This window comes from Vicia villosa, linkage group LG1 (assembly GCF_029867415.1).
Source record: "Vicia villosa cultivar HV-30 ecotype Madison, WI linkage group LG1, Vvil1.0, whole genome shotgun sequence".
Taxonomy (NCBI): domain Eukaryota; kingdom Viridiplantae; phylum Streptophyta; class Magnoliopsida; order Fabales; family Fabaceae; genus Vicia; species Vicia villosa.
In genome coordinates, this window is record NC_081180.1 from 227,728,353 (window position 1) to 227,800,441 (window position 72,089).

Consider the following 72,089-nt stretch of genomic DNA (forward strand, 5'->3'; position numbering starts at 1 on the left):
CTCAATCTAAACACACTCTTAGAATTATCAAATGGATTTGAGAAATATTCTTATCACATCACTAAATAAAAAATATTTCGAAATTTTAAAACAATAAGGCTTATAAAGTTAACATATTATTACACTCAGAGTCTGAGTGTAATAATATGTTAACTTTATAAGCCTTATTGTTTTAAAATTTCGAACCGGTCCGGACCGGCCGGTCGGACCGGGAACCGGCCAGGTAACCGGTCTGGTTCAATAGTTGGATCGGATATGCCATCAAACCGGTAGGAACCGGTGAAAACCGGTGAAAACCGGGAAAACCGGAAAACCAGCGGTTTAATTGCTTCTTTTTTTCTTTTTTTTTTTAAACTTTTTTTTTTATTTTTTTTAAACTTTTTTTTAACATTTCTTTTAAACTTTTTTTTTAATATATTTAGTAGTGTATTACTTAAATAGCATTCTCACATAGTTTTTTTCGTTAGTGACAAATTAAAAACTTTATTGTCTATTTGTTATCTTTAATAATAAATTTTCTTAAATAACATCAACATATTGAATTTTATTTGATTTTCTTTTTAGGAAGATCCTATTTTGAATTAAATTTGATACACATTGGAGTTATTTTGTTATAAACTATTCAATTAGATTATGTTGTAATTAGACTTTGTTTAGATTATGTTGTAATTAGACTTTGTTTGCAATTACACTTTGTAATTTTTTACTATTTTATTATGTGTGATACCTTTGTTTAAAATTTGAATTTAAGTTATGAAATTGTGAATTTATGATATGATATTTTTAAAAATTTAAAAGGTAGTTATATTTTTTTAGAGACTGAATCATCTGGTTCGACCGGTTTTATACCTATATAATGACAAGTCTATTCAATCGAGTTATCCGATTTAATCTGGTTTAATCCGGTTTAATCCGGTTTAGTCGTGCGGTTTGACCAGTGACCCAGTGGTTCGACCGATAAACCAGTGACCCAGTACCCTTACCGGTTCGATGACCGGTCCGGTTTTTAAAACACTGACTCAGACTGAAAATGTTAGGTGACCATGAATTCTTTCTATGCAGTATGAGTTCTGAATTTAGTAAAATTTGTTGTCCATAAACATGTTTCATTATCTAGACTAGTTGAAAATATCATATGGTGCATTGATAGTGCCAGAAATTTCTTAACAATACTCCTCGTGATATTGTTTTTGCAAAATAGAGAATAATATTATCATACTTCAATAAATGCAACCCAGCCAAAATGGAGGTTTCGTCCTCCCGTGGAAAAATCAAAAGAGCTAGTATAACAATGTAACAATATTATTCTATCATCACCATTCTCGGAACCATCTTGATCAGAAACACGACTTATTTAATATGGGAAGTAACTTTATTTCGGTATTTTGCGTATTTAATGCTTTAAAAATTGAAATATTAAAATTTCTATAAAATATTTTTTTTTTTTAGAAATGTTTAACCATTACCCTAGGACACTGATTGGCAAGACTCTATTATTATTAATTAGATATTGCGATAGAAAAAATTATTATTATTGTATTGAACTATGCAAACCATGCCGTGCTGTTAGTAACTTCGTATACATCGCTGGGCATTATTAATTGCGTTCACTTCACTGCTTACTTTTCACCTTGACGCTTTGTCCGTATCAAATATTTTCGACTCGTGCATTGAATGGAGATATGAAAACTATATTAAATTAATATATTATTATTATTTCACACTGACAATTGTGTTATTATCTTTAAAAATATGGTAGATGTTTTTTTTTCTCGATTTTATTTTACTTTTTAACTTATATGTTTGTTTCAATAATATACAAGTTTTATAATATTTGATTTAAATAAAAGTTTTAAATGTTTTAAATGGTTAACTCTATGAACCAACCCAACTCTTTCTTTATTATTTAATTTGAATTGGGAAAAAATCTAAAATAGTCTAAATCAAATTGATTATTCTTTATTTATTTTAGAGTTAAATATCTATAAATATGACGACCTTTAATTTTAGTTTCTAAAAAAAAATTTAAACAATGATCATCGCAATATTTTTCGTCTCTATATTTTTGGTCTCTTCTGTTATATTACACTAACGAAGGCTTATGTGGCACACCACGTCAGTTAAAGTCAACACTAAAAAAAAGATAGATTGCGGGAATTTCAAACCCTCTTTAAAACCACTATAGAAGATTTGAATGAGGGTGCAACACAAAAAAAAAAGATAGATTGCGGGAATTTCAAACACTCTATATAGGGTTTGAATGAGGGTGCAATATGAGATTCATAGGGGTTTAAAATTCCCGCAATCTGTCTCTTTTTTTTATTGTTGACTTTAACTGACGTAACCTACAACGTAAGCCTTCGTTAGTGGAATCTAACGAGAGTGACCAAAAATAAAGACGGAAAATATTGCGAAGGTCATTGTTTGAAAAAAATTATAAAAACTAAAATTAAAAGTTATTATATTCATAGGGACTAAAAATATATTTAACCTTTATTTTTTTATAAATAATTAAATCGACTCATTATACATCTATAAGCTTAAAGATTTTGATAGGTTGTTAAAATTGATTAATTTGTGTGAGTGAGGTTTTAGGTTAGCATGGGATTGCTCTTTCCATTTATAGGGGCGCGCCTCACATATTTGAAAATTTAAAAATTCTCCTTCATGTATTTGAAGATGTATATTCAAACGCATTGAAAATCACATCAAACTTCAGTTTTTTGAAACTCATCCCATTTTGAACAAAATATGGTCTAGAGATGCATCTTCGTAAAATATTTGGGTGTATCCGGAGATGCATCTCTGAAATACGCCTTTTACTCATTTATGGTATTTTTATTCATTGAGTTGGTTAAATTAATGACTAAGTGATATTTTCGAAGATGCATATCCGAAAAATGTCAAGCGAGAAATTGGATAAAACACCACCTTACATGATCTTCTTCTTCATTCTCAAATAACTCTCCATTTTCAAAACCCTTTAAAAAATTTCTTTCATTCTCAATTAACTTTCCAACACCAAAACATCATTTTTGTATTTCGTTACACCAAAGAGACTAAAACAAGTTGGAATTGCAAGTAAAGTTCATTCATTTCATCCTTCATTCCTTGCATTAATCTGATTTTTTAGTTGAAAAAATAAACATTGAATCCGGATATGCATCACCAGATGAAGTTTAGTGTGGTCCGAATATGCATCTCTAGATTGTCCTGATAGTATAAGTTTTAACATTGTTTTACTATTATTTGTGATGTTAGATATGGTGCACCCAGATATGTTTTCCAGTGTGGATGTTAAACAGGTCGAAGTAAAGCATGATGTTAAACCAGACAAAGTGAATGATGATGTTAAATGGATGAAGTGAATGATGATGTTAAACCAGGTGCTCGACCGGTTGTTGTTGAGGTAGATGTTCGTGCATAATTTACAAATAAAGAAGAGTTTATAGTTCGTGAACATATGCTACAATGGGTCTGCAGGAAAGTCGTGAATTTGGGATTTGACATTGTAATCGGAAGGTTTGGCAATGGTTCAAATAGAAGACAAATGCTTGTAACAATGAGATGCGAAAAGGTGGCACGTACCAACCACGAATTAGGAAGTTGAAACAAGATGATACAGGATCGAGGAAATGTGAGTGTCAATTTAAATTGAATGGATAACATGTAGAAGATGAAACATGGAAATTTAATATGATTTTTGGTATACATAATCATGCTTTGACTGACAAGTTAGTTGGTCATCCGATTGTACGTCGCCTTGTTCCGGAGGAGAGGAAATTTGTTTCGGATATGACATTAAACATGGTGGAGCAAAAAAAATATACTCACGTATTTGAAATGTAAAAGACCTATAAATGTTTCAAATATCAAGCGAATATACAACATGTGTGATCGAGACAACAAGGCGGTAAGAGAGCCAAGATCTGAGATGATACAACTGTTAAAGCTTTTGGAGAATGACAACTATATTTCTAGGTACAAAGTTTATGAGGATAAAGTCACAATTCGAGACATATTTTGGAGTCATCCTAATTCCATCAAGTTGTTCAGCACATTTCTCACTGTCCTCATAGTTGATTTAAAATACAAAATAAACAAGTACAAACTTCCACTCTTGAAATTATTGGTGTTACTTCTACGAAGATAACTATTTCAGTCTTTTTTTTTAGAATCCGAAAAAGAGGACAATTTTAAACAGGCTTTGGAAATGTATGTTAAAGGATCAAGAAAATAATCCACCAGTAATAACCATTGATTGCGATACCACTTGAAGAATTCGGTTACAATGGTGTTTCCTACATCGTCCGGATTACTTTGTAAGTATCACATAACTAAAAATGTGAGAAGTCGAGTCAAACTTGCGGTTGGCACGCAACAGGTAAAAAGTGAAGATGGAAAAATGGTCAAACTTGGTGTGGTGGTGGAAAATATAATTGATGCATGGAATGCTATAGTTCAGAAGTGTGTGCGCGATATATTCAGGGTTGCTGAAATAGGTTGAAGCACTTTTTCGATGAGGTTAAAGAGAAGATTGTATGTGCATGGACCGATTAGGTTCGACACTTTGGTAATACAACAACTAACAGATTTGAATCTGCACATGGTAGAGTTAAGAATTGGTTGGAAAACAGTAAAGGAGATTTTTGTCGAGATTGGGACATCGTGAACTAAATGCTACAAAACCAATATAATGATATACATAAATCTTTTGGTCTGAGCATTACTATGTTAGAACACCGATTTAAAGACAACATCATTTATTCACAATTAGTTAGCAACGTATCTCAGACGACATTGAATTTTATTTTTCATGAAGTCAAGCGAGTAGATAAAACAAGTTCATATAGCTCAAAATATGGATGTACACTTAGGAAGATGAACGGTATTCCATGTGCTTGTTTAATTTCATAGCAAATGAATCTTGAAAAAACAATATGTATGGATAAAGTTTTCACTCACTAGAAAAGGCTTTGTTTTGGTGATGATGATGATGGTGTTGTGATGAAGGATGATAAATCAAACACGTTTATCATGAACGAGTGGGAAGTGAGCCATTGAGAATTGCATCGTATTTTTCTTTGTTTATGTATAACTTTGCCATATATTTTGATGCATTTTAGTTTAATCTGACAATGTAATTCGTTTTTTGTATGTAACACACGGCATAATGTTATAAAATTGGGTAGTATTTTTTGGACAATTTTTGTGTTTCTAAATTCTGCACTGCATAATACACTTTTTCTGAACTGCATAATTTTTAGGTGGATCCGGAGATGCATCTCTGGACACCCCTTTTAATTATTTAAAAAATAAAAAACGAAACAAGGGACTATAGGATGTGCATCTCCGTAAAGACCCTTATTTTTTGAAAAAAAATGAATACGGAGATGCTTCTTTGAATTCAGTCCTCATGATATGATAGGGTTTGTAATAAGATCCTTATTGATCAAAAACTTATATAAATGTAGTCTCTTGTTCCATTTTCTTTAAAAACTAGAATGAATACATATCCTCATCTTGCATTTGTGAATTTCAATGGCGCAAATCTCTCATCGCAGTTTAGGGTCTCCAAGGACATACTTCGCGTCGATCTGAAATCCAAATTGAATACTCTCCTGCGATATTCAGAAAATCGAAGAGTTGTCAAACTCGAATATCGTTGACCATCAACTGACAACGAAGGGAAGATACGGTTCATCATGCTTGAATTGAAGACAAATGATTTAAAGGTTATGTGGAGTATCTTTTACTGTTACTCAACAAAGAGTCTGATTGGAGTGGACGCGACGATTCAAAGATCAGTCAGAGATATTGTAAGGATGTTGCAACGTCCTGAACCACCCGTTTGTAATGACATGTAATGTTAAATTTATGTTAACATTAACAATTATCTATGTAATGTTTATTTTGATGTTAATTTATGTTGTTTTTTCATTATGTCATTGTTGTTGCTTGTTTCTCGTTTGAACTAACAGAGCATATTCCGAAGTTACATCTTCGAAAAGCTCAAAAAATATTAAAATAATGGGGGGTTACGGAGATGCATCTCTTTAATAGCCTTTTATGCACACGGAGATATATCTTTCAACTAAAATTTAACAAAGTAAGGATTTCTCAGCAATTCTAGAAACAACTGTGCCTTTTTTATGATGGTGAGGGAGAATATATATAAGGGTGATAACAGCAGTCTCTAAATTCATAGACCAATATTTGTTAAAGGCTTTTTTGTCCCTATTGAAAAACTCCACTACTTACTACATTTTAATCTCTGAAAATGTATGTAAATAGTTTTCAATTGGGTTTGATTTTTTAAATGTCTTATGTTGATACAAAAATTTAACAAAAGTGTGTAGTTATTTTGAAATTGAGGGAGTAATAATAAATCTGACTAAGCAGAATAGTAAGGATATTCTTTTCTTGACAGGAAAATACATGGATAATTGGTTAATTATTTACAAAAGTAAATAAAAAAATAAATACATTTTTATACATGAAGATAAATTTCTGATCAACAATGGTATTTTTATTTTACCAGTGTGATCAATAACAATCATTACAAATCTAGCAAGTACAAAAAAATCTTGAAGAAAGTAAAAGCATATCTTGAGTAGAAAAGAAAAGTTGTGAAAGATTGAATCCAAAGCTTGAAGATGGGTTTGGACTACTATGAGATTTTGGAGGTTGAAAGAAATGTAACTGAAGAAGAGTTGAAAAAAGCTTACAAAAAGCTTGCCATGAAATGGCACCCTGATAAGAATCCCAACAATAACAAAGATGCTGAAACTAAATTCAAACTCATATCTGAAGCATACGAGGTTAGTAACATCATCTTGTCTCTTGAATTTGTTTGTTAAGGATGTTTTTGTAGATCAGATTTCCTTGTTTTATGTTTTGGTCAATTTTTTGTCTGTTTCTGTTTTCTGTCTTTTGATTTTTAGTTAAGCCTTAGATTTTATGTCTGAAGATGATTGTGGTGTAAGATCTTTGGTCCAAGGTTCAATCTTTGGCTATCGAATACCTAAGAATATATTATGAGAGGTCAACCCTTAAATGGATCTCCGTTACCTGAGATTAATCGTCTATGCAGTTGCGCGCAAAGAATACCTCAGTTTACCAAACAAAATTGATTGTTTTGCCGAATCTGACTTAGTATGTTGGTTTGGTTTTTCGTGAAGGTTCTAAGTGATCCACAGAAGAAAACAATTTATGATCAGTATGGAGAAAGCGGCCTTAAAAACGGAATGTCACCGACAGATGAAGGTTCAGCTTCGTATTTTCAAACTCGGGATGGCAGAAGGTTTAGGTTCAATCCTCGAAGTGCAGATGGTATCTTTGCTGAGGTTTTCGGCCATTCAAGCCCTTTTGGAGGAATGGGGATGAGGGGCGGAGGCTGTGGAGGCATGAGGGGTCGGACGTGGGTGTCAAGGTCTTTCGGTGATATGTTCGGCAAAGACGTATTCGGAGAAAGCAGACAGGCGAGTCAAGCTCCGAGACGCAAGGCACCTCCGATTGAAAATAAGTTACCTTGCAGCCTTGAGGAGCTTTATAAAGGTACTACCAAAAAGATGAAGATCTCGAGGGAAATCACATACGCAAGCGGGTAAATGCTCTTCCCCTTTCCTTTCACTTGTTATATGCTTACAAATATACCGATTTACTCACCGATCAAATATCTTCTGCATATGTATTTGCAGTAAAACTCTACCTGTGGAAGAAATACTAACGATCGAAATCCAACCAGGCTGGAAAAAGGGAACGAAAATCACTTTCCCGGAGAAAGGAAACGAGCAGCCAAATGTTATTGCTGCAGATATTGTATTCATCATCGATGAGAAGCCTCACAGCGTCTTTACAAGAGAAGGCAATGATTTGGTTGTGACACAAAACATATCACTTGCAGAAGGTGAAGCTCTAACCAGCAGCTACACCTTCCAAATCACTACTTTGGATGGAAGGGATCTGACCATTGCCATAGACAATGGAATTGATCCAAACTACGAAAAAGTCGTTCACGGCGAAGGGATGCCGATTTCCAAAAATCCTTCACAGAAGGGTAGTCTTAGGATCAAATTCAACATCACATTCCAAGACATGGTTGATGCTGAAACAGAAAGCCAGAAATAAGATATGCTCATGGTGCTATAATAAAGTGTCAACCATTGTCTGGTGTATCTTGTGTATTATATAATAATATTTGGTTTTTCTCCTCTTTTTACCTTTCTGTTTTTTCTCCAACATATATCTTTGATTATGTAGCTTATGTGAGAGTGTTTAACAGTGTCATCCATGCCAATAAAATACAGTAATATTACATAAAGATTGAGGTAATTATGGTTGACAAATTGGAATAAAAACTTTATTAGTTAATGAGTATCTATTACAAGAGAAGAAGAAAAAACAACAAGGTTGGCTACAAAGCCCTCTGCTTAACATATAAAAATACAAGGCTCCATTTTGCATGGATAATATACACTAAATCTACTCTTCCAGCCGTGTGATTTGTAACCTGGAACTGTGGTATTTCTAAAACTGCAATAAAAAAAATGTAATGCAGCCTTCTACATTGATCAAATTAAAAATGGATGTACTAATCAGAAGAATCTTCAGAGACAGACAAATCTGAGCCTCCTGCATTCACTACTCTATTGGCCGTGTGATCCGAACCTTCACTCATAACATCTTCCTCGGAATCTTCCTCGAAATTCTCTTCAAAACCATTCACATTACCATTATTGTTGTCGTTGTCATCTTCAAAAGCATCGACATCTTCATCACTCATTCCAACCAAATCCCTGTTCCATCTGTTAGGGGAGATGCCGTTATAACCTATCTCCCAGTTTCCATGATCATATTCTACTGCTTGAGCATTATCATCAGATTCCATTCCTAGAGCATTATCATCAGATTCCATTCCATGAGCAATATCATAAGACTCCATTCCTTGAGCATTATCATAAGACTCCATTCCTTGAGCATTATCATAAGACTCCATTCCTTGAGCATTATCATCAGATTCCACCTCTTCAACGCTGATACTATTTTCAGCAACCCCGATGTGAATAGGAGTCAAGGAACTTGCTTTTTCTACATCCCACTCTTCATCAAAGCTTCTAAATGGTTCTTTACCACTCTTGGAGCTATGACCAGCTGCTGCATGGCCCAGCAACAAATCTTCAACAGCTCTCTTTTCTACTCTACGTTTCCTGACCGTTCGCCGACCTCGTCCACCCACTTGTCCTTGTGTTCCTCGTCCCTGCAATCTTAATTTCTGACTTAGATTCTCGGTGACATTAACATTTCGACGGCCAGTATCTCGTTTGGAATTGTACATTCTTCTAGACAGCTTTTTCGGCCTCCCATAATCACTAGCCCCTCGTCCACGTTTATTTCCACTACGTACAATTTTGTTAGTAGAAGATTTAACTTTGGTGAATACATCATGATCAAGAACTGCTGGTTCAACCTCTCTATTAGGCTTGAAGGGAGTATATCTTGTTGGAAGCCTCTGCAAATAAGAAAACGTTTCATTAGATTATCATGAAAATGAGAAGTGGCAGAAAAACTTGTAACTGAAGTTTAGACTCAATTCTCAAAGCAGTTAGATTACTTAAAAGAGGAAAAATGAAAGATGCTCACAATGTATTCTCTTGCTTCTTTCTCCTCAACAGGCTCAAGTCTCTCAAGCTTTACATAGCTAATGGATGAATCAAACTCAAATAGCCTGAGAGATAATGCTGCAGTAGTTTGTGGAACCCATGGAAGTAGAGCAACTGATTCAGGATCAGCAGACACCTGTGCAGCCCTTTCTGACATTCTGCTTAATCCCAACAATTCGTCTGTTGTAGAGAAGTTTGGTGATAGAAAATCTCGCTTTAGTGCTTTTTCAAATAAGGTCAACATCTGCAAAATAGGTTTTTTTAATTTAATTTAAGTACGTCTCCATTGATATTGATTGTCGACTTTTTTAAATGGGCATATATATGGAAGATAAAACTTCAAGAAATGAAACCGCGTGAAACCTGTAAAAGTTCCTCAATGGATGATGATTTACTCAACTTCACACCCCAATGCTTCCTAAAATCAGTTGTCCAAATTGTTCCAAATGCTTCAGAGAGAACAGATGCCTGAAAATCAAAACGTGAGTACAACATTAGATTCGAGATTAAGAGATTATAGGAAGCTAAATGACATCTTAAAATTTACAAGAAAATTAGATTCGAGTTAAAGAATCCAAGGTTGGCATCAACTCACCTCCATATATGACAGTAGGATCTTAAGCAATCTTGTCCTCATGGGAAGAGAATGTTCCAAAATACAAATATCTTTGGATAAATTGCCAACACATTGAAATGCATGTTTAGAAAAATTAAATCCATTATTTGACGGAAATGTGCGGTGGCAGGAATTGCAATGGGGGTCTTCAACAAAATAAGGATTGAGACAGATTTCACAAATAACCACCTGAGGTTTGCATCTTTTTACCCCAAATTTCATTGCACATAAAATTGATGAATTATAGCATTCTTTCCACATCCACTTTTGAAAATCTTGATACCTTCTCGAGGAAGCTTTCTTTTCGTTCTCATTTTTCCCGAGCTCGATTTTGAAGGATGATGAAGTTTCTGATTTACCAGAGTTCAAGTCATGAAGGGTACTGCTAGGACTGTCAGCTCCTGAATGGCGCTCAGGCACTGGATTTGTTTCATCAGCTTCAGTTTTAATAATAGAACGTTCCTCTACGTTTCCAATTTTTGCATATTGTGTAGTTTTTCGAACATTTTCTTTAAAGGATTTCTCAATCTTTTGCAACATTAAGCGCAAATGAGATTCCCTTATCCCGCGTGAATCCAGTGATGTCAAAAGAATATCAAAGGCCTGCATAAGAACGGTAGAATAAATAATATTACACTAATTAAGACAAAATATATAATTACATTTCAATTTCGCACGAACATTGACATCATCAGATATGGGAGGATATTTAAATTTCAGAGACTATCCACATTAATGACATTTGCTTAATGATCAAACAATGATGGAAAACTGAGTGCATAGTATCAATGTGCCAGGTCAATAAAGTTACCTCTTCAGAATCAATAAGCCTCCAACTTCCGTCAAGATGTTCAACAAAGATCCTACCAGAACCAGGATCATTACTAGAAGCAGATGCAACAAACTGCCAATATCGATTACGCCTGCGGTCTTGGCCAAGGGGTAAAGATCTGTAGACATACATCTCCTCTGCTATGTGGGAAATATAGGACTTCAACTGTGACCGTGACCTTTTTGAATACGGCGCAGCTACCTGAGTCTGAAAGTTATCTTGACCGGTGCTTGTGCAGAAATCTTGAACTGTTGATGGCTTTTCAATAAGTAGGCTCGTTGCAGGAGCTCCTTTTTGGTTTTCTGTAGTGCTGGGGAATGCTTCATTCTTAATGTTGTTAATATTGATGTTGAGCAATGGGCTATGGTTTCCCTCAACAGCGGGATATGTGTCTTGTGTTTCAAATTTATTTCCAGTAAGTGACGGAAAATCTAATTTACCAATATAATCATCTTTTAGCCGAACTTTATCTATTTGTGCTTCTGCCCACATTTGCTTTTTCAAAGCATTTGCTGATTCCAAACGATCCTGAAAAACACGATTAATGTCAACTAGAAAATCAAAAACAAAATTAAACTAGAAGATACTAATTACATGGAGTTTAATTCACCTCAAGAACAATACGGATTGAATTTCCTTCATTTGCTACACCAACCAATGCAACAAGAGCATTTAAACGCTCCTCTACGCTGAGATCAGAGTATTCTCCTTCGGTAAGCCCTTGAACCCATGATTCTCCAGACTTGCTTTCATCGATTTCCATAATATTATCATCTAGATTTCCAGTATTTACATTTTCACAAGCAACTGGTTGTCTGGTGACAGAACTGGAACAATCTGCATCCTTGGAACCATTCTCAGGAAAACAAGGAAGATCGGTATCAAGCTCATTTTGAATAAAGTCTACATCATGACCCAAATTTGCTTTTACATTTACTGAGCAAATGTACATATCGTCGTATTGTTCTGAATTTGGGTTTCCACTTGAAGGATTAATCAAATCATCCTCTTCAGGATCCTCATCAACTTCATCACTTTCTGACTCTTCTCTTTCAACATCTTCGGCATCTACACCAGCTAGAAACCCATTTTCAAATATCTGGATTTTCTTTCTTGCTTCCGAAAGAATAGACTCAGAGTCAGCAGGATCTTGTCTAAATGCAGTTCGTACACGATATGTTGATGGAGCTATCCTTTCGAAAAGTTTGCCATCTCTTGTCAAAGCAACCGAAATTGATGCTTCAGGTGTCTTGCTGGTCGTCAGGTCACGAAGGCCAGATTTCTGACATGAAAAGGAACATAAGAACAAAGATAACAAAATTCATAAAAACAATGCGACAATAAACAACTCACCTGAATCTTTTCTGCAAGCTCTAGTACATTCAAGCCCTTGCTGCCCTCGAGAGAGAGAACATGAAATGCTGCAAATTTAACGGTTCCTGGAGTTAACCTATGTCTCGATCTTCGAGGAGCTAATAGACCTTTCTCTTGCATTTTTGCCACTGCACTTACAGCTGCTGAACCATTACGAAGTGTTGAAATGACATCTTCGCCACTTCTTCCCTGCAGTTACAAAAGTAACTTTTGCTCCAATTAATCAATAACAAATGTAAGACGAGGAATTTCATCGTTGATTAAAAATGTATTCAAAATCAATTATTCAGTGAAAAGAGTCAATGATAACAAAAAGCTCTCGCAGAACCAGCAAACTGAAATGATTCTCATCCTATGGGCACTATAATACGGAAGTATTCCGGAAAAACAACAATTTTGAGCTGAAAATTAGAAAGTAAAATAAATAAGATGAACCTCATCTTTATCATTTGCATATGACCAAGTAATACTTCTTTTCCTCAACTGTGGTCCCAACCCTGCTGATAGCGCTAACTGTCGCAAAATTTCAGGCCATGTCAATTGATTTAAGTTCTTCTGCCAATTTCGTATGTCAAAGCCCCATGTATATGCCTAAAATGAAAGACACGTTATTGATGTGGACCGCATCAGACAAAAATACTATTTGTCTCAAAATAACGGATTAATTATTTCTGTATAGTTCAACTTACTCCTTCCACAATCTCTGGATGGCCACCGGCAGGATTAGCAGCTCCATTCTGGTTCACTCCTAATCCTGTAGGTGTCCTTGCAACATCTTCAATGTCTTTTATTATCACTTTAAGAATAGCAACATGTATCTCACCCAACAATCTTGAATCCTGTGATCATTAAGTTTTAAGATTAAACATCCAAAAATGAGCCAAAAAAATGCAAGAAAATAGTTTACTTCCAGTTCAAAATTATTAGGAAATGTCATATTTACTCACATAATCATGAAACGCTTGCACAAATTCATCAAGAGTAAAAGGCCATAACTCAAGAACATCAGCAAAGGTAATCAAGAATCTCCAAACCTGAAATATAGAACACCCCAAGTTTCATACTTCAAAATCAGAATCCTCAATTTAAGCTAAAAAAACAAATTGTATATGGAATGTTGCCAACAGAAGTGCATCTACATGTTACAATTACATCAATAATCCCAGTCTAGCATACATGGAAGGTCAACTTAAAGTCAACATCACACCCCGCCGCTTGACAGTACCAAAAAAAGAATTTCTCAACCAATGTGTGACATGTTATATATGTATGCTGTAAGGAAACGAGAGAGGCAATCCAAACATACCATGAGAAGGTTGCCAACGTCTTGTTCCGAGTTGATCCAGGGCTGGATAGCAAATGGTTTTTTTAGCTTTACACTTTTGGGCGGGAAAACACACAAGGAATCTACAGTACAATTGTTGGCAGTACAGCCCTTTTCTTAGTATTTCCAGATAAATACTAACTGTTCAAAGAACCAAACTATGTAATATCAGTAATATAATGACAAATTGCTCACCCCTAAATGATTCAAGGTTTTGCAAACTATCAAGATCAATATGGATAATAGAGGTAAGCCCCTTGCTTACTGCAGCCAACTCCATCAATTCCAGCTGTTCATCCTCAATGAGCTCCATAGATTCTTTGGCTATTCTGCGAGCATTTGCTTTTTCAAGGGCAGCTTTCCTTCTCTCTGCCTCTTTCTCTCTGCGAATCTCTTCTTTTTGCTTCCTTTTCTCGGCCTTTATAATATACAACACGTGAAGATATATCAGGATACATTAAATATAGTTAGATTATATGCCTAAATACTCTATTCAAAAAAGATATAACACGGAACTTAAAACTTACTCTTAAATGTTCTTTCATCAAATATTTTTCCCTTCGTTCTATCTCCCGTTTTTGCTCACGCTTTGATCTTTCCTCTTCTCGCTGTCTCTCACGCATCAGCCTCTCTTCTTCCTTCTTTCTCTCACGGTCTTGTCTTTCCATCTCTTTCCTCATTCGTTCTTCATTCTACGAGGAGATGGAAAATAGAAGGCTTAGCTATAAGAAATTATGATGTCTTTTAAGCTCCATATAATACACGGTGACAGCTTATGTTCATTGAATAAAACCTTTTTTCTAAGGATATCTTGTTTCTCAAGTTCTTTCTTCATCCTCATTTCATAGGCTTCAACTTCTTTTGCAACTCTGGCATCATCACTCTACATGCAAACTCACATTAAATTTACATAGTTGGGGAAAATAGATAAAAAGTAAACATTGAGCTTACGAATTCAATTAATACCTTTCGTTTCTTCTCCACCCGCAATACCGCATCATTATGGAAAACTTGTACACCAGGTAAAGCTAAAGGATTTTCTTGTCCAACAATTTGGTGATCAGTGAATTGGGAGTTCATGCCAGTAATGGCTATGTTTGTGTGAGGTTCCCTTTTGGGGACAACATCATTATCACGAGGAGGAGATGGAAAGGGAACCAATTGCTTGTTCTGTTGAGACAAAACGGGAGGAGGGGGAGTATAGGGATTCACTTGCTTATCCTGTTGAGACGAAAGACGAACACGGGAAGAATGGCTTTGCGTAGCATGAATTCTAGGTAGATGTTCATTTCCAATCGGAAAAGGAGGAGTTCTTGAAGGACCCTCCATTGCATCATACAAATGAGGTTGACTCAATTGCTCAAACGTGTCGGACCTAATGCTGGACTGATTCGGAACAAATGTATATTCAGGGAATGTCCTTGGCATTGCCTGGAATGGAGCCCATTTTAAATCAGAATGCCAAATAGGACTATCCCTAATAGACCAAAACACTAAGCACATAAAGCCACTAGGACTAACCTTATTCGTTCTAACTTCATGTCTTTCATATATTTTACTGTCGTAGGGAAGACTAGGCCGCTTCTGCTGTTCGGCAAGAGCTGCAACAAAACAAGTATAAAACAAACTACAGAAAAGCAACTTGTACTAAAGATAGTAAGTAAGACAAAGCAATTGAACACTGACTATACCTAAGGGTGCCCCGAATGCATCCGGTGGCAACGGATCAAACTCGATTCCCAAAATCGGTCCATCTTCCCTCAAAGGCTCCCCTAACTGTGCTTCCACACAAGCAATAGCTCTAAGCTCCATTATACTCTGCGGCGACTCATAGTAACTCCGAACCACCACATTTCGCAACTCCGGCCGCGTCACCGGACTAGACCCAGAACCCGACCCGGATCCATATTCATTAAAAGGTTCAATAGCCAACTTGGGGTTAAGTTCATGACTAGTAGAATCCAGCAAAGGTGGCACCTTCCGTGGCTTCTTAGTCGGTAACTCCTTCTTGTCTTTCAACCTCCGGTGACAGAACCACATCTGTAACTGCCGATCCGACAGCCCCAACTTCTCCGACAGCTCTAACCTCGTACTCTCCGACGGGTAAGTTTCCACTAATCAAAACAACAAAACAAACATAAATTTCCCAAAATCATCAAAAAAACCAAAAAAACTCAAAATTGAAGAATGAAAAAGTGATGAAACGAACAAGCATAAGCTTTCTCCAGCGTCTCAAGTTGAAACGGCGTTTTCATCTGACGCTTGGGCTTGCTTTGACCTTCACTGGAACTCATAATTTTACTATTGTTGAAATTCTCATTGCTATTTTCACCTCCTTCCTCAACTTTCTGAGTATTATTATTCTCTGCTTCTTCCTCCATAGATCCAAATTTCCCCCTTTTCAAAACCCTAGAATTCCAAAAGCCACAAAAAGAAGAACACGAAGAACAACAACAACAAAAAGCAACCACAATAATTAGGGTAACCTAAAAGATTTTATTTTCCCATTTTAAAATTCGTGTTGATTTTTGTAATATGAACGGTGGAACTTAAATTGAAAAGATAGAACAGCGAAGAACAAAAACAAAATCGAAAAAAGAAAAAGAAAAACGAAAATGATAATAGGAATAAGAAAAGTAATAATAATAATAATAATAATCGATAAACAAAAATGATAGAACAAAAACAACAACAGTTGTTTCTCTTGACTATAATTCCATTACCACCTTTCATAATTATTCGTTTTTTAATTTTCGATTTTAAAAATTAATGTTTTAGTTTTCGTTTTTATGAATTTTTATGAATCAAATGAATAAAATGAACGAACGGTGTGATCAATGATCATCGTTTTCGTGATGAATGTGTCAAACATGAAGAGCTAGCTAAAAAACAAAAACAATAACAAAAGAAAGAGAAGAGTGAAGTTTTTTAATTTTAATTGTGGTGTTTTTTTCAATCTCGTGTGTTTGATTTTTGTGTTTTTATTTTGTTTTTTATTTTAAGTGTAATTTAATTTTGGTCAATTTGTTTATTAATTAATTAATTGAAGGAATTGAAGAGAGAGAAGAATTACTGAATGTGTTTTTTTTTGTTCAAGTTGTGGATTGAAATTGTTCTTTAAGAATTGTTTGTTGTGTTTTTTATGAAGGGTTGGTTTAATGATTTGGGATGTTCAGCGTGTGGAGATTGAATCGATGTTTCACGCACGTGTTAGTGTGGGTCCCATTTAAAGGATACTATCTGCACCTCCTTGAATGTTTTTCCTTTTCCTATAACAAAATTTTCAAAAAAAATTGAGTGGTTGAAATTTTCCTATTTTTGATTTTGTGGTTGGTTTATCAATAAATTGTAGATTGTGAGATAATGAGATTAGTTCTCCAAATTAATTAGTTCTTAGATTGAATATCAGAATTTTTAATATATTAACAATCTTATTTATACTTGACTTTAAACTTTGAGTTTAAACTAATTTTACACATACAACTAATCAAAAATTTTACACTTGTCATGTTATATTAGTTTTTTTAAATTAAAATTGTATTTTAATTAAATACATGATTGTGATTGGTTGACAGTGTAAAAACATTTGACACTGTCAGTGTATATCCTTTTGTTCTTAAACTTTTATATATTAGCCATCAAAACAATTATTTATAGTTGGATGTTAAAAAATAATGTTGTAGGTATAAGTTAATAGTTAAATGTCCCTCTCAAAAAAAAAGTTAATAGTTAAATGTAAAAAAAAAAAGAAATTAAAAATTATAGAGAAAAGGGGTTGTGTACTGACAGTGTAAAATAGTTTTACACTGTCAGCCCATCACAACCATGTATCCAATTCCATCACACTTTTATCTTTAAAATTTTTTAATGACATGATAAATTGCTTGTTTTCTATTGGATGACAGTGTAAAACTGTTTTACACTGTCAGTGCATATCCATTAAACCCAAAATTATATATTAATTTTATTAAAAATTGATAATTAATTTTTTAATTATATATTAATTTTATTAAAAATTGATAAGCTCTTAAATTTTTAAATCCAAACTACAAAACATTGTTTCATTTTAGACTAAATTCTATTTAAAACAATCTTAACAAAATTTGGTTTTACACTTTATCTATAAGCTTCGATGATAACAATACATATATTTTATATGCGAACAACTTTATTTTCAATGTTTTCTTGAGTGTACAGATTATAAGCTCTTTGTGATTCAGGATTGTTGTCTAAAGAATCATCAGATATGTAGTCGTCAAAAAGACTATTCTCTTTCACTTCTGAAGATACGTTAAGAGTTCTGAAGAATACCAAATGTTAATCAGAAAGAGGATTTCTTGTGTAGTTCTCAATAAGCTGTTGCTTCAGAAGTCTCAAGCATCTCAAGATCAGAAAACAAAGTCTACATCAGATACAAGTTGTTACTTCAAAAGATCATATATCAAGATATGTTTATCAGAAGAGTTGTTGCTTTCATCTTTGATGACATAGTCAAGATCAAATGATAAAGGTCAAAAATCATAAATACGAATTAGTTGTCATGACTCAAAGTCTAGATATCAAGACTTGTCTTCATAAAAGCTATTACTCTATTTATTTGAAAACATTGTTCTATTTTGAAAGACTCTGACACTATTGTACATAAATTTATATGATTTCTTTCTCACTTCTCAAATCAGTTATTTTACTTCAAATACATATTTGATCTAGGAAGTCATGCGTCGTACTTTAGAAAAGTTGTTGCTATTATTTCTGAAAGACAAAGTTCTGTTCCTAATGGCTATGATGTTTTCATGTTATCGTAATAAAGTGTTTTTTTTGAACTACTCATCAGATAAATCATCAATAGAACAAAGATGAGAAGTTGATCTCTTCCAAGCTTATTACTTCAGATCAGAAGTACATCATTTAAAGAAAAGATCAAGAAACTTTCTCAAGAAGATTCCAATACAATGGTATGCTTGAACAACTCCACTATTCCCAAGACATTCGTACTATTTAAAAGTTGTCTTCAATGTTAAAGTTACAAGCTACAAGAAAAGGAAGTAATGTGTCATACTATCCAACATCTACACTTGATACTATCTATTAGAAAGTAACCGTTGGATTTTAGAAATGACTATTATATCCAACATCTACACTTGATACTATCTGTTACAAAGTAACCGTCAAATTGTCGCTCGTCGCCATAGCAAAAGCTTTCAATGCTACTGCTTAATGCGAAAAAGCTACTCAAGCTCATATACTAAAGCAAAGCGAAAGAGGAGAAATCACGAAGAGAAAGAAAAGAAATAAGAGAAAGAAGATTACTACGAGATGCTAACCAAACACTTATCAAATACATCTTTGTAAAATTATTGCATTCGTTATTATTTATCTTATACGAATAATGTTTCTAAAAGGAAAAGTTTTGAAAATCCAATTCAAACCCCCTTTCTTGTATTTTTCTCTACCTTAAATTGGTATCAGAGCATGGCTCTGTTATTGATTTTCGAACCGAACACTTAATCGTGTAGAGAGATCCAGTTTGAGAAAAACCTTTGGGTGCTATAAACTCAAAAGAAAGAAATGACTTCTATTATAAGCCATTAAATCTTCACTAGAAAAAGAATTCAAGTTGGGGGCTAGAATTAAAATATGAAGATTATGTTTGTCATGCAAAAGGAATTTTCAGGAAGTAAGGAATCTTGTTTGTAGAAAGTTAATTTTTTCTGGGTATGGAATGCTTTCAACAAAGAGACTTTGTCTTCCGTTGACTTTCTCAGTATTGCTCAGTAGGAACTCTTTCGCGTAAAGAAGAAGAAAATGCTAATTTCCTATGGTCATGCATGAATAGTTTGGAGCCAATCAAATGAAAAGATCTTAGTTCAGAACGCTCAAACAGTGAAATATTTATTGTATGAATAGATCTTTAAGAAATCAAAGATATTGACACTATTAAGTAGATTCAGAAGTCAGAATCAGAGAAGGTGTAATCCAAAGAAAAGACTGCGGAATCAGAACTAGAATCAAGATACAAGATTTTCTTATCCCTTCTCTCAAGATCATTGGATGAATAAAAAATGATGTTTACCTAAAACCATCATTCTTCAGGAAAAGGAATTTCAAGGTACACAAGTCTACTTTAAATTCCAAGCATGATGCATTTGATTAATGAAGCTTTCTTACGTTGAAGTTTTCACAATATATATCTCTCATAATTATTGTCTGATATCTTGGAAATTGAAGAGTTCACTTCATATAATAAATGTCTTAATCCTCGTTCATTTAAATTATAAAGTTTATTCATCCCTGAATTAAAACTTATTGGATAACGATTTTTGGGAATAATGATTTTTTGGCATGCTTAATGAGTTTTTAAATTAAATATTTGATTTGACTTCTGTCAACTTTATCGTGTCAAGTTATTTACCTCGAGCAGTGGGAAATATTATTTATTTGTTTTTTTTGGCTTTATACCACCGGTTTAGTCCGGTTCGGGGGCGACTTCTGGCATCAAGTGGTTCCATCCCCCTCCCGATCGCAGTTGCGGGGGATCGAACCGTGGTTCTCCCTACCAAGTCCAGCGCCAATCACCACCGGACCAACTAACGATTGGTGAAATATTATTAAAAATAGGTAAAACTCTTCTTATTCCTACCCTATGTGTTTTTAAAATGAAACTTTTAAAACATGCTATAATTGAGTATAAATTTGGTTAAACATGACCTTCATTTTCCACTCTTTTTTGTTTTACATTTATTTCTCTGATCAGTAATTTGGAAATGATGGTCTTTTTATTTTCTGTTGTTTAATATCTCTTAATTGTCTTGAGTTTCTCAAGTTTGATATGTTTCGTAACAAATAAATTCTTTTGTCAGCCGTTTTATTCCCTCTTATAAGTGTCATTGTTGTTTTCTTCCATAATTGTCACCGGTTCCTTAAACTTTTTCCTCTCATCATGCTGACAAAAACCTTATATGGAGACGATGATATATTAAAAGTTATTTATGAAAAATATCCCGATATGACCAGTTCAAATGACTAATTTTTTCTAAATGTTCACTTTTAAGGATGGATCAGTTATATCACTTTGATTAGAGGACCCATCTATCCAAATCTTATGAAAGACATTTGGAGATATGCATTTGTTTGCAAAGACAACTGTTGTATACAATCCAGTATCTTTGGGTTCCGTTTTATCATCACTCCCTCCACCATTGTTGAAGTCATTAGATGCGCTTTAATAGGGCTTTGAATTCTCTTGAACTACACCTCCCTTTTGTAGAAATTGCACCCTACAAAATAAAACAATACCAATACAAAAACAAAAAAAAATAAAATATTTGATTTAAAAAATTAATAAAATTCAATCTAAAAACTAAATTGTATTCAAATTAATTTTTAAATCAAATAAAAGTGAGTAAAATGAACAAAATATTATTAATACAAATGAATATGACCATATATATATATATATATATATATATATATATATATATATATATATATATATATATATATATATATATATATATATATATCAAATGAAATGCAAATGGACACGTAAAACGCGGGACAAAAATTACGGTATGACAACTAGTGCCTCATCTTTGTTGATATTACTGCGATATAAGAATCTTCCCCTTGACAGGAAGATGCAGTAGGTACGAGACATCGTCTATTGTGATAGACATCTCACCATGTGGGAGATGAAATGATGACATATCAACAAACGTAGATAACATACCATGGTTAAGAGTAGGATAACCGGTCCTACTCAAATCTCTCAGCTCAGATGCCTGCAACACATCTATAAACCACTGCTCATTAGGCGTCTCCAAACTCGTAATTTTTTGACCATGGCTTATGAATTTTAATGCATCTTAGTCCTGAAACAAAAATTAACCGTTTAAAGACTTGTTTTTTCAAATTAAGATGAAAAGATATATTTTTCATTTAATTTTGATAGTTTACCTCTTCGTACCAAACATGTATGGCAGTATGTGTTAGAATATTTTATTAAAAAAATATTTCAATAATATTATGTGGGCATATATATATTTAAATTGATTATATTAGTTATTTATCAATATGAAGCCTTAATTGATTTAGTGGTCAAAATTATGTAATAAGGCTAATTAGTTTTCTATTTATATAATTAACTATTTATTAATTAATGAATTGATATGAGCCAAATTGGGTTGATGTCTGATGGCCCATTTCGGGATAATGGGAACCCTAATGGGTCATCACCTATATAATGGGCTATGGTCCCCAATATATCAGTACGAAAAGCATTTTTACTCTTCCCCTCATCTGAAGAGTACTGAGTCGCGAGGAGTACTGGTTGAGAAAGAGCTATAAACAACGAGTAATTCTACAATGGGTCCAGGTATTCCTTGATTCCTCACTCTTCATTAATCTTTAATAGATCAACGTGATAAATGATCCTATATTCATGTTCATGTATGTTTTTTATGGCTTCCGCACTAAAGTGATTATATATTATAATCTTTGTAAAGAACATGTTTAAATGATTTTTCTAACAATTGGTATCAGAGCCATTTTCATGATTGATTTATTGGAATTAATTATATTATGGAGATTGGGTTAATTGTGTTTGTATCAAATTTCTCTTGTTTTGTATTCTTGCTACTCAAATCAATTTCATAGACATGAATTTTTTTATATGATTTATAATAATTATGACATACAATCTCTTTGGATCCAAAATTGATAAAATGTGTGAATAGTCTATGAGTTTCTTAATGGTCTTATTTGTTAGCTTTTATTATTATTATTATTATTATTATTAATATTATTATTATTATTATTATTATTATTATTATTATTATTATTTTTTGAAATTATAATCGGTATAGAGCATGAGCTATTCATGCTTAGGTAATTAGGAATATTTTTTTTGTAGGTAGTGAGTATTGATTGTGATATTAATTCCTTATTAATTATAAGAATTCATTGTGATATTAATTATTTCAAAATTCCATGTTGCCCATATTAACTCTATATGTTATTTATTTCAATTCCATTTACATGATAAAATTGACTCAATCCATTATTTTATAGTTATCTTTTTCAATTCAATTCACGTTACATAAAATCATATACATTTTATTAATTTATGGTTACATAAAATTGATTCAATTTACATGATATAATTAAATTTGTGAGAATTTATTTTAATATGGTTTGAAGTCATTGATTCATTACATTTTTTTCTTCTCAATTGTACGATATCCATTCAATTGACATATGTTTTATTATATGAATTTCTTTATATAATAATTATGTATTCTTAAACACAATAAAAGTGTTTATTTTAATCAATAATATTGGTTTGTTATATCGGTATGTACATGACATAAACGCAATCGTTAGGTAATAATATAATATAAACATACAATTTGCATTGCATTTTGCAGGTGATGCTCACGTAAATTTCAAGACATTCCTATTTAATTTATTAATTTATCTAGTAAATTTTATTGAATTAGTTTAAAAAAAATATGTTGCCAAAGTAACCTCTATTGCATAATATTAATTCAATTGAGTTTACAAAAGATGCAGTGTGTAATTACTCATGCGAGTTGTAGTCGGCCCAAAGCATGGCACAACTTGGTCGTGTAATTTTATACTTGTGATGGTAAATATGTGATAATTATAAAGTTATTTTTCATGTGGATAATGGGTTGCCCTAAGGTGACCATTATTTGACCGGACTTATTGTTAATATTTGATCGTTACATTGAGAGTACCGTTTGCAATATATGTTTAATATCTGAAGATTGAAAACTAATGGTGTGTTTGGTATCTTGTTAAGGACTTGTTTAATTTTCATATAAAGATTATTATGCATGTCTCTACGATTATTTTTAACATGCCTACTAATGTTATTGTATGTTTATTGTTCTCTCATTTAGTTGTTGCTACTACCGCTCCCAACATTGTTGCTCAAATTAACTCCATCCCTATGTTGAATGGGATGAACTTCAAGTCTTGGAAAGAATTCGTTGAGATTGTTCTTGGATGCATGGACTTGGATTTATCCTTAATGGAAGAACGCCCAATCGCCACCGATGAGAATCCAAATGAAACAAAAATTAAAAAGCGGGACCGATCCAACCGAATGTGCCTCATGGTGATCAAAAGATCCATACCTGAAGTTATTAGGGGCTCGATTACTGAAAGTGAGAGTGTTAAGAAGTTCCTTGAAACCATCGAACAGTTTTTTGCTAAAAATGATAAGGTTGAGACAAACACTACTTTGTCGAAACTAATTTCGATGAGTTACAAAGGTAAAGGGAACATACGAGAGTATATCATGGAAATGTCTCTTCTTACTTCAAAACTTAAGGCATTGAAGTTAGAACTTCCTGGGGACTTAATTGTGCCCTTAGTTTTGATCTCTCTTCCTGCACACTTTGGACAATTTAAAGTGAACTACAACACTCAGAAGGACAAATGGTCCCTCAATGAGTTGATATCTCATTGTGTACAAGAGGAAGAGAGGCTGGAGAAAGATAAGACTGGAAGTTCTCATTTGGCTACTAACTCTCAATTCAAAAGGAAAAGAACTGCAGGGAATTCTTCTCAAAATCAAGAAGGCAAAGGAACAACTTAAGGAGTCCACTTGTTTCTTTTGCAAGAAAGTTGGACACATGAAGAAGGATTGTTCCAAGTACGCCGCATGGCGTGTAAAGAAGGGTAATTTTCTCACTTTTGTTTGTTCTGAAATTAATTTAGTTTCTCTAACTAAGAATACTTGGTGGGTAGATTTTGGTGCTACTACTCACATTAGTATGTCCATGCAGGGTTGCCCGTGGAGCCGTCCGCCAAGTGATGCCGAAAGATTCATCTATGTGAGCGATGGCAATAAAGTTGCAGTATAGACTATAGGGACTTTTAGATTATTGTTAAAGACTCGTTTTCATTTGGATTTGGTTGAGACTTATGTTGCACCGTCTATTAGGTGAAATTTAATTTCTATTTCTGTTTTGGACATATCTGGTTATGCTTGCTCATTTAGAAATAATAAATTTAGTCTCTCGTTTGATTCAAGTGTTATTGGTTGCGGGTCTTTAAACGATAACCTTTATATGCTTGAAATTGAACGTCCTTATAACAAAATAATGCAAATAGAGTCACATGGTACAAAATAAAAATAAAATGAAAGTTCTGCCACTTCATGGCATAAGCGATTAGGACATATCTCTAAATAGAGATTTCAAAGGCTTGTGTCAGAGGTATTCTTGGACCCTTAAATTTGATAAATTTTCAAGTTTGCATACAATGCATTAAGGGTAAACAAACAAACAAAAGAAATTTTGATGCTAATAGAGCTAAAGACGTCTTAGAACTAATTCATACGGATATATGTGGTCCTTTCCCTACGGGTTCATGGAATGGACAAAAGTATTTTATTATGTTCATAGACGACTACTCTAGATGTGACTATTTGTACTTAATTCATGAGAAATCTCAGTCCCTAGACATGTTCAAGTCTTTCAAAGCTGAACTTGAACTTAAGCTTGGAAAGAAAATCAAGGTCGTCAAATCAAATCGTGGTGGTGAATACTGTGGCCGATATGATGGATCAGGGGAACAACATCCTTGGCCCTTCGCGCTTTTCCTCAAGGAGTGTGGAATTGTTCTGCAATATACAATGTTGGGGAAACCCAACATGAATGGAGTTGCAGAGCGACGAAAACGGACTCTTATGCTATGTTTGGGAGTTTGGAGGGGAGAGGGAGGCTTTCAAAACCAAAATTTTAAAAAAATATTTGACATTTTTTGAAAAAATGATTTTGTTTAGAATAATAAAAGAGTCATTATCATTACTAAATTTTTAATTTTTCAGAATACTATAACAACCTAAAAGATATTTGGAAATTTTATGTAAGCCTTTCAAAACCCTCCTTCAATACAATTTTTGAGTTCCCCCATTTTATGGGGTTTTTGGTGTTATGCATAAACTCAAACCCTCCAAAACCCTCCTACCCAAAATCTTTTTATCCCTTTCACTCAATTATTCATATTTTCCAAACTCCCAAACTCCCAAACATAACCTTAAGGATATGGTGAGAAGTATGGTTAGTCATTCTTCCCTACCAGAGTCACTTTGGGGAGAGGCATTAAAAACCGCAGTTTATATTATTAATAGAGTACCTAGTAAAGTAGTAGCTAAAACCCTTATGAGTTATGGACTGGGAAAGAGCCCAACATTAGACACTTACACATTTGGGGATATCCAACTGAAGTGAGACCTAATATGCCTCATGAAGGTAAGTTGGATGCAAAGACTGTTAGTTGCTACTTTGTTGGGTACGCCAAATACTCTCGCGGGTACACATTTTACAACCCCCTTACTAGAACAATTTTTGAAATGGGAAATGAAAGATTCCTTGAGGATGTAGAGTTTAGAGGGGAAGGAAGCATAAGGAGTGTTGTTTTTGATGAAGAAACTGTTACTGAGCATGAACAAGTCTTTATACCTGTCATTATACCAGTAATGGATCCAGAAACAAATCAAGATGTTATTCCTAACATCCCTCGAGAACAAGACAACACTGAGTTTCTTCCTTAAGCACCACCTATAGTTCAAACTCAACAACCTCAAGAGCAACCATTATTAAGAAGATCCATTAGAGAAGGGAGAAATTCAATTTCAGATGATTATGTTGTATTTCTTCAGGAACATGAGGATGGCATTGGCTTGACTGAAAAAATATCCTATTAACTTTCGTCGAGCTATGCAGAGTCCTAATTCTCTGAAGTGGATTGATGCCATGAAGGATGAGATGAAATCGATTGGTGACAATTATGTTTGGGATCTTGTTGAATTACCTGAAGGAAAGAAACCCATTGGTTGTAAATAGATATTTAAAACCAAAAGGGATTCAAAGGGTAATGTTGAGAGATATAAAGCTCGTCTTGTCGCTAAAGGTTTTACTCAAAAGGAAGGCATTGATTACAAAGAGACTTTCTCTCCAGTTTCATCGAAAGACTCTTTTAGAACCATAATGGCGTTAGTGGATCATTTTGATTTGGAGTTGCATCAGATGGATGTTAAAACTGCGTTTCTAAATGGAAACATTAAAGAAACAATATATATGGTGCAACCAAAAAATTTTGTGTCGGGAGATCCAAAGTATATGGTTTGTAAACTTAAGAAATCCATTTATGGCCTTAAATAGGCTTCTCGTCAATGGTATTTCAAATTGATGATTGTGTGTATACCATAAGTTCAATGGGAGTAAATTTAAGGCTTCTCGTCAATGGTATTTCAAATTTGAGGCTAATCAAGTTGATGATTGTGTATACCATAAGTTCAATGGGAGTAAATTTATTTTCTTTGTATTATATGTAGATGATATCCTTTTGGCAAGCAACAATATAGGCTTATTGCACGAAACCAAGAGATTTATCACAACAAATTTTGAGATGAAAGATCTTGGGGACGCCTCCTTTGTCTTAGGAATCCAAATAATTAGAGACCGCTCTCGAGGTATCTTAGAATTGTCACAAAGGAGCTATATTGATACATTTCTAGATAAATTCTCCATGAAAGATAGTAAACCAAGAGACACACCCGTTGCTAGAGGAGACAAATTTAGTCTCTAACAGTGCCCCATTATGGATCTTGAAAAGAAAGAGATGGATAAGATTCCTTACGCTTCATCTGTAGGGAGTCTCATGTATGCTCAAGTTTGCACTCGTCCCGACTTAGCTTTCATTGTAGGAGTTCTTGGCAGATATTTGAGCAACTCTGGTATGCAGCACTGGACGGCAGTAAAGCGTATTTTACGCTACTTGAAGAGAACTAGAGATTTTGTACTCACTTATCAAAAGTCAGATAACTTGGAGATCATTGGATATTCTGACTCTGATTTTACAAGATGCTCGGACAAAAAACAGTCCACGTCTGGTTATATCTTCCTCTTGGCTGAAGGAGCCGTCTCCTGGAAGTCTGCAAAACAGACTTTAGTGGCTCCTTCCACCATGGCAGCGGAGTTTGTGGCTTGCTTTGAGCCATCAAATCATGCAACTTGGTTGCGAAACTTTGTCACTGGCCTACGCGTCATTGGGAGCATCCAGAGGCCTTTGAAGATTTATTGTGACAATAGTGCAGTCGTACTCTACTCAAACAACAACATGAGTGCTACAAAATCAATTTTTATTGATATCAAGTATCTTGTTGTGAAAGAAAGAGTCCAGAAGAAACAAATTTTAATAGAACATATAGGGACAGACTTAATGCTAGCTGACCCACTAACCAAAGGCTTAACGCCTAAGTCTTTTCATGGACATATTGCTCACATGGGTCTTGGTTTTGATATTGTCTTGGACTAGTGGGAGTCTTACTTCTTTTTTGTTATATGTTTTATACTTTGGTTTCAGTTTTTTTCGGAACAATCTATGTTATATTTGAAATTTTGCAGAAATAAAGTTTATTAATCTTTATTGTTATAACATTATGTTTTTGTTATGTGCAAATATTTTGTTTTAAATTGCACTTAAGGAGCTTTAGTTTTGATCTCACAAAAGACTTTAGTTGGACCAGTTGGAAATAGACACATTGCATGAAATTTCCATGCCACTCATCCATATCGATCTATTTTATCAAATGCATTGATGTGGTGGTCATCGGGGTTCTGTCACGTCTTAAGTTAGTGACGATAGCCGCGCGGTGGTCCCTTATTGATGTACGAGGTGAACTAGATTGTAAAGGAGAAATCTAAGGATAAATAACATTCGAATGCGCGCCTAAAGAATAATGATATAATCATTAAGATATATTGCCCAATTGGGAGATTGTTAGAATATTTTATTAAATAAAATATTTCAATAATATTATGTGGGCATATATATTTAAATTGATTATATTAGCTATTTATCAACAATGATAAGTTGAACGAGCCTCATTCAAACCCCTGCGGGGCCTCGGGTGCCTCATGTGGGGAGTCGGGTGCTTCTGATGCATCGGTATATGACACCTGTCTCATACGAGATGACGTACCCGAAGATGCACGAGCCCTAAATGTCGACTCCCTAGAAGTCGACGCCTTCGCAGCAACCAGGCTAGAACCAATATGTGTCTAAGAGGCTTGGGATATTTTCATCTACACCGATACATGATGCACAACTCTGTCGTGCCTTAATCTATCTTTCTTATCTGCCATAATGCCTAAAAAAACACAACCATTAGACATATGAAACATATAAGATCAAGCAAAAAATTGAAGACAAACAATTTTCAAAGATGTATCCCTGGTATCTAGGAATATGTTACAATTTTACGGAGATGCATCTTTGTAAGGTTCTACAACTGAATTATACGTCAATGGCGGAGATTCCTTTCGACCCAACCTCCAAAATAATGCATTTTTTAAATAAACTAATATAAATAAATACAATGTTAATGTAAATGATCCATCTAAACTACTTATTACATAACATAATGCTCAATTTCTACTTATGTTGATGGAAAATGAAAAAAATTAGAAAAATAAAAAACTTACCAAATGTGACTGTAGTTTGATGTTGAATGAGTTCTTTGATCGTTTTTATGTAGATGAAAGAAGATTTGGAAGTGTCCTGAATGATTTTGAGTTGAGAAAATTTGGGAGATGAGAGTTTGAGAGCTTTATGAAAATTGAGGAAGGAGAAATGGTTCTTACACTCTTTTGATTAAATAACGTCTGGAGATGCGTCTCCGTAATTAAGAAAACCACTATACATTGAAAATTTATGGAGATGTATCTTCGTAATTGTGTTTTTACATAGTATTCGCGCCTAAATCTAAAACATTTGTGTTTTGAATGCGTCCAGAGATGTATCTTCAAAATTTAGGGGAATTTTTATTTTTTCATAGAGTGTGGTAGCAGTCCATAGGTGCATTTAACAATGACAATTTCTTTGTAGAACCCCAAGCTTCTTGGAAACATGTGGCGAAATCCCCAAAATGCCCCTATATTTCAAAAATGCATCTCCGAAGTCAAAAAATAGGGTGATTTCGGAAGTGCATCTCCGAAAACCCATTTTTTTTACTTAAAAAAAATTAATTTTGGATATGCATCTCCGAAAACAACATTTCGGAGATACATTTCCGAAATATCGCATGTTTTGCTATTTAAACAAAACAACCTCCCCCCATTTTCAGTTTACCCTAAACTTCAAAATTTTAAAATTTCTCAACCATTTGCAGAAACACACTACAAAAGCTACTTCAAGACAACATGAATTTGCTCTCAAACATTCAAAGACTACTTGTAAAGCACCACCAACATCACTTTAAATCTGTAAGTTCTCACAACTTTAAATCTAGGATTGAAATTGATATTAGGGGTGTTAGAAATTAGTGCAATGTAGTATATTTAAGTTATTATATATCATTGAGTATGGTTAGATAGGAAAATTTTGATTTTGAAGCACTTAGGGCAAGATGTGGAGGTTATGCAAAAATGGAGTTTGCAGGGGGGTTTCAAAAGTGCATTTCCGAAAACACCTCCTTGACTTGTTTCGGAAATGCACTTCCGAAATGAACCCATAAATGTTTTATTTTAATTTTCTTGATTGTTTCGCATTCTAATGGATTCAATTTTTTTCAAGAAAATGACCGAAAACCCCGCACGACTTAGATAGGGTAGAGAGACCCAGACAGCGTCGGCTAGACGCAAGTGGGAGGTACAGTTGGCATCGACACATGGACGAGGTAGAGTACGAGTATCCGTCCAGATGGATGAGGCTGGTTCCTCTTCTGGATCGAGGACTCGATTGACTCGAGTGTCTTCTTCCCGTCAGGAGGAGGTACGAGAGGATGAGGAGGAGGTGAGATACGAGGAGGATGAGGAGATACCTGATGCTGACCCTCCGCACGGAGAGGAGGAGGATGATGGCTTCCCGGGAGGTCCTAGGGACATTTCCTTGCTCATTTCCTACCACGACCACGTCGCTCGACGTTTCCGGGAGGGAGAGGTATTTTTTTTTTAATTTAACTGACTTTATAACTTAACGGTTTTTTATTTAGTTTTTTATTCCACTTTGTCTTAACGGTCTAACTAACAATCTTTTTTATTTTTGTTTTTGTTGTAACAGGAAAGGCCGACGATAAAATCCGTTTACCACACACGGAAGATTTTTGATCTGTTTAAACCAGAGGCCCAGTGGTTTAATGATGTGGTAATTGCTTTCGGGCTCGGCGGGTTGTGCATGACCGGCTATACGACTATCAGCCACGACATGCAGGGGGCTTTCGTGGAGCGGTGGCACAAGGAGACGTCTTCTTTCCACTTTCCTGTTGGGGAGTTGACGATCACCTTGCACGATGTTTAGTGTCTGCTCCACCTGCCAATCAGAGGGAGTCTGCTGCACCATTCCCGGATACAGAGGGTCGAGGCGATTGAGTGGATGGTCAACTATCTAGGTATGGACCATAACATGGATGACTATGATTGTCGGGTGACGAGTGGGGCTCATATCCGGTTCTCCAACTTGAGAGACCTGTATGAGAACTACTTGGTGGCGGCGGCCGAGTCCGAGCAGTAGGGGGACGAACTTTTTACAGAGTATCACCGTGTCTGCGCTCAGCGGTGCTGGTTCATGTTCTTGGTAGGCACTACACTCTTTGTGGACAAGAGTGTAACCTATGTCGACGTGACATATCTCTGCTATTTCATAGACCTGACTACCATTCACAAGTGGAACTGGGGGTCAGCTATTCTGATATACCTATACTAGAAGTTGAATGAAGCCTCCAACTAGAGGACCAGACAGCTGACTAGATCTTCCACACTCCTGAGAGTACGTTTCCTTTTAATTATTTCACATTTATTCGTGGTTCATATTTATTTTTAACATATTATCGTATTGGTGTTTCGAGGCTGGATCATCTCCTACTTCCCCCGCATCCACGGCTTCACCATTGATCCTACGTACACTGACATCATGCTCAGGGCCGCCCAATACGTTCTCCAAAAGGGGAACAACACAGTGCCACCATATCGCGTGTACCTCGACCGCACAACTCACGATGACATCCGTTGTACGTCGTTCACCGACTACCGTGCTGTTGTCCCATTCGACCTTATCGCATTATACTCTGGATGGTTGGTATGCGGGGCCAACACCATGGTGAGGTATCTGCAGGAGCGGTGCATGAGGTAGTTTGCACGTGTGCAAATAGGTCACCATTTGAGGCTGCTCCCGACACAGTTACCCGAGTGGAGTTCACTGCCATATTTGAGGACTGGACGCATCATTCAGTCCCGGAGGAGTATCGGCATATGCAGGCCACCAAGGAGTGGCATTGTGTGGAGGGGTACGTGACATGGTTCTATCGGGTGTCACATCCTCTACTGACACCTGACGCTCCCGGAGCTCCTAGGCCAGCACACGAGGAGATCTTGGAGAACCAGCAGGCCGAGGATGACCATGCCACTAATCTCCTTCCGATATGCCAGCAAATATAGATGCTTGGGCGAGACGCATTGGACTGATGTATCATTGTGCCTGACGGTCCAGAGGCAGGTGCCATCGTGGAGAGGATGGTCGGTGAAGCGGCCGGTGCGGCGACATATACCAAGCAAAGGAGGTCCCAGAGAGTTAGGGTTAGGCATACTCAGTAGCTGGTTCCAGTTTATTTTTCATTGTTGACTTTATTGTATTCAGGTTGTATTTTTTGACATTTACGTATACTATTAGTTTTATATATAATATTAGTATTTTATTCCATTATGTGTGTCATATTTAGTTTATATTAAAAAAAACTAGTAGAAAATACGGGACTAAACATTCCTTGGCAGCTCTCCTAATTTTTGACATTTACGTGTTATATTGTCGTTTAATTTAAAATACGAGGCTAAACATTGTTTAGAAAAAAAATAGCTTTCTGCATATTTCGGAGATGCATTTCGAAACACCCAAAAATGTGAAAATGGTGTTTTCGGAGATGCATCTCCGAAACATCCCCCAGTTGAAGTTTTCGGAGATGCATCTCCGAATTCTGAAAAAATCTAAAAAAAAATACTTCAGAGATGCATCTCTGAAATATGGGTATTTTGGGATTTTTAGCATGGGTTCTCCCCTTGGGGGTCTAAAAAAAATTGTCTTTAACAATTCCTCTAGGTAATTGCTTAAGCCCAAATGAAAAGAAACGAAGCCCATACATTATGGCGGTCCATTCAAAAACGCTTTAGAGACAACTTTTCTTTTTTTTCAGCAAACCTTGAATCAAAACGAACCAAAACAACTGTAAAAAAACTGGAACATGACGATGATGTCCCAACCCCGTAAAACGAGGTAACATAGTTTCCTCAACTGATTTTTCCAAGTTCTTTGCTTCGTTTACATCAAACTCTCCGAACACACATGTTTCTGAGCTGTTTCTATTCAATCTCTATTAACACAGCTCTCGAAGTTTGAGGCTTCATTGTTCAGCACTTTCATTTTGCCCGATACCTATTTGATGAAATGCTTCACCCATGTTTCAAACTAAAACTAACTCTAAACATTGTACACACACTGATTAATCATTTAACATTGGTCATTCCACCAGATTCGGTGTAATTCTATGCTTGTTATTGCACGGTGATGCTTGTTTTGAGGAACTAGAATTGTTACAAATTATCAAAATCTTTCATTTTTAAGTATTTTCTATTGAGGTTATTATGGCCAGTAAAACTCTGTTTAAGTGGCCAAAGCAAATTACAAATTCACTAGTTGAGCAGCTAATAAAAGCAGAAAAGGACATAAGCAAAGCTGTTCTCATGTTTGATTCTGCAACAGATGAGTATACCAACGGATTTCGTCATGATCATAAAACTTTTGGTGCAATGATCTATAGGCTAGTCTCTGTGAATCAGTTTAGGCCGGCTGAAGGAATGCTGGAGAGAATGAAGCAAGAGGAGTGCAAGGTTGATGAGGATATATTTTTAACCATATGCCGAGGTTATGGACGTGTGCATAGGCCACTTGATGCCATCAGGGTTTTTTATAAGATGGAAAATTTTCAGCTTAGGCCCACTCAGAAGTCTTACGTCACAATATTTGATATTCTTGTGGAGGAAAATCATGTGAAAAGGGCGATTGGTTTTTACAAGGAGATGAGAGAAAAGGGCATTCCGCCTAGTGTTGTTTCCCTCAATATTTTGATCAAGGCGCTCTGCAAAAATGAGGCGACTGTTGAGTCTGCTTTCCGGATATTTCGTGAAATGCCTAATCGTGGATGCCAGCCTGATTCGTATACATATGGTACATTGATTAATGGGCTGTGCAAGCTTGGAAAAATCAACCAGGCAAAGGAACTGTTGGTTGAAATGGAAGAGAAAGGTTTGTCGCCTTCGGTAGTTAGCTATACTAGTTTGATACATGGCATGTGTCAATCTAATAATTTGGATGAAGCTATAGAATTGCTCGAAGAGATGATAAGAAATGGCATTGAGCCAAATGTTTTTACTTATAGTTCTTTAATGGATGGTTTGTGTAAATGTGGCCATTCATCACAAGCAATGGAGTTGTTAGAAGTCATGGTTAGAAGACGTCATTCGCCTAACATGGTCACTTATAGTACGTTAATCAGTGGACTGTGTAAAGAAGGAAAGTTTAGAGAAGCGGTGGAGATTCTTGACAGGATGAGGCTTCAAGGATTGAAACCAAATGCAGGGATGTACGGGAAGGTAATAAGTGGCCTCTGTGCTACAAGCAGCTATCAAGAAGCTGCAAACTTCATTGATGAGATGGTTCTTGGCGGTATCTCACCTAATCGAGCAAGTTGGAGCTTTCATGTTAGAATGCATAATATGGTGGTTCAAGGTCTTTGTAATAATATTGATCCACCTCGCGCATTCCAATTGTATCTTAGTATGCGTACTAGGGGTATCTCTGTTGAGATTGGTACTTTTGACTGTTTAGTCAGATGCTTTTGCAAGAGAGGAGACCAGCACAAAGCTGCGCGGATTCTGGACGAGATGATATTAGACGGCTGTATTCCCGATGAGGGAATATGGAATGTATTAATGTGTGGACTTTGGGATCGGAAAAAAGTGAGAGAAGGCACCGAGCTATTGTTGACTGAGCTGAAGCAAAAAGTTATTGAAGCTGAGAGTTGAAGTTTGTGAACCCAGATGAGGGAATATGGAATGTATGAATCTGTGAACTTTATCTGATGATCATAGCTTTCATGACCGAGGATTAAGGTTCAAACTGTGACAGTAATTTGCTGTACGCAATTGGAGGCTAACTTAACACCTCACATTTTCTTTATGGCGACACTTATTTGTTCTTGCTTGAACTTTTTGAAACTTCAACGCAAATACTTGTCGGGGAAACATTTTCCGTGGTTCTGGCCTGATGGATAAGGTAAACACAGGTAATTAAAAACCCTTTGTTTTGATCAAACCCATTACATGGTAGTTACTTTTGTTTTTCGTTTTCTAGAAACCTTGCTGCTCAATCAGTTCCAGTAATTTGGCCAAATTTCAAGTATACCACCACATCCTTTTCGCAGTGCAAAACTAACATTTTAGTCGGAATTCATAATTTTCTGATTTCTATTTATATGGCCGGACTCGGATATTTTATCTATAATTGTTTTGTTTAATGGTGAATTCGCACTATACTTTAACATGGTTCTGATGTTCTGTTTTATCTGTTACAACAAAAATCGAGAAGTTCAAATAAAATAATGCACTTAGGTTGAATATATGTAAATTTTTTCCATTATAATAATTCATTAATCAAATAAGTCATTGAAATCTGATACAACCATGAACATAAAAAAATATCACAACTATTAACTTGTTGAAAGGGGGAAGCCAATTCCATGTCTCTCAGTAGGAAACGTAACGAAAAGCATGCTGCAAAAAACGCCAATTGCCACAGGCAATGCCGTTAAGATTTCCTGTATCTCATTTGATGGTTCTGGAAAGAAGCAATTCACCACATTCTGATCAAATAATGCAATTGCTGCAAATACCAAAATCGACATCATTGCATGCATAAAGTCTATATACCGTATGCGATATTTTTCAGAAACTTGAGGTGGAAGTTTGGTTGATCCATCAATGACCCACAAGCCCTTAAAGGTGGCAAAACCATAACATATGTTCCCCTTGCTGTCTCTAAAGCTATCAGTAAAGTTTAGCAGGAAGCATGAAGCACCACAGAGAGTCACAAGTACAGAAGTCATGGACTTGCTGACAGAGTCACAGTTGCCAATATTTGTAAAAATTGGTGACAGAAGTTGGAAAGCTAGAACAGTGCCTGTAGGTAAAAGGTTTGCCAAGTGCGCCGTACTTTGAAATGTTGAACTTATAGCTTGCTGTATCAGGTTCCTCTCAGCCTCTGGAACCTCCGCGTTTCGCAAAAGTGGTTGCTTCTGTTCATCATTATTTGCAGAACTTAAAGCTTTCTGTACAAGGCTCCTCTCCGCCTCTGGAACCTCTGCGTTTTGGAGAAGTGGTTGCTTTTGTTCATCATTATTTGCAGAATCATCGTTGATTTCTAAATTGATGTCCATCGCGTATACAATCCGGTTTCACCTTCCTTTGATGTTGTCTTTTGTTTTGATCCCTTTGTATTGTATATGCAGCATATGTTTGTTTATTGAGAAGGTATATCTATATAGCTCAGCATAGTTTTGAGTGAAGGGAAAGGAATATTGACATTGCTTGCAAGAAAGACACACTTGAAACTTGATAGAACAGGTTTCAATATATTCCTTAAAGAGTAGTTAGTTGCTTTGAATAAGGTTGTATGAGGGGTTTTTGTTTTTTTTATTTGCTTTAAAAATATAAATAACTGATATGAAACCAAATGCTTCATGAGATCCTTTTTTTTGGGCTTAAAATGTACCAATGAATCTGAATAAAAGTAGTAAAGACATTAGATTTGGGTTGCAAAAGAGAGAAAAAACATAAAACATACTTCAAATTTTTCATTGAAAATGTTCTTCAACCATACACCACCCTTAAATTGTCAGGGATATTGACCAAATAAATAAATAAATAGTACGGGTTATACCATTATATTTATAGTAAATTGAACTAATATGAAGTTTAAAGTGTAGTACTGGAATCAAATACTAACAACACCTCCTTAAAATTAATAAAAGCTATTAAGTCGACTGGACTTTTAGATTTCTCTCTTACTCATTTCGGGCTTCCATTTTGGCACCCCCACTATGATAGATAGATAGACAGTTAGAAGAAGTGAATTATTGACATCACCCTATGTGGTGGAAAAATACCTTAAGAAAAATTGAAAATATCTCTCCGATTTCGAAAAAATATGAAAATGACATATATAAGTCAATAAATTCAGAGTACACAATGAAGTCAAAAATAATCTAAGTGATAATAGTGCTCCTATTACAAATACAAAATACTATTGCGTGTGATGGACTTGCCCCCTATTCCTACGCTGCCTCATGTACTGTATTGCCTCCTCATGGCATCTAGAACATCCCCCACCTTAGAGCCATTAAAAAAATAGTCTTCTGTCTATACCCGCCTGCCCATTCTCCACGATACGACGACATCTAGGAAACACATCAACAACATGATCCGCCATAGTCCGCTCCTCAAGTATCTACTGATAAGTTGACCTAGGTAGATCTTATGGAGCATATGGTACCATATAAGGATGTGATACCCTAAAATACCACCGGATGTAGCCGTGTATAACACTCTAGTCGATAGGAGCTATGGTACTTTATGCCTCATACGATACCATATGATGAAGATAATCATCAAACATGGTATCCATATCTCTATGCGTCGTAGCGGGAGTAGCAAACTCTGAAGAGTCTATGGGAATAAACTGCATGTAGTCGAACTGCCGTGTGACGCACTCTGGTAGATGAGAATATGTCAACGTGAACCGCGAGCCAACCAACCAGAGTAGAAGGAAATGTCGTCCAAGGGACACGTCTCATGGTGATCGACGTATGTGTTGAAGTGCATATCCTTTGCTACCATGTGGTCAAGTTACATTCTGTATGGAGCCGTCGCCTAGTACCATTTGAGCGAAACAAATGCAGAAGCACATGGAATATCCTCCGTGTAGGTCGACACACATGACCATCTGTATATGTGTGAAAATTGCTGGAAAATCCAAGCCTAAAAATGGTACATATGAAAAATTAGTAAAAAATGTAGGACGTATGCTCTATGTTGTGCAACATGTTCATCATCACCAGTAGCATGCTCTACATTATGCAACTGCTATTTATATAACCTCTCAAGGAATTGAAATCTAGCATGACCCCTTGGGTGGCTTCTAACTCCCTCACAACTTCCTCTAAGTCATCTCCTAGATAGTCTATCAACATCACCACCGCCTCATCTCTATTAATCCTGCCATGGCCCAACAGTCTCCCTCTGATCAGAAGATGCAGCAGACACGAGGCGTCAACCAGTGTGATAAACATATCACCATGTAGGAGATGAAATGATGATGTCTCTGAGTGTCATTTGTTTACAAACACTAATAACATACTATGGTTAACTGTAACATAACTGATCGTGCACAAGTCTTTGAGCCCATATAGGTGCATCACATCCCGAAACCACTGTTGATTAGGTTGGTGTAGAACCGTAATCTTCTATCCATGGTTGATGAGTTTTAAAGCATCACAGTCCTACAGAAAAATAAATCATCGTTAGTCATGTCTTTCAAATTAAGATGAAGATGTGATATTTCTCATTTTATTTTCATTGTTTATCTCTCCATCCATGACATGTCTGGTAGTATGGTCTGGGTATAAAGGCAACAACGATAAGTCAGACGGTCCATCTTAAAACCCCTACAGAGCCTTAGTAGGTGACACGTGTCTCCTACAAGAAGACCAGGCCAGAATGCACAATCCTCAGAAGTTAACACCACCGCAACATCGGGCTAGAAACAATAGGTGTATGCGAGGCTTGAGATCTTTCCCTTTAAACCAATGCATGCTGCCCAAATATATCGTTCCTCAATCTATCTAGCCTATCATCCATAATTCCTAAAAGAAAACTACACAGCCATTATATAAATAAAACACAATTAGGTAAAGAAAAAAATGTACACAGATAAATTCTGGTGATGCATCTCCGGATTTTGGTAAATAAAATGTTGAAAAATTTCGGAGATGCATCTTCGTAAGGTTTTACAACTCAGAAAAAGGTTAATGGCGGAAATGTAGTACATGAGAACATCCAAAATAAATCTTTGATCATTAATACTATCTATTAAACACGTTGCTCATGTAAATGACATATCTAACCTACCTATTACATAACCTAATGTTCAATTTCTATAAATGTATATAGAAAATAAAAAACTTACCAAATGCGAGTTAAGTTTGATGTTGAATGAGCTCTTTGATCGATTTGATGTTGATGGAATAACATTTGAAGTGAGTAGAATGATTTTGAGAGAATGTGAGTTGAGAGATTTTGAAAGTTGATGGATTGATAGTTAGTGATAGTACTTTGAGAAGCGAGGAATGAGAAAGGGTCTGGTGTCCTTTTGATTAAACATCGTCAGGAGATGCATCCCCTCAAGGTACACGGAGATGCATTTTTAAAATTGTTTCATCATAGCCTTAGGGTCTGATTCATGAATAAATGTGTTTTGGTGCGTTCGAAGATGTATCTCCAAAATCTGGAGGTATTTTTGATTTTTTCACGAGGGTGTCATAGCAATCCATAAAGTGCCTTAAGCAATTCTCTAGAAGAAAACATATGGGACATAGAAAATATTTTTTAATTTTCTTTGTTGAAAAATGCTTTTTTGAAAAAGAGAAAAAACTAAACTTCACAATTTCTCTTTTTTGTCAAACAAAATAATTTTGATTATGAACCCACCATTTTGTTGTAGTTTGACCCCTTATATATATATATATATATATATATATATATATATATATATATATATATATATATATATATATATATATATATATATATATATATATATATATATATATATATATATATATATATATATATATATATATATATATATATATATATATATATGTATATGTATATATATGGGGACGACTCAAGTGAGAACACTTGGTTATTATGAGAAATGAGAACAATGAATCACGACCATTAAATTTTGATTTTGTTGATTTTAATGGACATGATTGGTTTCTCTTTCTATGATCCTTAGTATTTAATTTAATTAAAACATAGAAAGAGAAACCAATCATGTCCATTAAAATCAACAAAATCAAAATTTAATGGTCGTGATTCATTGTTCTCATTTCTCATAATAACCAAGTGTTCTCACTTGAGTCGTCCCCTATATATATATATATATATATATATATATATATATATATATATATATATATATATATATATATATATATATATATATATATATATATATATATATATATATATATATATTTGTTGATATATAAATATTAACAACTTGTTTATATTTAAAAATAGGTTTAAATATTGTTTTCGTCCTTGTAAGTTAGTTCTGTTAAAAAAACTATGATGTGGCAAACGTTGCTGACGTGGCAACCTATTTTTTTTAATCTCAAGAATTTTCACGTAGGCGCTTTTTTGTTTTTTCTTTCTTTTGAGTCTTAAATGTTAAAAATGAAAAGCTTAAAACTTTTGGATCCACCAAGTATTGAACCCATGCCCTTTATATTAACAAAACACTCCTCATCCACTAGGCCAATTCTATTCTTTATATTCTAGTTGCAATGCATTTCTATATATTATATAGTGCAGAAATTTATTTATTAAATAGATTATATTTTGGTTTTAGTTTTGGTATTAATTTTTATTTTTAGTAAAAAGTAATAATAAACAATAATATATGCAGTAATATATAAACTATTAATATTTTAACTATTAAATTTTTCAACTAGATTAAGCACTCATGAAAGAACTCACGTTGGTTTTAGATAGATTAAGCAATGAGATGAAAATATTAATAGATGAATTATTTAATAAATTAATTAGTTAAGGTATATTTAACTATTGAAACATATTTTTAAAATGTAATTGGATATTTCAACTATTAGTTAAGGTATATTTAACTATTGAAACATATTTTTAAAATGTAATTGGATATTTCAACTATTAATATTTAAAATATTAATAGTTGATAGATTCAATAGTTAAAATATTAATAGTTTATATATTAAATAGTTGAAATATTTAATAAATTAAATAGTTAAAATATTAATAGTTGAAACTCAGAATTAGGGACCTAAACCAAAAAATACAGTAGCAGAAATTCAGAATTAGAGACCTAAACCAAAAAATATATATATTCAGGGACTAAACAAAACACACGCTAACTAATTAGGGACCTAAACCAAAACATATATAAATTAAATAATTATTTTATTAAATAGTTAATATTTAATATGGGTACCTAAATTAGGGACCTTAACTATTTAATATTTAAAATAATCAATTAATTAATAGTTATTTAATATTCAGTTAAAATAATTAAGTTTTAATTAAAATAATTATTTAATATTTAATTAGTTTATTAAATTCATACCTTAACTATTTAATTTTTAATTGATTATATTTAATATTTAACTATTTCATACTTATTTGATATTAGTATTAAATAAATATTTGAAGTATTAAATAAATATATATTTATTTTTATTAATTAAATAAATATTTGAAGTTTCAAATATTTTAACTACTTATTAATACTGAAGCATTTATGTAATATATATGACGTTGCATTATAATGACAGAATGAAAAGTGTGGCTTAGTGGTTGAACATTAACATGTGAGGGTAAGGGGCATGGGTTCAATCCTTTTTTGGACCAAAATTTTAGAGTTTTACATTTTAACATTAGATCCAAACAAAAAATCTGCTTACGTGGAATTTCAGTAAATAAAAAAATCAAAAAAGAAATAAAGGGCTGCAACGTCAGAAATTAAAAAAATAAAAAAATGGTTGCCACGTCAGCAACGTTTTAAGCCTTAAAAATATATATAAATAAATGATGTTGTCAGAGATCAAACTCTGGACCAACAACTTACACAATTTTAATTTAACTAACACTTACCAGTTGATTTATCCCACCCATCCTGTCTCAGGCATCATCTTGGTTACATGCTTTCTCCAACTTTTTACATACATATTTTTGAACTTTACTCTCTCTCTCTCTCTCTCTCTCTCTCTCTCTCTCTCTCTCTCTCTTGAATAAATTTTTGAACTTTACTTTAGAAGTTGCATTGCTTCCAATTTTCCTTATAGTAGTTTACTTTCAGATAATATTTTCTTTTTAAAAATAAGCTTCCAAAAATTCAGGTGTAGTGCAAAATAAATTGTTCATTTTCTAAGCATCAATTTGTTAGGCCCATTAAACATGAATAACTTTAATTTAAAGGATAAGTTTTTTCCACCTCAAATTTACTTTTAATGTATAAATTTGAAATTAAATAACATGATTTTTGTACTATTTGAAAATGTTATTTTGAACAATGAATTTGTTAATCTTATTTCTAAATAAATGTTATATTCAACCCGATTTTCTTTTATAGACTAGTAAAAAGAGGATAATGTAACTTGAACTCTATAGATGTCACACAATTTGTCGTGGATCATTGTCATTGATTGTAATCTGTCTGATGCAGTTGCATAAAAATTCAAAATTCAACTACTTCATTGTGCTAGTATCGCATAAAGAAAAATACAAGAGTTATATGTAATTTGAATGTTGTTCTAACTCTTTTGAAGTCAAGTGCACTCCATCTATGATGAATTTTCTGCTTTGAGTGTGTAAATCATTCACAATTTGTCCATTAAAAACGTGTCTCATTGGATTTAGGAGTGTGTGTTGTGTATAAACTTCCCTAGATCTCGATTCTCGAGCAATGTGAGACTTTTTTGTGTTGCCCTCAGTCGAGGCTAAGGGGATTATCTAAGGGGATTAAAAGCTTGAACCTTGAGCATGCTTGTGGGTCCATGCCCCATTGTAGGCGCCAATGTTCTGATTGACCTCAAGTCCACTGCATTGCACCTATGAGGTATTGTTTGCCTTGGGTGTAAAAGTCCTTCATGATTTTGTCCTTTAGAAAATAATCTCTTTAGGGTTGTGGAGTGCGAGTGTTGTATATAAACTATCACTGACCTTGTTTTCTAAAAAACGTGAGATTTTTTTGCTGTAAAACTAAAAAGGAAAAATATCCCTTTTGGTATCGTATGTTAACTTCGGGGTTCACTTTGGTCTCTTAACTTTAAAAAGTTCTATATTGGTCCCTTAACTCATCAAAATGTGTCATTTTAGTTCTTTTGGCCATATTAGCGACAAAAAAAATTCAAAAATTGGTCGCTAAATCAGTCGCTAATATGACAAAAAGGACTAAAATGACACATTTTGAAGAGTTAAGGGACCCAAAATGTACCCGAGATTAACATACGGGACCAAAAAGAATATTTTGCCAACTAAAAAAGCTCAAGGCTTAAGATAGAAGTAGAAAAAGCATTAACCCAAAAAATGGAATACTATAATGGTTGTAATAGAAACATGAATAATATTCTTCTACAGATGAATATTACATTAACTTTGTTGTATATTATACATAAGCCTGCGTGCAAATTTTCAAAGTTTATCATATATATTGAAAGTATCATATTGGAAAAGAATAGCCGAAGAAGAAAATAGTTTGAGTTTTGATTGATCAAATTAGACACTTTGGAAACAAATCCACAAACAAAGTTGAATTTTCTCATGGTAAGTTAAAGTAATATTTGTTGAATATTAAGGGTGATTTTTTCAAGGATTGGTAAGCAAATAACAACATCATATATTGCAACATACTATGATACAATCTTCGTTCGAAAACATTCTGACTACATTATAGAACATATGTATTAAAGAAAGGTTTTGTACTATCATTTGGTTGGTAAATATTTTTGGGCTGGATCAAAATTTTTTCTTCCGAACTTGCATTGGAAACCAATTCTAATAGTTTAAAGTATGGTTTTACAATCATAAGAACACATAACCTTTTGTGTGCTTGTATCATTCCTAGGATGCTTAATCATAATACACCTATTCGTATAGATGAGGTACATATACATTGGAAAAGACTTAAGTTTAATGATGATGGCGTCATGAAAGATGGTAAGTTAAATATATCTATTTTGGAAAGAGTGAGAGATGATTTAAAAAAGGTTTAATAAAGATTATTACAATATGAAACTCCATATTTAGGAGCAAAAGCATTAGATTTCCTATCTAGAAACGATTGAGATGGCGCCACATATAGAAGTGGTAAACACAAAAAATGCACCAAATAAAGTCAAATCTATTCTTGATGATGGTTCAACAAAGCGCTCATCATATTTCTACAAAAGCATGTTGACTCTCTTCATCCAGATACTCTAGTTTCATAGTTTTCATCATAGTCCAAAATTTATTTAAAAATGGTGCATACATTAGTAAGCCATCACCTTCCCTAGTTTCCCCCAAAATAATCTATAATGATGAGATTCATCTTTTTACGCACCAACATATTGACAATATTGTTAATGTTATAAGTGATGGTAAATACAAATATCGTGCTATTTGTTCATTAATTGGAAAAGGTGAAGAGAATCAAATGAGTGTCAATCATACATACCCTAGTTAAAGAGTTAAATATCCATAAGAGTGATTATGTAAAATTACAAGGGACTTTGGGTCGAGTGAAAGTTATTTATAATGCTTTGGTTTTGGGATAAATTAAAGTCGAAGCAATGGATGTCAAATGAATGAATTTTCCAAAAATGATATATCTTATAGAAAGTTTCTATGACAGAGTTTTGGTTGAGTAGACCCGATATGGATTTTCTAAAATATTTTTTCCTTTGAAAAGTGAACCTCTAGATAATTCGAATGCACAATTTATTTATATCGGTTGCATTTCTAGGAAATTTTTTTTGTAAAGTTATATTTAAAATCCTTGCACTATGATATAGGCAGGAAAGGCAAAGAGAACACAATGAATGTCAAGATGGCCCCCCTAATTAGAAGATATGGTGATGGACACCAAAATAAGGAACCAATGTTCCCATTAGGCATGACATAAATTATTCTAAAATGATAATTGTAAGAGACATATGTAAAGGAAATTCGACCATGATACACCCCACCAAGATGCCTGAAGATTAATAAGTTCCAACATAGTCGCTTGGTTAAGTATCTTTACACCACATGTGTAAAATTTATTTTATATCACTATGTAATATCTCTAACATGATAATAAATGATATTTTCACCAAATTATCTTATTTATGACCACAAAGGATATACTCGACCAATGAGTGTTGTCACGAACATCATAGGTGTATGACTAAAGTAGTGAAAACCCCACAACAAAATTCGCAGGGGTAAATACAATATACTAGTAAACAAAGTGGTGATTAGAGCTCACTCCTCTTGGTAGATAGCCTCTAAAGAGGGCATAAGGCGAGTGTGCGCTACGTTCGACTTGATCCTAATTTAAACTTGAGGTCAGAGAAGAGGAACATACCCTGGGTTGAGCATGTTCCTTAAAGACATCCAATAAAACTTTTGAGCATGACCTTAGATGTCGGCCAATTCCTAGATAAGCGAACTCGAGGCTTAAGGTAACACAAATAAGAGGTAGAAACAATAGTAAGCAAATAAATAAGTAATGAGATAAAGATAATAATGACAAATATCCATTCATTCAACATCAATTGTTACATTAAGCAAGATAAACCCCGACAAAAAAAAGACCATTCTGACTCTACATTAACCAACCTACCATCCACTATCTCTTGCTCAAGGAAAATATGCTCCCTCGATGTTAGAACCTTGGGATGGAAAAATTTCACCTACCTTAATACATTTTCAAAGGGGATATGCAGAATGGAGTAGTTGTCTTTCATTGACCTTACATACTCCTTAGATAAGTCAATGTTTTCAATACGCATCTCTCGAAGGTCAACTTGAGCCTTCTTCCAACCTTCCCAAGCTTCGTTCAAATATACCTCCAACTTTTTCATCGTATTATGGGAGAAATCCCATGTTTGGGTCGCCTCAGCAAAGACAACCTTAGTTTTGGATAGTTTCGTCGGAGAACATGTTAGTGCAACTTTTTTTCTTCATCTCAAGAGCTAATGATTGCAACCACTCAACTAATAAATATGGGTAACCTAAATACTGTATCATGTTCCCCATCTCAATTAATAAACTACTGGTCTTTGTGAGCTTTTCCATAAGTAGGTTCTGCTTGATAATAAGAGCACCGACACACTCTGCAAGCTCCTCTTTCTTTTTTCAAAGATAGTTAGAAAAGAAGACATCTCCCATTTTAGTAGCACCAAATGGTAGAACATATGGCACTTGAAGCATTTGGTATGACATTTCTTCCAACTTCTCTTGACAAAAATCTCCATCCTTGCTTGAGAAATAAGCATAATATTATTGAGAAACAAAAGATCGTAGCTCCCTATCCATTCAGGGACTAAGGCGAGCCAGAAGTAGCAGGAATAATTCACATGGGGGGGGGGTGAGGTTGACCATCCCCCGAGACTAAATCTTCCCAAATTTTACGCGACTGTCCTAGGTTTTTTGTCAACATGCCCTCTCCTGGGGACATTTTCGTGGAATATCCATTGGGAAAATTAACGTCGGTAGCAAGTGACGGCAAGTGTAAATAACCCCCGCCACAAAAGGATTGAATAACCCCACAACGTCGTCCTAGCCAAAACAGGAAGGTCAGATGAGGTTAGATCAATAACGGACCCCATAGTTTGAACTCATCCCATAACCGTCATATATTTGGCTTTTGCTAGCGAATGGATGACCCTGAGTCTCTTTTTCATTTGAAGCATCATCTTGTGAAAATTCTTCTTGTCTACAAATAAGAAATCAAGTAGGCTAGGGAAACAATCACCGTGAAATTATTAAAGAAATTCAGAAAACTCATACACTACTCACAAAGGATGACACATCTTTCCTCTCTAGTGGCAGCTTCTGCCTGCAAGGAAGTCGCTATGCATTGCTTCTTTTGTTTCTTTGATGCTGCCTTAGAAGGCATGAAGCCATCGAAGATGCCTCAACATTTATAAAAGGCCACCAATTTCCTCTTTAGATTGGTCTCTTCTTGGAATAAATTGTTTACAAGGTAGACATATGACCTCACCTTAGCCAAGAAGTAGCTTTGACGCTCGAATTTTGTAAACTCATCTGAACATTTGAAGTGGGACTCAAATTAAACATTAAACATACTCGCACATGCCACCTCAGTAAGGAAAATAACTAGGTAGTACAGATCTTTGAAATTAGCCACAATATCAGAGCAGGCCTAAAAAATCTTCTGGCATTGCACTTAAGGGAGAGCGAGCGTTGACCCACGCTCAATGAGCAGAACAATGTTGGACGTTCAAAAGTTGGGAAAATAGGGTCAAGGTCAGCATGAATTTCTTGAATTCACACTAATACTAGAAGACTTTGATATAAGCCCATCTTAGTAGTTGCAGTTGCGAGTAGGAGTGTTCGAAAACGAACGAGCCTAATAGAAAACCGCAAACCGAACCAAACCAAACCAGGTCAAAAACAACAAAAAACCACATTTGATTCAAAGTGTTTGAGCCATTTTATAAGAAAACCATGCGGTTCGGTTTGGTTTGCGGTTTGTGATTTACAAACCGAACCAAGCTGCTTTATATTACAAAATCTTAGAAAGTATTATATATATTTTTTATTTCTTTAGAAAAATCAACAAGTATTATGTGTATATATTTATTTTAATTTAATATCAATAAAAAATAAAATATTATTTATTTATAGATACTATTGCTTTCATTTGAAATGGAATTGTTATATATTTATTTTTATTTTCATTTTTAATTTGTTGACATTGATAAATATAAGACTAAAAGAAAAAGTTTAATTTATATTATTTTTGTATCCCATTATATATAAAATATTGATAATAAAAAAAATTATAATTATCAGGCTAGTATAGTCACATGTATGCAATTGCTTATCACTACAAAATATAGTATTTCATATTTTTTTAAGAATGCAATTTCATGTATATTATCCTTTATACATAAGATAAAATTGTAAAACGAAATGCATCAAATTATAAATTTATTTTGGCAATCATAAACTTACTTTATGGTAATTAATGAATGATTTTAAATATAAAATAATGTCGTCTTCTCTCTCTCTCTCTCTCTCTATATATATATATATATATATATATATATATATGGCTCAATAAAAATCTTATGAAAAGTCGAACCAAACCAAACCGTTTATTTTTTTCTCTTGCGGTTCAGATGACTTTTAGCATGAAAACCATCCAAATCGCACCACGAACACCCTTAATTGCGAGAGGCAATCCCTAGGTTATTCAGAATGCCCAACTCAAAATGTTTAAAAGGAAGGCAAAAACCTATCAAGAAAAACAAGCATTCATAAAGAGGGATGACCCATCCCTCATACTTTCTACACACCCGTTTGTTTCCTTTAGGGGGAAAACTCCTTAGTCTGAGAAGGAACCTACCTCGGTGAAGGCAAAGAAGGATAAACATTTAATGTTTCTTGGTTCACCCACATAGCTTAGTTGTCCATCGTTACGCTCTGGTTTTCTGAGCGAGAGTTGTTCATCTTAGAATTAGAATTACTATCAACACACAAAAACGAACAACCATAAGTATAAACACGAGATTGAGATTCCAACTACCACATTACTTGGGGTCATAACTAGAGGCGCGACGATGCACTATGATATAAGTTTAAGCTTTGTGTTTATGCTTAAAATCATCTACAACACTATGATTCATCAAGGGCAAAGGAGAAAAGTAAAACCTCCAACAACCTCAATAGGGGAAAGACTACCAACTACCTTGGAGCAAGGCTACCAAAGAAGTCAAAGTAATGACAGATGGACAACTATTAACAAAGACAAGTGGTAACTACAAATAATAGGGAGTGAACCCTTAAAGTCTTACAAGTGACGAAAAAAAGGATAGTTACCCAAGAACTCTTTATAAATTCTTCAAACAACTACACGATCCATGACAAAAAGCGTTGGGAAGTCTGACCATGCTACCAACAGTTGTGATCCCGCGTCAAACTATTCACAACACTCGAATACCCTAAGATAAGAAGGCATTATTACTTCATGTCTAAGGCCATGCGTCGAAACCCTCCACGAAACATCACAAGTTACAAGGAAAGTATTCATTGCACTTGTTGTCAATGCTATCAATGCTGAGGCTTTCCCAAACCCTTCGGTAAGGGACCAGATTAGAAGCCCACACAACAAAACCCTTCAGGGAGTAGAAATAAGAGATTAGGGGAAAACAGTTATGACTTGCTCACAATGGCCACATATTAAGGCCCAATCACATGGGGAAGCATGAGGAACAAATGCGGCCATGCTTAAGCACAAAACAAGTAATTCCAGTTTCATGCCTACTTTCTATCGTTAGATCTAATAAGACGATAACCCATGTGAAATGCAAGATTAAGTGGAGGCAATTCTAACCTCCTAAACTATATAAAGCTATGCACACGTCGAATCCATTTATTCTATTCATTTTCCTACATTCAAACTATCTCTCATTCGTTAACTGACTTGAATATTATAGTACTAACATTATAGGTCTACTCGGCTCCGCCGCATTAGAAACACGCTCCGCCATATCTAAACCTAACTTCATTCTGTCATCAATTATTTTTATTCGTGATCGGAACAAAATTCAATGTGTTGAGTTTGGTTGGATATGAACTTTATTGTGTTGGGTTATAATATATATTAGAAAGGTTGACTAACCACAGATTGACCTATTTCAATAAACACTATACTTTTATACCTTTTGTTAATCACTTCACAATAATAAATTAAAACTAGGGAGAGTGAATGATACCCCAATTCAAGGTAATGAATATCTTACTGCTCAAAAAACATTCTCTCCCTAATGACTACTGGGTACAAAATATAATGGTGTTTATTAAAAAAAAAAAGAAATATAATGGTAGTATATATTTTAAGTAAAAAAAAAATGTAATGGTATGCATTTTCTAATTATTGAGTTATACCCTGCAGAATTATTGACTTGCACTTAAGAAAGAGTAATTTGAAAGACTCTAATTTCTTTGTTTTATGAAGCATGATTATTATTTTCCTAATGCGTAGAGGTTGGTGAAAATTGGAGATGGAAAACTTGAATAATTAATCATAATACTATAGTATCCTTGATTACTACTCTAAGATTTATTTCTTCAATATGATGAAATTTTGGAAAACTTTGACCTAATGGACCCTTGTGATCCTTCATTCATCAATAATATAGCTTTCAATTGCAGCATATAGGGATATAGAAAAATATGTTAACAAAGAAACCAACCAATAAGTGTCCTAAGACACTAGGATATGAAATAATACGGTTTTTTATATTAAAAATTGTATATTTAATATATTAAAAAATAAAATATTTAACTTTTAATATAAATTATATATTTTCTAAAAAAAATTAAAATATATTTATATATATGTGTGTATGAGTAATTTGATTAAAGAAAATTTACTTTATAACTCATGATTAAACTTTCAAACAGTTAAATTTGTTTGCAATCATGAAGAGGGAAAGTGTGATGAATTGCATGGATTGTAAAAAAAATGTTAGTAGAACTATCTAGCACAAACAAGCATGTTGATACCCCTATAATTAACAGAAGAAATGTTGTCCCCTCTCTACTAATTGACACCCTCAACTTTTTTGTTTCACTTTATATTTCTAGCAGTACCAATTCATTTGTTTTTGAAACTTTTCCTCAATTTCAGGACAAGGTGGGCAAACCCCTATTGATCAATATAGTGTGTCTATGTGAGATAATGTTACTTTCTTATGAACAAACAATGATAACATTATACATACTTATACAATTTGAAACCATAAAGTAAATAGTAATTCAAATATATCAGGTGGCAAACGGGTATTCCTGTTCTGGTTAGATTTGTTTCGTAAAAGTTCATAAAAAGAGTTTGAACGAACATTGTTGAAGACACGAGTTTAAAATTTTAATTTATCTCGTAAAAACAAGAAGGCGGAAAGGATCTGCGTGACTGTATCTTTATAATTTAAAATTATAAAAATATTATGTTAATGTATGCGCTCGTAAAATTCTGGTAAAAAAATAGCATGGTGTGGGCAAATAGATAAGATAAACGAGCTTAAAAACTTAATCTGTTTCATGAAAAAATGCAGACAGAATAAACATATTTAATAAATCAGATTCGTTTTGCCACTTTACCATGAGATTAAAATCAGATCCATTTGCCACTCATATATCCTATTAAATTCAGACAACTAATAATATATTGAATACATGATTGTGTTAAATAATGACTAAACAAATTCACATACGTTCAAAGATTTTTTATTTACTTCAATGCCACACAAACCAAAAATATATATCACATTGCCACATTATGAAAAAATTACCACAATGCCACATTTTACCTTAAGGTTCGTCCACCCATTGGACGAGAAAGAGAAAAAAAGTTTTCCCAGTTGGGGTTCAGCCAAGGGTTGGCCGACAGGGTCTTTTTTTTTTTTTTTGAAAAATTAAATGATTTTTTTAGATTTTTAATAGAGAATATTTTTATACATTTATATAGGGTGAAAAACACCCCTAAAAACTCCTTTGGATATGCATATCCAAAGACACCCTAAAAAAATGTGGTATTTTGGTTAATAGGAATATGCATATTCGAAGGCACCAAAAAAAAGATTGTCAGATATTTTTTTCAGATATGCATATTATTATATTATTTGGTTCTTCTAAATTTTAAATAATAATATATATTATCTTTATAAAATTAAATATAAAATATTGTATTTTTAAAAAAAAAATTGCATTAAAAATAATAACTTTTAAATTCTTAAAAAATTAAATAAATTATTTCTAAATATAGTTTTCTATTTATTTTTTCATATCCTAAAGCAAGTTAATAATTTCTTAACTTTTAAATAGAAACTATTTAATTAAAACAGACAAAATTAATATATATTATGACAACAATTTTAAATAATAATTAAAACAGACAAAATTAAAATTTATAAAATTAATTAAAAATATATATATAATTTAAAGAATAAACATTTAAAATAAAATAAATAAAAAATTGAAATTTTGGTTAATTCGGATATGCATATCTCAAATTTCTCAAGAATTTTTTCTGATATGGATATCCGAAAAAAAATTTGACAATTTTTTTTTTGGGTATTTCGGATATGCATATTCGAATTAACCAAAATACCAAATTTTTTTAAGGTGTCTTTGGATATGCATATCTAAAGGATATTTTAAGTTTTCAGGGATGTTTTTCACCCTATATAGATGTATAAAAATATTCTCTATTAAAAAATCAAAAAAATCATTTAATTTTTCAAAAAAAAAAAAAACCCTGTACAGGGTCGACCAACCCTTGGCCGAACCCAACTGGGAATTTTTTTTTTCTCTTTTTCGTCCCATGGATGGACGAACCTTAAGATAAAATGTGACATTGTGGTAATTTTTTTCATGATGTGGCAGTCTCGTATATAATTTTGGTTTGTGTGGCATTGAAGTAAAAAAATCTACGTTCAAATACCTGGTTATAGGGCTGGACAAAAAACTATCAACCGACCGAATCCGATCCGGTCCGAGTGTTTTTTGAGTAATTGGGTCGGTTTGGTTCGGGTCCACGGGTGGTCGGGTGAAGTAAACTGGGTTTAAGTGGATATAATCGGTCGGTTCGGATTTAGTTTTAGCATCCGTCGGTGACCGAAACCGACCGAATGCAGTAAATTATTAGGGCCTTTCCTCAGTTCCAACAAGCCCAACCCAGTATATTGAACCAAATCCACACCCATTTCAGACCTAATTTAAGCTCCTAACCCTAATCTCTTCTTCATATATGTGTTAATTTTTCTCTTCCCTTCATCTGCGCCGTTTGAAGTCTGAGGTCAATATCTCTCTTTATCCATTGTCGTCGATGAAAGATTAATCTAAGGTTTGGTAATATATCCATCTATCTTCATCTTAGTATGTCTATTTTCATTTCACTCTATATCTCTGTATCTCTTCCATCTACAAATAATGTTCGTTGATCTGCAGTTTGTTAAGAAGAGGGATCGTTTTCTTGATGTTCCACTTCTTGAGGAGTAAGTCCATCAATGCTTTGAGAGTGACAAGCCAAACTCAATGTCTTTTTGTAAAGACATAAGGAAAAGACTCACACATCCCAGAATGTGAAGGATCTGAAGAATAGGTTGGGTTCAAGTCAGATCTAGTAACCTTAGTATTTTTCTTTTTTTTTTTGTTTCTATGTGTTTCTGTAAAAGTTTTAATGAAATTTATTATTGTTATTATTGCAGAAAAAGTTATGTTTTGGCGGAAATTTCTTCATGGTTGAAGGTATTGGACCTTTGGATACTATCTTTAAACCAACAAAGTCAACATATCTCTTGTTTTTGGTAATTACTCATAACTCATTCATCATGGAAATATACTCTCTTTGCTGTAACATTTACTTTTACAATTTTTTGTTTTCATAGATTTGGTTGTGATTTGTTGACATGATAAACCTTTTCACTGTGATTGTTTATCCAAACTAAAGTAACTTTGACAATATGGTTCTAATCACTCAATGCTTTTGATATTATATTTACAACACAGGACAAGCCCACCCAGATTGATTAGTTATGTTCCTTCGTCTGTTTTTTGAACATTACAAGCACACTGTGTTGGTCATATTAGTTGCTATTTGGTAACTCAGAGTATACTTTGCACTATGATTTTTTGAGTGATTATTATTTGAATTATTTGTAGACCAGCTTAATGTGTAGTTATGATTGCTTTATACTTTTCCCCTTCAAATTAAACTCAGTTTTAATTTTTGTTCCTTGACCTCTTCAGTATACCTTGATTATTTGCATCCTGACCCACATTATTTAACCATAGCTGGAAACTAGAAAGCATGGTGGTTGTTTGTTTTGTCATGGGAATATAAGTTAACATTTATTGTTCTTGGTTAACAAATGAATTGCTGGGGAATTTGTTTATTTTATTCATCTTTAAATTTATTTATTACTATGTTTTCAACATATCAACAGGTTGTGAAAAGATATATGTAGTTTAACTTTTGCTTAAATATTGTGTTAGTAGAATGTTGAATTTGTGATTCTAAACTGTGGAATTCATGTGGATCTTTGGGGATTATTTGGTTTCATTTTATCATTTCAGCATGTGGTTCATGTGCATGTGGTTCAATGCACTCTAGCCTTATATATGAAATTTATCAATTTAACATCATTTCATTATAATACGAAGGATACTCTATTTTGGATTAGATTTACCGGGAGAGAAGAAAATGAGAATGACAAAGCACTTTCTGCTAAGGACTCTAATTCAATAGCATATTTATGTAAGTTGCTAATTGCTGCTTGTTTAATAAAGATTTTATTAAATTGTTTTCCATTTTATTATTTTTTTCTAATATTAATTCTACCTTTTTTATATGTAGGATCTTGTTCTGATTGAATTATGACATAAAGGTTGTTTTGAGAGAAGACATCTTCAAGTCTATTAAATACCAAAATAGCATTTGAAGAGAAAAAAAAAGATAGTTGAAAAAGTTTATAATAAAGATTATATTCAAGAAATAGCATATAAATTGCATTATAGATAAGCATCAAGAGATCACAAACATCAAATATGGACAGAATAAATATTGTGGTATTTAGACTTGATAAACATTTTTAATTTTCTAATTTTTAAATACTAAAATATAGATAACTTTGTTTTTTTAATGGAAGAATTAAATATAATAGTTTAGGCAAATTGGAACAGAATATCAAAATAGCTTAATTTTTATAATTAAAAATTGATAAAATCATTCCATTTCTGAATTTTAAAAGGATTTAAAAAAGTAATAATTTCAGTTGGGCCATAATTTATACTAGCCCAGCAATTAATTGGCTGAATATATTAAAAAATTGGACTGATTTTAAATTTGGGCTTAAAATTTGGTATGGCCCAATAATATGCCTAACCGAAAAAAACCGATATAATAAACCGAACCGATTTTAACCGAACCCGTAAAAAACCGAATGTGAAAACGGTCGGAATTGGGCCAACATAATTCACCCGAGGGTTGGGCCGGATTGAGGTTTTGGGCCCGAACCCGATCCGGCCCGAACAGATGTCCACCCCTACCTGGTTATATTCAATAGCCATTATATGAAAGGACCTAGAGAACTAGTCCAAATGTGAAGACCCCACTAGCCTTCTTGGAAAATTGTCATTTGTCAAAGAAATTACTTTAAAGAAATCAATCATACATCACTTTAAATGCCTAATTTCCATTTGTCTTTATTTCCTTCACCTATCAATTATCTCTTTATCTTTTTGTTTGTGTTTCCTTTATTTATACTTTGACATCAAAACATTAACCATTGGCATAGAATCATTATTAACATGAAAAGATCCAACAACATAGTTTTGTATTGTAGTGATTCGTAGAGTCAATGGCATGCCATGCCTCTAGCCCTATATACCAACCAATTCTAAGTTTGGTAGCATCTAAGCACGTGAATTGAACGATAGATAGTTGCAAAATGCAAAGTAAAGGACACAAACACCGTAGGTGTCCATCCATCAATCAATAGCTTTAGGTAGTGAATTGAATCTTCTAAGTTGTGATGAATGATGATAAATGAATTGTATCCGTAGTTAAAGTGTCTTTTAAAGCCAGGTGACACTTTAACGTTCATTGCTTCTTTGAGAAATGCTAGTAACACTCTCTTTTCAACACTCTCTCTAACACTCACCTTCTTATTGGTTGAAACATGTGTGGATCCTACCACTTTATGTGGGATCCATTTTCAAAGTGAGGGACCCACACATGTTTTAGCCAATAATAAAGTGAGTGTTAGAGAGAGTGTTGAAAAGAGAGTGTTACTAGTATTTCTCTTGCTTCTTTTGGTAGACAGAAAAATCATAGGCGACACCATCTTGGTTTTTTATGGCGAGTATACCTATACTCCTATGTTTAAGCCAACATTAGCATTTTAGTTTTCTATTTGTAATACGGTGAACTGACTTTATTTGAAATGTGCGGATAGCAAGAGTCGCCACCGAATTTTATTTTATCCAATCAGAAAAGATAAAAAAACAGAAAAAGACCTTTTAAAGATTTTGAGTTCAGGGGTAAATTATACAAAGGGAAGGTGTAAAACACCCTTTGCATCAATGGTTTTCCATGGGCTCTTAATTGCTTAGCTCACTTTTGTTTTCAAAATGTTTGAATTGTTTGAAAAGTAGGATGTGAATAGAAAAACCTTTGAAGAAGAACTTTAGCTTGTAAATAAGCGTAGTCTTTTAAATTTGATTTTGAAAACAGTGGGAAAAAGGTTTTTGAATTTAGAGCAAGCAATTAGTAGCAACTACCCTAAGTTTTGAAATTTGTTCTTTTAGCTTTTCAGGGCGAAAGGGTCTATCCATACCATGAGAGGGCAGAAAGTCTTTCAATTGGATGTTTAAGGGTCATCGAGAATAATCGTTCGCCATAAGACTGTCCCTTGCCATAAAGAGGGCAGGTAGTCTAAGGGAAGGATATAATAGTCATTTAATATTTTTAGGCATCATGCGAGGATACCTTAGCAATTGGGACAATTATTCTTTACAAGACAACCTCAAGAGAGTTTCAATAACTTTGAAGGCAGCAGGCAACATTGCTTTTGGTATCCTTGGAATCGAGGGACTTGACTATTTAAAGGCAACAATAATTAAGGTAACAAGGCAACAATATAAGGCAACAGGCAACAAGAGGGATTACTCTAAAGGTGTGTGGGTGCACAATCATGTGGTTAACTTCGATGACATTTATCTTGTAAATTAGGTGATCTATGTTCAATTCATGGTTATCACTCCCTAAATTACTAACCACGCAGTTAATATCATACGGAAATTAAAAGCGGAAAGATAAAAGTCCTACGCTATTACAATAAACACCCGCGGGGAAGGGGAGTGAAAGCAGAAAATAAAAGGGAACAATAATTAATTTTAAAATCTTTATCTTGAGCCTTGATCTCCCTCGAACCTTCGATTGACTCTGAACATCTGAGAATTAAACAGAAAATAATAGGGAGGTGAGTGTATGTGGAATTCCTTGACATTGAAAATGAACCTTAATTTAACCTATAAGGTAAAAATTAAAATAAAATTTAAATAAGAAAAGGGTTAGAACTTAGCTTTTCGATTGCCATGGCGCGTAGTCGGAAGATCTTTGATTAACCCTGAAAATTGGGCATAAAGAAGAAAAAATGCGTTAGTGCATTAAAATTTCCAACAATTATAACGTGGCAGATTAAAAATTAAAACAGAGATCGGGGCAAAAAGGGTAAGGCAAAAACAAACCATGAAAGGGCCAAAAGTTAACCAGGGTTAACGGGCAACACCTACCAACAAACCTAAGGCTATTAGGATTTATAAATGCCTCGAGGTTAACAAATATTTAAAATTAATTGATTAAAAGTATATAAAAATAATAATTTTTCTTGTAAAAAAAACAATTATTTTTAATGTTTATGAGAAAAATCGAGTGTTTCGATTAAAAAAAATAATTATAAAACTATTATTTATATAAATAATTTATTAGATAAGTAAAATAAATAAATAATAAAAGAATTCTAATAAAAGAGAAAAAGAACTAAAAGAATAATTAAGTAATTAAAAATAAAATAAAAAAACTTAGCTCTTTGATCCAGTGTGAAGAAGGTCTGATGGTCCATGGTGGATGTGCGTTTTTGGAGCATTGGATATGATTTTGTAATGATCTGAGGGTGTAGATATGAGAGTGTACCATAGGCTTTCTTGGACCGGGTGCGTTGGATCTGTGAAGCCAATATGACAAAATCAATTGAAAAATTAATCTGGTCGCGAGCAAGGCTCGAACCAGGGACCTTGGAATCATAGTATCTCTCCTCTCACCAACTGGGCCGAATTGATTTATTGCTAATAAGAGGAAAAGATTATTTCAAATATTAAATCGTGCATTAATTGGCATAATGAAACAATGAGTCAAACCGGGCCCCATGCGCAGCCAATTGGAATAAGGAAAAGGAAGGGTTTCAGTTGACCAGCCAATGAAGGATGGAGAGAGGTAGTGAACGTTTGACCGGCCACTAAAGGCTTTCCATGCGTGCAGTCCAATAGTCCACGCTCCAAATCATCATCTTCTTCCTCCGCACTTGCGGATTTTACTGCGAAAGTTGCTACAACATTACCTGCGGATTTCCTGGCCAATTTGTCTCCCTCCATGGCAACGATTCAGGACCTGCAAAAAACAAATAACAAACGTACAAAAGCTGCCCAGATACACTAAATGGAACCCTCTGAATTGATTGGTGGCCATGGTTTGGACGAAAACGGCCTCAATCATGGAAAACGAAAGCTTCACACCTTGAAGCCCTAACCATGGTAGCTCGTTACCCTCACGTTAAAGCTTCGACTTGAAGATTCATGTCTCTTCTAAAACACTCCAGAAACTCATGAAACAAGTTAAATGCCATTGAAAACGAATTAAAACATGATATGTGAAACTTTGAAATATGCATGGATATGTCACTTATGGAGCACGATTTCTATAGACATTCAGGCATGGTTAGTGATTCAATCGCACCTCATATTACCTCTGGAGATTAATTGGATGATCAGTATTGCTTGAGAGTGCTTGGAACGACCTATGCCAATTTTTCACTTTCTTTGAAGTTCTTGAATTTGGAAACCCTAATGCTCCTTCTCCAAAATTCGTCCTTGCTTGCTGAATAATTATGTATATATATGAAGTGAATTAGGGTTGCAAGTTTGGAGGAAATCCAATCTTTGATTGAAAAAGAATTGAAAGAAAATTTGATTGGAAAATAATATTATTTCTTTCTAAATCTAGCCAATCTTGCTCATCTCTCTCAAATCTCTCTAGCCATAAATTAGAACCATATATTTGACATATTGAAATTGATTAAAAAATCAAATCTTGGATTTAAAACAAATTATTCATATTTTATATAATTTATTAATGTTTAAGTGAATAAAAATTCAAATAAATAATAACAAATATTATAAAAATAAAATAATTGGTTTAAGAGTCGATATATGGGCCCTGATCACGTTTGGAATCCATGTTTTAGGCCCATTGGTCCAAAAACACAAAATTATGCAATTAAGGTTTTGTATTTTTCTTGAAAATCGACCAACTTCTGAGCCTCGTATCTCCTTCAATTTTTTATCATATGAAGGTGTTCTTGACCATTTTAAAAATCTCAGGATGTCCTCTAAAGCCTCCTTTTGGTTTCATCTTAATTGAGTTTACCATGTTCAAGTTATGAGCTTTGAGAAAAAATGACTTTTTGCGATCCTTTAGAAAGACCTGTAATGTTTTGGCTCCTATCTCCCAAATGGTGCATTTCTGGCCTTGGCTTGTGAGAGACAAAATTGTAGAGAATTCAATTTCCTTCAAAATGAGCTTTGGGTGGGAAATTTCTGATGTTCCATGTGGAAGTTATGGCTGGTCAAAGTTGGGTTGACTTTCTCCTTAAAAACCCTAATTTAGAAACTTAGGTTTTTGATGATTTTGGAGCTTTCTTTGATGCATCATGATCAATCCTTGATCAAATGATGAATGATACTTCATAATGAGGATGTTGACCAAAAATCAGAAGTTTTGACTGTGGTTTGACCATAGTTTGACTTTTAGGTCAAATCAGTCAATTGTTGACCATTTGAACTGTTGTCTGAGCAATCTTATGAATCAGAGCTTGAAACTTGGCATGAGGACCCATTGAAGCGTATGAGAGGCCATGGGATCCATTTGAGGTCTTAGAACTTGATTTTACTTTGAGAAATACAAAACCCTAGTTTGAGGGTTGTTGTTTAGGAGAGAGACTACATGCTTCCTTCTTGTATATCTTTGAGCATTTGAAAGTCAGATAGACTGAAATATGAGTAAATATGATGGGCAAATTTTGGGGTATGACACTACTGATTTATTAGAGTTTGACATAATTCATCCTTACAAAACCGATTGATATGGTGAGGAGTGTCAGCATTCTTTTGGGTTTGCTGTATGGATGTTAAGAGTGGGTGGCCTATGGTCCGATCGATAGACTCTGATACTATATTAGAGTTTGACCTAATTCATCCTTACAAAATCGGTTGGTAAGGTGAGGAGTGTCACTCTATATAAACTCTTTCAATGCTCTATCTCCAATCAATGTGAGACTTTAGAATCTTCCTAATATGATTGCTTTAAATTTTGGTTCACCGTGGAGATTTTGGTAAAACATCCATGAGCCGTACACTTTTAGGAGTTTTGTTGACCTAGCCTAGCCGATGTTTTATAATGATGGCCAAATGCGTATCAATTATTATGGTGATTAGAAAATCCTAGCAGAGATAGAAGTTGCTTTAGGTGAACTACAACACCAAAAACAAAACCTTCAAGTCAATGTCAAAATCATCTAGCAGTAACAACAACATAAAGATGTATTCTAGGAGGAAATTGAGGTTGAAGACCCTTACCTCTCTCTGCTAAAATACGGGAAGCACATGTTTCAAATAATTTCTAAACTCATAGGAACATGTCACCGACACACAAATCGCTATCATAGAACCTTAAGGTTCTCTAAGGAATCTTAAAGGATGTTGTCTTTCACTAGCACATGAATTTTCCTCGATTATAGTAACCATCTATAAAGATCTATTTCGAAAACTGATCAATAATTTTTCACCCAGCAAACACCACAAGGTGTCCACCACAAAGATCTTGAATGTACGTCAAGGGTACTTTGAATCCTTGTGGGAGTATTTAGCATGATTCAACGAAGCCACCATCAAGGTGGTAAATCCTAATTAGGAAATATTCCTAGGAGCTTTTAGAATGAACTCAAAGCCATACATTTAAATGAATCATTTTCCAAAAAATTGTAAGCTAATAATCCACAACCAATCAGAGACGGAGTACATTCAAATCTTCTATAAGGAATGTGGAAAACTACATGTCGTTAAATAATTGGCGAGAACAAATATGGCAAGAAGTGTTTCATACCAAAGTTATTCCCGAACCATAAACCCCTAAATGGGAGGTCATGAGAAATGAGCCCGACAAATAGTGAAAGTACCATAAGGTTAACGATCATCAAACATATGAGTGCCATCAGCTGAAGAATGAAATATAGTATCTTGCAATGTTATATTTTTAAAGGACCTGGCAAGGGTGGGAGCTTTACAACCCCCCAGGAAGGGCGAAGACCATATGTCACCCTCTAGGAAGTATCGCCTCGCCCCAAGTACTCTCCACTCGCCCAGATATGAGAAACATGGGAAAATACATTTCTTGGCCAGAGATAAGTCAGGGTCTGTAGCTAATTCACATCTCTCTAGAAAATAGAGATTCAACGGTCCACCATTAACTGAGTAGACGATGATCCTTCCGAAGGAAATCCTATATTAAAGGCCTATATAAATACCTCACCCCGAGCAAGTGGGAAGACAAATCATAACATACATAGAATACCCTAAGCATTGTGTTGATATATAGAGCCTCTTACCTCAAGTGAGCATATTCTCTAAAACCATTGTAAACGACGTAACACCACCATACATGGCTTCTCGCCTCTGTTTGAAAGTCCTAACCACCCTAAATTGTTATAAACCTACTAAGGCCTCTGAGTATCTCCCACCTTTATAGGGATACCATGTACACCTGTACTTTTTATCAATATAGTGGCGCCCACCATAGGCGAAGGTGTCGCTGGTGGAGGTAGTTCTAGCTCCTCCTGAAGGAAATACGCAATGCAAGTGCTTGCTACAAATGTGATATCTCCTGATTTCCCTAGGGGAGATCGAGGGGAAACATGGGTTAACATCACTTTTTTCGACAAGGGTGCTATCAGAGTCAACCCTCACAATAATGACCCTCTGGTCATCACCGTGTAACATGGCAACTAGGATATCAAGCGAGACTTGATAGATAATGGGAGCTTTGTTGACTTCCTTTTCTAGAATATTTTTTAGAAGCTTCAGCTCAATTCTAAGAATGTCAAAGTGTTCATTGGCTAGTTAATAGGATTGTCAGGCAAACAAGTACAAATGGCCATGTTACCCTAGCGACAACATATGGCAAGGGAGTTTCCTCCAAGGCGATTGAAGTCAGCTACCTTATTGTGGATACCCTGTCGCCCTACAATATCATACTAGGTCGATCGCCCTACAATATCATACTAGGTCGACCCATCATCAATGTACTAGGGACAATTATTTCCACCTAGTACTTGGTCCTGAAGTACCCGCTACTCGGAGGGTAAGTCGGTACTATTCGAGGAGACCAAAAAATCTCTCAAGAATGTTATCATAATAGTCTGGCGTCAGAGAAGGAAGAGCTCACCCTTATGGGAGCCCCCTCCCTAAAGTCCCAAATGCAAACCTTAATTGTTTGAATCTCAGGTTGGGCATAGACGGTGAAAGACTCACGCCCACAGAGGAATCGAAGGAGGCCTGAATAGGTCATTTAGCCCATCAGGTGACAAAGATAAGTACTTTGCTTACTTGAGAAGAACAACACGAGCTAGTTGACAAACTCATGAAAAATATTGACTTGTTAGCCTGGGACCCCTCTAATATACCCGGGATAGACATTAAGGTGTTTAGTCACCGCCTCGCCATCCAGTCCTCTGCCAAACAAGTGGCGCAGAGGAAGTAGAAAATTTGCGAGGAAAAGAGGGCCACCATTGACGAGGATGTAAGTAAGCTATCTGACGCCAAGTTCATTACATAAATAAAATACCCTAACTAGATAGCCAACGTGGTGTTGGTAACGAAAGAAAACAATAAATGGCGCATGTGTGTGGGCTTCAGTGACTTGAACATTGTCCGTCCCAAGGAGCTTATATCCACTATCGACATTGACCGCCTTATCGACAGGTCTTCAGGCTACCGCACTTTGAGCTTCATGGATGCTTACTCGAGGTACAACCAGATTCTGATGGATCCTTAAGATGCCCCCAAAATTGCCTTCATGTCAAATAACGATAACTACTACTACAATGTCATGCCATTCGGCCTAAAAAATGATGGTGTCACCTACCAGCGACTCATGGAAGCTGTGTTCTCTTACCAGATAAGAGGAACCTAAAGGACTATGTGGATGACATGATAGTGAAAACTATCGAAGGGTGTCCACATGCCGAAGATTTAGAGGATGTCCTATAGTTAGCGAGCAAGTACGATATGCACTTGAACCCTGCCAAATGCTCTTGCAGAGGTCGGGATGGAAAGTTCCAAGGGATCATGCTGACGAAAAGAGGCATTGAAGTCATCCAAGATAATATCAGGTTGTCATTGCCATAAGAAGGAAAGTATATTTCATGTGCGGGAAGGATGGTGTCTTATGTAACACCCTAACTTTAGATAATTATTTTTATTTATTTATTTGATTTTAATTGAGTGATTATATGTATGTGTCTTGTTGAAGTATTGCTAATTGAGTTATTTTAGTATTTTGTAGGATTTAAAGGTATTTTAATAATTTAAGGATAAAGCTAACACGTGCCCTAAGGGCACATGTTAAAAAACACATTAATAGAAAGTTTTTCTTGAAACAAGTTAATGAAAATATTAATTATAAATTTTTAATAAAAATATTACACAATTTCCAATAAAAATTTCTACATTTAACTCTTAACATATGCCCTTATGGCACATGTCAGCATTACCCATAATTTAATAATTAATAGGAATATATAGTATTTGAGAGCGGAGAAATAAAATAGAATTTATTAAGTTTATTAGAAATAATTAAACATTTTAATTTTTTTAGAGATAATTGGAATAATTAGTTGAATAAATATAAAATGGTTATTTTATCATTATTATATAGTTCAAATTTTTTATTAAATAATTATTTAGTGAAATTTTTATTCAATAAAATAAAAGTATTATTTTTAATCAAAATTAGATGTTAGAGGAGGTGTAAGTGAGAGCGGTGTGGTGTGGGAACTAATTGGGACTTTAAGGTTATATTTATACTAATGTAAGAGAGGCTGAAAGTTTACGAGAAAAATCAGAGTTGGGAAAAGAGGATGATATATTGGAATTAGCAGAGCGTGGGAGCGATCGTGAGAAACGAGAAGAAAACCTTCAAAGCTTAAAACGTCGAGGTAAGGGGGGACTCCTTTACTTATGGATGACCTTAAGCAGTCAAGATAGTTAGGGTCCTTACCTTATTAGCTATGTATTTCAAACTATACGGCCTTTGTCCTTGTTTGTGTCCAAAGGGTTTTGGCCAAAACTCCCGAAGTCACCGATTGATGATATGTTTTGTGACACGTCCGCAAGTGTACGGCAAATGTCATAGTAGTAAAATATCTAATCACAAGTACCAATGGTTTAGTACTGAACTTTGTTATATCATTCTATATCTAGAGAGATCGAAGTTTGGTATTTTAAGGGTAACTTATGTGAAAAAGCACTTAAGTGAAAAAAACAACTTAAATAAAAAGCACCTACAATATATAAAGCAAACAGGACTTAGGGTCACGATTCCTTACTCAAGCATCTCCATATGATTAGTTTGGTTTTAACACGAGAATTCCTATGCGAATTATAGGAAATAGATTATTATGAACAACGCCTGCTTTCGCCAGCGCATTCTTCTATCTCTAACGAACAAGACGCTTGTCGGCTTTTGCTAGCACAAAAGCATTCGTCAGTGATCATTACTTTTGTACATCTATTAAGATGGGACATTTCTCAACTTCAGTTAAGCACTTTCGCGTCATCAAACTCTGTCACCTAAGAACTTGTTGTCGAGTATTGATACAAGTCCTTTTAGACCGCGATCAATACCCGAGAACTCTTTTACTTTCGTAACAAGGGTTGAATAAAATAAAACTCAAGTTTTAAGAAAAAATGTGTGTTAATTCTCGTATCGTATTCAAACTGATCATACAAATGGCTATAAATTTAGTCTCATGACCCTTGGCCCCTAAAAGACTACTCACTCATGGTGAGGAATAGCACAGACAAAATAAAGTTCATCGTAACAATAATAATAATAATAATAATAAGGAAATTTAAATAAGAACAATAACATAGAACAAAAAATGAATTGATAAATAGAATTCACTTGATCCAGTGCTCCAAACAGAGACTTTTTACAGAGCGATGCAGAGAAATATGTTAAAAACATGATTTTTAAACTCAAGACTACCTATGAGTTTTTATAATAAAATTCTAATAGTGGAATAAATCTACGTTATCCATAGCCATAAAATCAAATAAAACATCAAATAAAAAATATTCAATTCCTTGTTACATTGTTTAAGCCTAAACATCAAGACCCCAAACAAGATACAAATCAAGCCGAGAGAGGAAACAAAATTATTGGGATTATGTCTACCTGTTACGGGCCGTAACACGCGTTACGGGCAACTGTAACAGGCCTCTGTATTTGGGGTGTGAAAACAAGGGGGCTCGACATGAGGTCCATTACAGACCGTAACGTGCATTATAGGAACCCATAATGGAGCTCTGGTTTTTGTAATAGAGTTTTTAGGTTTTCACACTTTTCTTCGTCTTTCACCCGATTTTATCTCCTTTCCTTCTAGTATGATTATAGAGACTTGAAAATGACAAAAACATAATACCAAGGCATAAAATGTGGAAAAAGGAAGAAACATAAATAAATTATGACTAAAATACGACTAAAACATAATTATAAAACGATCTAAAACACACTTATCAAATTCCCCCAAACTTAGACTGTTTGTCCTCAAGCAACATAGCTTGCAAAGTTATACAACATTTTCCATCCACCGATGAAATTTTCAAAAGCTTTTCATGTTTGTATATTGTCCTTTATTTTAGGACGACGCTGGGGATCAATGTAACATCCAATTTTCTTTTTTATTTATTTAAATATATATTTATTATTAGTATAATTATTAATTATTACTTGGTGTGGTAATTAATTATTTGTGTGATATAATGCTAATTGGTTATTTGAATTATTAGTAGAATAATGAGGTAAATAGATATTGAGCCTAATTAATTGAAATAGAAATAATAAGGGGTTGAGAGTGACTAAGCCAATTAGATTAAAGAAAGATAGTAAGGGAATTAGATTTTCTCTCATAACTTTTGTTTTTGAGAAGAGAAAAGAAGAGAAAGAGGAGAAAAAGGGAGAAAGTGAAGAAAACCTAGAAGAAGAATATTGAACCTAAGGTAAGGGGGAAAATCCTTATTATTATGGGTATATATGTATGCAATGGGTAGTTGTATACTTAGGTTGTTCATCTCTTCAATTTCTCATAGTTTCAAATGTTAGGGTTTGTGTAGAATCCATGGAATGTGGGATTGAATCATGTTTTATGTTGTTATAATGTTAACCCATGAATAGAAACATGATTAGGAACCTTATACATGTGATTAATTGCTGTTTGGATGAGTTTTGGTGGGTTAAAAAAAGATTTTTGGAAGTGCTATCAAAATCTAGTTTTTCTCCAAAATACGCAGAGCGCGCGTCGCGCGGTACAGTGCGTGCGTAGCGGGGAAGTTTCTGATTGAGCGCGCGTAGCGCAGAAGTGGGCGCGTAGCGCAGCCTGTAATGTAATTTTGTGATTTTTGATTGTTTGACTTGGGAGTCCGTATGCTTAGGATTTAAGATGGATTTCCATGTATTTTGATAATTTATTCGATGATGTTTGGATAGGTTTTGAATCAAATTGAATATGTACGTGATACTTGGATTTGGTATGTGTATATGATGTATTTAGTGAATGTTGTAAATAACATGAATTGGCTTGTGTGTTATATATTATATGTGATCATTCAATGCTATGTGTTTGTTTATTTAATGATAAATGTGTGTTGTGCAACGTTTTGGTGGATAATTCGATTGGTGCAAATTATTGAGATATGCTTGGATAATTAAGGTTATGTGATAATCTTTATTGCATATATTGTGAGTCTTGTTGCACATACATTCATGGGGAGATGATACTTCATTTGACTTTGATCCTTGTGTGGAAATAGAGGCGTGGCTTTGTTCCTATGTGGATTCAGAAGTGGTGGACTAAATGTTCATGTTTTAAGGGCTTTGGTCTTATCCGGATCGGAAGCGTGGCTTTGGTTCTTGAATATAGAATCGGGAGAGGTGAGCTTGATATTCACTTGGTACCACATGCATGAGTCGCATTACTTGCATTGAAGTCACATTGTTTACTATGTGATATTTGAATTAATGTGTGCTGTGTTGTTTTAATAATTGTTATTTTGGTGGAGATTAACAATGATTGTGTTATGTGTGATAATTAAGGAATGCATTTAAACTATAAAGTGTGAGGAATTTGTTGGAGTATTTGTATGAAATAATCATTGTTCATACTATATGTATTCATTTATGATGTGAATTCTCACCCTTCTGTTTGAATGATGTTTAATGCGACATCGTGCAGGTTCAGACGAGTAGTTTTCTTGCACGAGGATTTAGCCGAAGAGCTTATCGGTTATTTATCATTTTGTTAGGTATTGAGTCAATACTCTGGTCATGTAACATGGGGGGTATTTGAACTCATGTTTGAATTTTGAGATAATGGTTTTATTTATCTTATTTAATATTGTATTCAGATATATATTTCGCTAAGTGGCCTTGGTGCCTAAGTTTGAATTCATATGACTTATTGAGGATATGATAACATCATTATGATTGGTAGATGATTATAGTATGGGATATGATCATTGAATTGTTTTGGAAATCTATTATTCCGTTGCGTTATGCATATTGTTGAAACATGAAGTTTTAAATATGTGTTATGAATATGATCAGATGCATGTTTATGTTTGGTTTTCATTGTTATAGAAACGACATGTGACACACTTTTGTAATATGCATGCTTTAATTACTCTATTATTATATGTAATATTTGGGGTTAGAAAAGGGGTGTTATAATCAACCACCGGTAGACTGAATAACCAGGTGAGGGTTACCAGACTTAGAGGGTTGGTTGCCTTTTACCGCCTTTTCATCTTTTTAGTGTTGACAAAATTTTCAAATTTTTTTCAAGTTTATATATTGTCCTTTACTTAGGACGACGCTGGGGATCAACCACTTTTTCCGGTTTCCTTTTACCGCCTTTTCGTCTTTTTAATACAACTTTTCTCTTTGTTTCTTAACTGGTTACATGCATGAAAATCTAATTTATGCCTGACTGTCAAATTAAACTAATTGGGGAGTAGTTTTCAAGTTTTAAGTACTATGGTTCAATTCTAAATGTCAGACTCGTGTCATTTTTGGGGAAACTCAGGGTGTTCAAATAAAGGCCCTTTTTGTCATTTTTTCTTGGTTTTCCTAACCTTAATGTTTTGGCACAAGCAAGGTGGGGTAGAACTCATAAGGTCCTCATTTAGGAGGTATAAAGTGGTATTTCAAAATTTTCAACTTCATCACCTTTCCACGTTCCTCCTTTGCAATCCTTTTTGTTAGCTGAAAAAGAAAGCACACAAACAAGAAAATAAATTAGCAACAAAAAGTGTGGGATGCCTCCCACGTAACGCTTCGTTTAAATTCGCATGACTCAACGGTTCATGTGTGTAAGCACTCAATATAGTTCTTTTAGAAATGAATCTTCAACCTTATGTTTCCATGTCCACTTATCAAGCCATCTCTCATATCCACTACTTTTCTTTTTCTTTCTTTTGTGGGGTAGTTCATATTCTTGAACTTGTGGGGGTGGTTCTGGTTTAACCATACATATCAGCTTTTCAGGTTTGCATTTAATCCTTTCATTTCCCTCTTCAAGGGTCAACCTTCCCCTCTTAACACTATTAATTTCCCCAATTTCACAGTCCTCTAATTTTCTCTTTTTAGGAAGGACCTCAAATAAAGGTACATTGATGTGGATCTTTTCCAATATCTCTACTCTTTTCTCACCAGAACTCTTCTCAACCTCATTATTACTCTCCCTAGGTTGTTCATTTTGTTTTTCACTACTGGGTGTTACAATATCCATATGTCTCTCAAGGAAGGATCCTAGAGGTGTGTGTGCAAGCAGGGAGATTTGGGTCTCTAATGCCTTGTTGCGAGTCACGAGGGACTAAACCAATGTATTTAACTGCCTAAGGGTTTCAACAATATGCAGATTATATTTTCTAAACTCTTTATTCTAGAGAGTTTGTGTCGCCACAAAGCTCTCCATCATATATTCCAGGTCAGAACGAGCTTGAGTTGCAATGAAATCCTCCATTAACATTTCGAGGTTGGATTTTTTGGAATCTTGTGGTTCCTCAAGATAATGGAGTGGTTATTATAGAGAAAATTTGGCTGATCCGTCCACCCTAAATAATAGAAACATGAGTCTTCCTCGTAATTGTTCGCACAATTGATCATATATTGGATAAACTCCATGCAAGCCACAAAACATTCTGTAAGAAAAAAATTATAGCAAAAATAAAGCTCTAGTCTAAACGATGATCAAACAGAGATTCAATATCAAGCGCAAATGATCCCCAGCAACGACGCCATAAACATGGCACGTTCGCAAGTGCACAAAAATTGTCAAAGTAGTAAAATATCTAACCACGAGGACCGATGGTTGAGTACCAAACATTGTTATATCGTTGTATATCTAGAGAGATCGAAGTTTGGTATTTTTAGGGAAACTTAAGTGAAAAAAGAACTTAAGTGAAAAAACAGGTTAAATAAAAAGCACTTAAAATATATAAAGCAAACAGGACTTAGGGTCACAATTCCTTACTCAAGCATCTCAATATGATTAATTTGGTTTTAACACGAGAATTCCTACACAAATTATAGAAAATAGATTATTTTGAACAACGTCTGCTTTCGCCAGAGCATTGTTCTATCTCTGACAAACAAGACGCTTGTCGGCTTTCGCTCGCGCATAAGCGTTTGTCAATGATAATTACAATTGTTTAACTATTAAGATGGGACATTTCTCAACTTCATTTGAGCACATTCGTGTCATCAAACTCTGTCGTATAAAAACTTTTTGTCGGATATTGATGTCATACCCCAAAATTTTCCCATCATATTTTAAAATATTTTGGCTCAAGCACTGAGAAATAAGCCTGCCTATCTGTCTCCTAAGCAATCAACCCACAACTAGGGTTTTGATTCTCTCAAAGTAAAATCAGGTTCTGAAACCTCAAGTGGACTTTATGGCCAATTATATGTCTCAAAGAATCCCCATACAAATCTTCAAGCCTTGATTCCCAAGATTACTCAGACAAATGATTAAAAAGTCAACAGTCGGCTAGTTTGACCTAAAAAGTCAACTGTGGTCAATATACAGCCAAAATTCCTGATTTTTGGTCAACATCCTTATTTTGAAGTAACATTCATCATTTGATCAAGGGCTGATCATGATTCATCAAGGAAAGTTCAGAAATCAACAAAACTCAAAGTTTCTAAATTAGGGTTTTTTTGACCTAAAAGTCAATTGAACTTTGACCAGCCATAACTTTCACATGGAACATCATAAATTTCCCAACCGAAGCCTATTTTGAAGGAAATTTAATTCTCTACAACTTTGTCTCTCTAAAGCCAAGGACAAAAATGTTTCATTTGGGAGATATGAGCCAAAACATTACAGGTCTTTCTAGAAGCTCGCAAAAAAACTGTTTTTTGTCAAAGCCTATATCATCAAGATAAAATTCTCAAATGCAAAAAAGGTTCCAAAGTGGATTTTAGAGGAGATCTTGGGTTTTCCAAAACGTCCTAGATCATATCCATATGACAAATATTGAATGAGTTATGGCTTGCACAAGTTGGGAGATTTTGAGAAAATGCATAAACGGCAAAGTGATGAATTTTGATGTTTTGGACTAATGGGCCTAATTCTTGGATCTCAAACATATCCATGGAAAATATCAAGTCTTATAAATCTATTATTTTATTTTTATGACATTTATTTTATTTATTTGAATTTTATTCATTTAAATATTAAATAAATTAAGTAAAATATGAAAGAATTAGATTCAATCAAGAAGATTGGTCTTCCAATCAAATCCAATCATCCAAGTATCATGATTATGATCAAATTTCGTGGTAAATGTGATTGGAAAGAGATGGATACAATATGGAAACAAAAATAGAAAGATTTATTATAATTTTCAAACAAATTTTAATCTTTCTAACAAGTCTAGATCCAAGCCCAACTATAACCCTAAATATCACTCATTATATATTCTCAAAGAGAGAAAACAAGGGGAGGACGAAAAGAGGGGATTCCAAGGAGGCAAGGACTAGGGTTTTCAAAGTACCAAAATATCAAAAAAAGTGTAGAACTCGTGTAAATCATTCCAAGCACTTTCAAGGCCAACCAATCGTTAAAATTGACTCCTAAGGTAATTTGTGGTAAGAATACACACTGAGCCAAGTCGTATACCCATTGTGATATTCATATCTTATTCATCCTCTTCATGCATGTTTTGATTTTTCCATAAATCACGTTCTAACTTGTTTCCATGCCAACTAATATTTTACATGAGTTCTGGGCATTGTTTAGGGTAGCTTTGAACCTTTGGTTATGAGCTTTCACGCAGGGATAGCAAGATGCCATTACTAGGGCATCAAAGAAGCTTACGTTCGTTTTCCCAATTATAGGTCGTTTTAGATGAAACAAATCATACTAATGAATTCCTAACGCCTTAAGTAGTGGATATGGGCTCTTCTCTGTTCTGTTTGATGTTGTTTTTGCAGGTTTTAGGTTTCAAAGGATTTTCCGAACAAAATCCGCAGGAAAATCCATGGCTGTTTCCGCAGGTTACGCGAAGAAGATGATGACCTGGAAGGCTGAAACGTTGACGTACGCGTGGGGTTGCGTGATTAGCCAGTCAGCGTTTTCGTCTCTCTCTCCATGCGTGGGATGATTTCGTTGGTTGGTCAACATTCAATATCCTCTCTCTCTACGTGATTCGTCCATCCAAAGGCGCAGGGGCCCACACTTTGACTGCGTTTGAAAAATCCCTTTAATTATTTGTTTTTATATTTATTGATTATGGATCAATGTATTTACAAATTGAATGCGCAGTGCAGGTGGCCAGATTGCAGAGTGTTAGACCCAAGAGACCTGGGTTCGATCCCAGTTGTCTCACCATTTATTTTGATAATTATTTTGATTTTCTCTTGTCCTATGATCTAGCGCGCTTCCCATACGTGGATCACGATGCACCTTCGCTTCAAGGCCCTTGGATGACTTTG

The 72,089-nt window shown here is 34.4% G+C and overlaps 6 protein-coding genes and 1 long non-coding RNA gene across 8 annotated transcripts; 5 read left to right on the forward strand and 2 right to left on the reverse strand.

Annotated features, from left to right (window-relative positions):
* The first annotated feature begins 6,531 nt into the window (after window positions 1-6,531).
* LOC131644939 (uncharacterized) lies at window positions 6,532-8,208 on the forward strand. Its single transcript, XM_058915565.1, has 3 exons — window positions 6,532-6,821; window positions 7,182-7,606; window positions 7,701-8,208. Exons 1-3 carry the CDS (start codon window positions 6,657-6,659, stop codon window positions 8,128-8,130), a joined length of 1,020 nt encoding a protein of 339 aa, XP_058771548.1. The 5' UTR covers window positions 6,532-6,656; the 3' UTR covers window positions 8,131-8,208.
* Window positions 8,209-8,340: 132 nt separating this feature from the next.
* LOC131644938 (homeobox-DDT domain protein RLT1-like) lies at window positions 8,341-16,727 on the reverse strand. The gene is made up of 18 exons (XM_058915564.1): window positions 16,018-16,727; window positions 15,500-15,922; window positions 15,330-15,409; window positions 14,775-15,239; window positions 14,602-14,691; window positions 14,336-14,500; window positions 14,004-14,226; window positions 13,791-13,891; window positions 13,432-13,518; window positions 13,174-13,323; window positions 12,920-13,075; window positions 12,464-12,673; window positions 11,721-12,392; window positions 11,090-11,638; window positions 10,258-10,881; window positions 10,026-10,130; window positions 9,643-9,906; window positions 8,341-9,511 (listed from the first exon to the last, which is right to left on the reverse strand). Exons 1-18 carry the CDS (start codon window positions 16,187-16,189, stop codon window positions 8,594-8,596), a joined length of 5,454 nt encoding a protein of 1,817 aa, XP_058771547.1. The 5' UTR covers window positions 16,190-16,727; the 3' UTR covers window positions 8,341-8,593.
* A 6,961-nt stretch (window positions 16,728-23,688) lies between these two features.
* LOC131596185 (uncharacterized) lies at window positions 23,689-24,432 on the forward strand. The gene has a single exon (XM_058868773.1). The coding sequence runs from the start codon at window positions 23,689-23,691 to the stop codon at window positions 24,430-24,432; it is 744 nt and encodes a 247-aa protein (XP_058724756.1).
* A 6,113-nt stretch (window positions 24,433-30,545) lies between these two features.
* On the forward strand, window positions 30,546-31,355 carry LOC131596196 (uncharacterized). Its single transcript, XM_058868784.1, has 3 exons — window positions 30,546-30,785; window positions 30,906-30,989; window positions 31,143-31,355. Exons 1-3 carry the CDS (start codon window positions 30,546-30,548, stop codon window positions 31,353-31,355), a joined length of 537 nt encoding a protein of 178 aa, XP_058724767.1.
* A 1,661-nt stretch (window positions 31,356-33,016) lies between these two features.
* LOC131644940 (pentatricopeptide repeat-containing protein At5g46100) lies at window positions 33,017-35,348 on the forward strand. The gene has a single exon (XM_058915566.1). It carries the CDS (start codon window positions 33,476-33,478, stop codon window positions 34,913-34,915), a length of 1,440 nt encoding a protein of 479 aa, XP_058771549.1. The 5' UTR covers window positions 33,017-33,475; the 3' UTR covers window positions 34,916-35,348.
* Window positions 35,349-35,477: 129 nt separating this feature from the next.
* Window positions 35,478-36,405, reverse strand: LOC131644941 (protein DMP6-like). Its single transcript, XM_058915567.1, has one exon. The coding sequence runs from the start codon at window positions 36,322-36,324 to the stop codon at window positions 35,599-35,601; it is 726 nt and encodes a 241-aa protein (XP_058771550.1). The 5' UTR covers window positions 36,325-36,405; the 3' UTR covers window positions 35,478-35,598.
* A 16,033-nt stretch (window positions 36,406-52,438) lies between these two features.
* LOC131623325 (uncharacterized) lies at window positions 52,439-54,641 on the forward strand. Of its 2 annotated transcripts, XR_009290181.1 has the most exons (5): window positions 52,439-52,823; window positions 52,928-53,081; window positions 53,188-53,286; window positions 54,143-54,236; window positions 54,336-54,641. It is a non-coding gene; the product is annotated as an uncharacterized LOC131623325 (long non-coding RNA). The 2 variants fall into 2 exon arrangements; XR_009290180.1 differs by lacking the exons at window positions 54,143-54,236; window positions 54,336-54,641 and having other exon boundaries at window positions 53,188-53,316.
* Window positions 54,642-72,089: the final 17,448 nt, after the last annotated feature.

Bases quoted from the DNA above. Each gene is read 5' to 3' on its own strand.
- LOC131644939 (XM_058915565.1), top strand. From the start codon at position 6,657: ATGGGTTTGGACTACTATGAGATTTTGGAGGTTGAAAGAAATGTAACT. The intron at 6,822-7,181 runs GTTAGTAACATC...TTTTTCGTGAAG, and splicing joins TCATATCTGAAGCATACGAG to GTTCTAAGTGATCCACAGAA. The intron at 7,607-7,700 runs GTAAATGCTCTT...ATGTATTTGCAG, and splicing joins GAAATCACATACGCAAGCGG to TAAAACTCTACCTGTGGAAG.
- LOC131644938 (XM_058915564.1), bottom strand. From the start codon at position 16,189: ATGGAGGAAGAAGCAGAGAATAATAATACTCAGAAAGTTGAGGAAGGA. The intron at 11,639-11,720 runs GTGAATTAAACT...CGTGTTTTTCAG, and splicing joins CAATCCGTATTGTTCTTGAG to GATCGTTTGGAATCAGCAAA. The intron at 10,131-10,257 runs GTGAGTTGATGC...TTTGATTTTCAG, and splicing joins TCCTACTGTCATATATGGAG to GCATCTGTTCTCTCTGAAGC.
- LOC131596185 (XM_058868773.1), top strand. From the start codon at position 23,689: ATGCCTACTAATGTTATTGTATGTTTATTGTTCTCTCATTTAGTTGTT.
- LOC131596196 (XM_058868784.1), top strand. From the start codon at position 30,546: ATGGATGAGGCTGGTTCCTCTTCTGGATCGAGGACTCGATTGACTCGA. The intron at 30,786-30,905 runs GTATTTTTTTTT...TTGTTGTAACAG, and splicing joins GACGTTTCCGGGAGGGAGAG to GAAAGGCCGACGATAAAATC. The intron at 30,990-31,142 runs GTAATTGCTTTC...CACGATGTTTAG, and splicing joins CCCAGTGGTTTAATGATGTG to TGTCTGCTCCACCTGCCAAT.
- LOC131644940 (XM_058915566.1), top strand. From the start codon at position 33,476: ATGGCCAGTAAAACTCTGTTTAAGTGGCCAAAGCAAATTACAAATTCA.
- LOC131644941 (XM_058915567.1), bottom strand. From the start codon at position 36,324: ATGGACATCAATTTAGAAATCAACGATGATTCTGCAAATAATGATGAA.